The 71,773-nt window shown below is 46.7% G+C and overlaps 1 protein-coding gene across 3 annotated transcripts; it reads right to left on the reverse strand.

Moving 5' to 3' along the window:
• Window positions 1–41,790: 41,790 nt before the first annotated feature.
• SMIM20 (small integral membrane protein 20) lies at window positions 41,791–54,848 on the reverse strand. 3 transcript variants are annotated; one of them, XM_059673975.1, is made up of 3 exons: window positions 54,629–54,845; window positions 43,312–43,368; window positions 41,791–42,506 (listed from the first exon to the last, which is right to left on the reverse strand). In XM_059673975.1, exons 1-3 carry the CDS (start codon window positions 54,735–54,737, stop codon window positions 42,415–42,417), a joined length of 258 nt encoding a protein of 85 aa, XP_059529958.1. In that variant the 5' UTR covers window positions 54,738–54,845; the 3' UTR covers window positions 41,791–42,414. The 3 variants fall into 3 exon arrangements, with proteins under 3 accessions (XP_059529958.1, XP_059529968.1, XP_059529977.1); XM_059673985.1 differs by having other exon boundaries at window positions 41,791–42,537; window positions 54,629–54,841; XM_059673994.1 differs by lacking the exon at window positions 43,312–43,368 and having other exon boundaries at window positions 54,629–54,848.
• Window positions 54,849–71,773: the final 16,925 nt, after the last annotated feature.

Genomic DNA, 71,773 nt, shown 5'->3' on the forward strand with positions numbered 1-71,773 from the left:
ATCAGTAGCCCCAAGAGACCCATGTGGCATGGAGGAGAGTCAGTTGCCAAAGGAAAGAAGAGAACTATTATGAGAATAAGTAGGTAAGGGCTGTTGGCAGCGCAAAAGAAAAAAGAAGCAAAAGTTGAGTCCTATAGGCTGCACACCAGTGTATCCTGCTGCATGGGGTTCAGGGTGGGACAAACAGGATGTTGTCTCCCTAAAAACAGAAATGAAACCCACTTCTGAGAGTCATGGTACACCGTGTAAACTGCACTAAGGCATGGCCTCCAAGCGGTGTTTATGAATCTATGTTTTTGCCTGTGGATACAGTGAAGGACCTATCCCTTCTTTGAGAAATGGTACAATTTTGATGAGAACATCCTTTTCCCCCTAAAACCATTGCATGACTCCTGATTTCTAGCAAAATCCAAGTCTAACTCCACTCCAGTGTGCAACTGCTCTATAATGCAAAGGAAGAGCTTAAGCTCTAGGGTCAGCAGACCGGTTTGCATTGCATGTTACACAACCTCTCACACTCCAGTTTCCCCACTTATAGAAGTGAAATACTGTTTCTTCAAAGCATTTGCTTTTAAGCTTTTTATTGTAGAACATTTTGACCATACTCAAAAGTAAACACAATAGTACAGTGAACCCCAAGTACACATCACCCAGCTTCAATAATTATCACCACATGGCCGATCTTTTTTGATCTATATTCCCCACTGACTGTCCCCACACCCTGCTCTTGGAATATTTTGAAACAAATTCCAGATATCATTTCCTCCATAAATGTTTCAGTATGTATCTCTAAAAAATAAGAACTTTTCCCCCCTAAACAACCACCACATCATCGTCATGCCTAAAATTATTAACCGTGTTGCCTTAATATTCAAAAAATTGGAGCTCAAATTTCTTTATTGTCTTTTGAATTGTTTCTCATATTTGATTTATTTGAATCAAGATCAAAACAAGGATCAATATATTGCATTTGGTTGATATGTCTCTGAAGTCTTGTTTAATCTCTAGGTCCCAACAATTTTCAATACAAAGTCAATTATATTCTGAAGCAAATTTACCCAATGTTGTTCAGTTTTTGAACAGTTGGTTTTTTTTTAAATAGGGATCCAAACAAGTCCAATCATTTCATTTAGTTTATTTGTCCATTAAATCTCTTTTCATCTCTAAGTTTCCTTCCTTTTTTTTCCCCCCTTCTAATTTTATTTATTGAAAACATTCAGTCATTTGTTTTATAGTTTTCTTGTTCAGGATTCTGCTGATTGTATTACTGGGGTGCTACTTAGCATGGGATGGGAGGCTTCTAGAATCTGGCATTGCACATCCCTTGCAGAGAAGTTGACACTGAAACTTACTTGCTGAGTGACTAGGGGCAAATTCCTCAATTTTTTCAAGCCTCAGCTTTTTCATCCTGAAAGAAGATAAGGATACTCAACTCTTAAAACTATTGGGAGGATTAATCAAACAATGCATAGTAGGGATTGTGTGTGAGGCATGGAACATGGTGAGTGCTAAATTAATTTTTTACTGTTGGGGGAAACAACCTAAGTGTGTGTGTGTGTGTGTGTGTGTGTGTGTGTGTGTGTGTATACATATATATATCTCTCCAGCAACTGAAATGGTGGAATGACCAGAACGACCGAAATGACTGGTGGTTATGACACACACTGCAGCAGCCAACCAGTCTGATCTGGGCCCTGATAGGCCCCCAACACCCTGATCGGGGGAGGGGGCAGCTGGCCAACTGCCCGCAGTCCCTCCCCCTGCCAGCTGGGCCCAATAGACCCTCATTGGGGTGGGCTGGCCAGACCCCACTGGTGCACGAATTCATGCACTGGGCCTCTGGTAAATAGATAAAAGGCTAAACTAGACGTGGTATATATCATACAATAAAATATTATCTAGCCCTAAAAAAAGAAGGGCATTTTTACACAGGCCACAAGAATAAACATCAAAGACATTATGTTAAGTGAAATAAGCCAGGCACAAAAAGACAAATATTGTATACTAGAGGCCCGGTGTAAAAAAATTTGTGCACTCGGGGGGTGTCCCTCAGCCCAGCCTGTGCCCTCTCGCAATCTGGGACCCCTCGGGGGATGACCACCTGCTGGCTTAGGCCCGCTCCCCGGGGGATTGGGCCTAAGCTGGCAGTCAGACATCCCTCTGGCAGCCTGAGAGCCCTCGGGGGATGTCCACTTGCCAGCGGGGAGCAGGCCTAAGTTGCAGTCGGACATCCTTAGCACTGCTGAGGAGGCAGGAGAGGCTCCCACCACCACCGCTGTACTGGCAGCCATCAGCCTGGCTTGTGGCTGAGCAGAGCTCCACCTGTGGGAACGCACTGACCACCAGGGGCAGCTCCTGCATTGAGCGTCTGCCCCCTGGTGGTCAGTGTGTGTCATAGTGACCAATCATTCCCAGTTGTTCTGCTGTTAGGGTCAATTTGCATATTACCTTTTATTATATAGGATAGAGGCCTGGTGCATGGGTGGGGGCTGGCTAGTTTGCCCTGAATGGTGTCCCGGATCAGGGTGGGGGTCCCGCTGGGGTGCCTGGCCAACCTGGGTGAGGGGCTGATGGCTGTTTGCAGGCTGGCCACAGCCCCTAGCCACCCAAGCTCCCAGTGGAGGCTGGCTGGAAGCAGGTATCTGGGATTTATTTATCTTCTATAACCAAAACTTTGTTGCCTTGAGCAGAGGCCACAGCCGGCCAGGGCAGGCGGGAAGCTTGGCTTCCTCCATTGCCGGGGCAACCAAGCCTCCTGCTTGCTCCAGCTTTGTGGCTGCCGGCTGCCATCTTGGTTGGGTTAATCTTCATATAGTCGCTCTGATTGGCTGGTGGGCATGGCTTGGGTGTAGCAGAGGTGCGGTCAATTTGCATGTTTCTCTTTTATTAGATTAGATGATTCATCCTATAAGAATAGTTAAATTCATAGGCTCACAAAGTAGAAACCTAGTTGCCAGAGGCTGGGAGGAAGGGAAAACAGGGAATTGTTTAATGGGTACAGAGTGTCAGTTGGGGAAGATGAAAAACTTCTGGAGATGGATGGTGGTGATGGTTGCACACAAAGTAAATGCACTTCATGCCACTGAACTATACACTTAAAAAATGGTAAATTTTGTTATGCATATTTTGCCATCATTTTTTAAAATGCTGTTACATGAATTAATCTCATCTAGAACAATAGCCTCCAGCTGCACCCCTGCCTTTCATTTCATGCCTCTTGGAGATGACTGGCACAATTCAAATTACAGGCTATGATCATAAAAGAAAATGAACTTAACTGAACTGAAATCCTGGCCTGCATCCTCAAATCCACAAATGCTCATTAAGCATTGGCTCTGAGCTAGGCCTGGCTGAGGGCCATGGTTTGGGAATGGGGAGAATGGGAGAATGCAAAGGAGTCTAGGACACAGCTCCTGGTCTCCAAGGCCTTCTAATTCTCATCAAACTGGGGACATGAACCACAGGACAAGTGTCTCCTGAGGGTAAGAAGGATCAAGCAGTCTATCCTGATCTTCCATTCCATCTTCGGTAAAATACAGGCATTCCATGTTTTATTGCACTTCCCTTTATTCTGCTTTGCAAATATTGCATTTTTAAAAATTTGAACATTTGTAGCAACCCCACGTTGAGCAAGTCCATCAGCGCCATTTTCCAATAGCATTTGCTCACATCGTAGCTCTGTATCACATTTTGGTAATTCTCACACTATTTCCAACTTTTTCATTATTGTCATGTTTGTTATGGTGATCTGTGATCGGTGATCTTTGATGTTACATTCTAGACGTCATTAAGAATATTTGTGATTCATGGGAAGAAGTCATAATATCAACATTAACAGGTGTTTGGAAGAAGTTGATTCCAGCTTTCATGGATGACTTTGAGGGGTTCAAACTTTCAAACTTCAGTGGAGGAAGTAACTGCAGATGTGGTGGAAATAGCAGGAGAACTAGAATTCAAAGTGGAACTAGAATTCAAGATCTGACTGAATTGTTGCAATCTCGTGATAAAACTTCAACAGGTGAGGAGTTGCTTCTTGTGAATGAGCACAGAACATGGTTTCTTGAGATGGAATCTACTCCTGATGAAATGCTGTGAAGATTGTTAAAATCTTCACAGACAGCAAAGGACTTAGAGTATTATATCAATTTAGTTAATAAAACAGTGACTAATTTTGAAAGAAGTTCTGTGGGTAAAATGCTAACAAACAGCCTCACATGCTGCAGAGAAATCATTTGTGAAAGGAAGAGTCAATTGATGTAGCCAACTTCACTGTTGTCTTATTTTAAGAACCTGCCACAGCCACCCCAATTCTTCAACAACCACCACCCTGAAAAGTCATCAACATCGAGGCAAGACCCTCCACCAGCCAAAAGATCACAGCTCACTTTGGCTCAGATGATGGTTAGCATTTTTAGCAAAAAAGTATTTTTTCATTAAGCTAGTACATTGGGGTTGTTTTTTTTTTTTTTGGACATAATGCTAGTGCACACTTAATAGACTACAAGAATAAACATAACTTTTGCATGTATTGGGAAACTGAAAAATTCCTGTGACTTTATTGCAATATTCACTCCATTGCAGTGGTCTGGAATGAGAACCTCAATATCTCTGATGTATACCAGAACCAAAGATTTATCTAAAGTGTTGTCATGGGCAGTATCATCATTTTGGATGAGGCTGTTCTTTCTCCAGGGGAATATGCTCAGGAGTTTTTATTAGTTTATTTGTTTTTTTATGCTAAGAATTAACAAAACTTTGTCTTAATAATTGCTTTTGTCAACCTTTATGACATTAACTAATTAATATAATATTTGCCAAGAAACACATCTTCATATTTTGACAATTTTTGTTTTGTAAACACATGGAAAACTTTGACAGATGGGCATTCCACAAACAAACTGTGCCAATATATCTATTGTTGCTCTTAATAAACCTGGAGAGGATAGAGTAGTAGGCATAGCCATGTTCCTACAGTTGAACTGTGAAACCGTAAGACATTAAACAAAAGTTAAAATGAAAAAAAAAAAAATAAAAAAAAAAAAAAAAATAAAGTGTTGTCATGGGGACTGTGTCCTCCCTTGCCTCACCCCACTTCCTATCCTCCCCACTGTGCCACCTTGAGGCCTGGAGGAGGCCTCGGCCCCTGACCACATGAGCACCTGGGGGACAAGCAGATTCTCCTGAGCATTTGAACAAAGAATCCCAGAGAGGGAATGGCGGGGGGTGACCAGGAGCCTGACAATTGAGGAGACCCAGGCTGGTTGGGGCTGGTCCTCTTGAAGGCACCTGCAAACAGGAGTCCACAGAGTGGGGAGGTCTTTAGGGAGAACCTGTAGGACCAAGCCAAGGATCAGAAAGGAGCGAAGACAAGAGAGGAGGTGGAGAAAGACAGAGACAGGTGATGGACAGGTAGGCAGATGGAGAATAGAAATTTATTTCTCACCGTTCTGGAGGCTAGAGGTCCAAGATTGGAGTGCCAGCACAGACAGGTTCTGCTGACCATGAGCCCTCTTGTGGGTTGCAGACAACCATCAGCTCCTTGTGTCCCCACACGGCGGAAGAGGTGAGGGAGCTCTATGCAGTCTCTTCTATAAGAACAAGTGTCCCATTCATCAGGGCTCCACCTTCATGACAAGCACCTCCAAAAGACCCTACTCCTAATGCCATCCCATTGGGCATTAGGATTTCAACATATGAATGGGGATGGGGAGGGACACAAACATTCAAGCAATAGCACAGCCCAAGTCTCATCATTGCCTTGCAGTGCCCAGCATACAGTAGGCACTCATTATATTAGCTGAATGTACAAGCTACTTAGAATATATGTGGGAGGTGGAGAAGGTCAGTTGGAAAAGCAGGCTGAGGGCTGACTGCAGAGGACTGTCATTTCAAGGTTTTAATGCGGGAGCAATATGATAAAAATGTCGCTTCAGGAAAATGATTCTGCTCTTGTGAGCATTGACTCTGGACCTGCCGAGACAACAAGGCATGGATACATGGCCCACATCCGTCCTTGGAAATGCAGAGCAATTGTCCCAGTGAACCAGGCTCTAAACTGGCTGAGCCAAGAATTAGTTCAAATCTCCCAGTTGGAGAGGTCTCAGCTCTTTCTATGACAAAAGGCAGTCATTTACGCTGATTCGATGGGATGTCACGGTAACCACTCAATGAAATCATATAAAGCTGCCCACTACCTGTCGTCCCACCAAGACCTCAGTCCTCTGAGCCTGCCTGTCCCACCTACCATGCCTCCCCTGGAGAGTACAGGACCTGGGGTCCCTTCTCACACACCCTTGGCTCTGATTCCATCTCAGATTCTGTCTGTGGCGTTTGGCTGCCTGCAACAGATCTGGCCCTTCTCGCCCAAGCTCCAGGCCCAGGGAATCGATTCACACTCTGCACAAGCGCAAGGTGACTCCTCGTCCACTGGCCAGGCTACCTGCCGCCACCTTGAGAGAGGCAGTATGGCAGAATGACCAAGTCCAGGTTTTGGTTTAATCCTGGCTCAGCCACTGACATTTAACTCCATTTTCGTCAGCTGATAACAATGTCCAATTCACAGGGCAGCTGTGGGGAGCAGGCGAGGGATTTGAGACATCAGAGGAGGCATGCAAGCCACCCTTATGAAACCAACACTGTAATAGAAGAACGCAGCCAAGTCACTTTCACGTATGAAAGGTTAAAATTCGGTCAAGTGAATTTCACCAAGTGCCTTTAGTTCATCTCATTGACAAATGCTTCAAACTAACCCTGAGCTTACACTGACCCTACGGGTGTCATCATGGATTTCAGCGAACTCGCACACGGCAGATACATGCAGCCGTCTGATTTTGTTCCTGAACATAGCCTTGCCTGGATTCAATACATATCTCCCCCTCCAGGCATCCTGGCTGAAAGTGGACAGAGAAACCGAGTTGCCTCATGCTCTATTGGATGAAATGTGGTGGGTGTGCCCCATGGGAACATGTGCGGAAGTTAGAAGCCACAAACTAGATGCATATACATGTAACATGGGCACATCTTTAAAAAACATGGTATCTGAGACTGTGCCAGGCACCATATAAGTACTTGACATAGATTAAATTATTTAGTCCTCACAAATCCTAGGAGGTTAGGGTTATCCCCAATGTACAGAGAAGTTCAGTAACTTGCCCATGTTCTATAGATAGTGAATGGAGAGGCTGAGATTTGAACCAGGCAGCCTACATGCTTCACCTCAATACTGTACTAAATACACACACGTATGCACATGCATACACACTCACATACACACGCACACACATGCATGCACCCATGCATCACAGCAAGGTCTTTGGCACACCAGCATTCTGCCCAGGAACTGCCAGTTTGTTCTCAATCTACCTTGGCCCTTCCCCTGCTCCTTTCTGTATCACAGGGAGCTACAATCCCCAGATTCCCTTGCCTCCACCTTTCAATGGTTGAGGTAAGAGGAAGCTCTGGTAGAAGATTGAAGGTTGGGAGGAAGGGACAGCCAGGGTGCTTCCCCCTCTTTATTTCTGTGGTTTCTCCCACAGCCCCGGGGCCTTTTGTGGCTTCTGCTCCTTCCAGAAGGTTCCTCCCCTAATTGTTTCACATCCCACCAGGCAGTCCCCACTTTGGAGGCCCAGCCGTAAGCCCTAGCTCTGGACTCTGGTTACATCACTCTTTCCATTGTCCCTTCAGCTCAGGGGTGGGGGTGGGGGTTCCCTGGGATAGTGATGTTTATCTTCTCAGTTCTCCCATCACTCATCTAGCCAATTCCCTATAGTGTTTCCTCCGTTTGAAAGATCTAGTGTCGTTTCTGATTTTCTTTCTAGATACTGATTAATAAATCATTTAGCTCAATTGTTAGAGAATCATCCCTATATGCAAAGGTTGTGGGTTCAAACCCTGGTCAGGGCACATACAAGAATCAACCAATGAATGCACAGATAAGTGGAACAACAAATCGACGTTTCTTTCTCTCTCTCTCTCTCTCTCTCTCTCTCTCTCTCTCTCTCTCTCCCCCTTCCCCTCTAAAAAGAAAATAATAAATAAAAACATATTCTTACTTTGGTGGAAGGACTGGCTGTGAGTCACGATGCTTTGGATGGAACACTGGGTTTCATTGCCTATTGTCCTTGGACTTCGGATTTCTAATTCAGTGTTGATATTGGATTAGGGGTGTGTGTGTGTGTGTGTGTGTGTGTGTGTGTGTGTGTGTGTGTTGTAAGTACATTCCTATTCAAATGCACAAATATACATACATACATACACATATATATGTATGCCCATGTACATATGTATATATGTGCATACATGTTCAATAATACTTTTCCCCCCAGAGATAGATTGAATTCAAGGGCACTATGAATCACTTAGGGCACGTGCACAAGGAGTAGAGAATGAGGATGAAAAAGAGAAAACAGACAAACAGAAAGTCCTGGTACTGACCAAGAATGATACCAGGACATAAGTACTATCTGAACTTGAGGTCTCATCCAAGTAATTCTTCATGTCCCTCTGTACATGGAGACGCCTCCCAAGTTTGGGGGGAAATGTTTGACTTCAGACACAGCATTCACACCACAGATATGACGTACAGAACTGGGAGGCGGGCTAGCTCCCCATTTGAGCCTCGAAGTGCCTCTCCCGGGGCTGGGGCTGCTGACTCCCATGTGCTGTGAGGTCTGGCAGCCCCCATGTCAAGGCAGGGGCGGGGGGAGGGTTAGAGAAGGAGTAAAAGTAATAGAGGACAACCAGCAGCGTCTGCCACACACAGACGCTGGAGGGTAGGCTGTGCTGTGAGGAGATAAATAAGATTTTTTGAGTCTCAATGAGGGAACCTGCCACCCCCAGGCAGGAAGCAACTGGAAAGCAATGCATGGCAGTGCAAAGCAGTGGTTCTTAACTTTTAGACGTGCTGCCCCCCAGGGCTAGGAACATCCCTGAGCACCTTACACATCCACGCTGTGTGCTCCTGAAGCGAAGGGAAGCCCCTGAGGGCTTGTAATCACAGTCCCTTCTGCTTGGACCTCGCGCTGGGAGAGCCTGCTCCGCGGATGCGGCCGCGCTGGTGGAAGCAGGCAGCCCGGGAAGGCTGCTAGCGCCATCTAGTGCTCAAACGACAACCGGCTCAGCGCGCACCTCGGAGCTGGGATTTCAAGCCACCTCTGCTCTGGTCTCTCCAACCCCACACCTGCCTTTTCAAAAACGTCACAGCTTGCCAACTTGCAAATACGTACTGGGAAATCACTTTGCCTTACGATCTTCAAGGAATAAACCTCCCGAGCCCACTGCCAGTAGAGCCCGCGAAAGTTGCCAGACAATGACCTAACTCTAAGGGGCTCCTCGCGAGTTGTGCATTCTGGGCTTATAAAACCCACCGCGGCAGGCACAGAATCCCGGGAAACTTGGCATCCAAAGTTCATCTTCAGCATCGCTCAGGGGCCACCTGAGCTTTTCCTAGAAGAAAAATCTCTCTCTGCTTTCCAGAGCTCCCCACTGCCACTAACTAAATAACTATTTCAAAACGGTTGTTGGTTCACACTGAACATTTAGAACACTTTCTTTTCTCCTTGGAGGGGGGAAAGGGGGCTGTTTCGGGGTTCTTTGAGCCCTGATCTCCTCACCAGGATTCTGGGCGTGGATGGCTTAGCTCTCCCACCCTCTGTGTCTTAGGACACTGCAATCAGGCTCAGTCCTGAAAAATGAATTAAAATGAATTTTCGGCTGCAACTGCTGGAAAGGGGCCCTGATGTATTTATAATCAGCTAATATCGTCATTCAACAGGAAGGAATAATAATAAACTTGAACGCTGAGTTAGGGTGCAAGATGTGGGAACCCACAGTTGTGTGTTGTTCTTGTTGTTCTGAAATAGTTGAGGAAGAAAGACAAGAGGCAAACGCTGAGTGTGGCACAAATGAAATCACAAATGTCAAAACCGCTTTGACACTCCGGGGGGAATAAATAGAACTTTCTTGTCTTTTCCATCACAGACTTGATTGCTACTTTGATCATCTTTCCCTAATTACTCAGTCAGTGATTTCACCTCATCCTAAAGCCACTGTCACACAGCCGCACCTGTGACTCTCTCGTCCCTCCCCCCTCCCCGAGCTCCCCGCCCTCTGGACCAGGCAAAGGGAAGCTTAGGGAGAAGTAGGGGAGACTTCCCTTCCCTGCTTTTCCAACATCAGCAACATGCCAAAGGTGCTAGGGGGAATTTTGTCTTTCAGTTTAGGCTGAGTTATGATGAGTGCCTTCGACCTTCCCATCAGCCTCTCAATTCAGGCCATTTCACAGCATCTTTTCTGCAGCTGAGACGAGTTTGTGGCGGCAGAGTTGTTCGATGCAGCCTTGGGCTGAGGAGCGGCTCAGTTGTTAAACAGCCTTGCTCTGGAGTCGTGCTGGCAACGAGGAACAGCCCCGAGTTAAGGGGCCATCAGGGCAGTGCAAAGAGGGAGAGTGCGTCCTGGCTAATGATTCAGCACAATGGCACGGCCCAGCGCTGTCTATAGGTGTACTTACCGCCAATGAATTGGAATATAATAAAGTCAGCTCATTCACTATTTAGCCAGTGTTCATTGAGAGCATTAGCTCTGCCAACTGCAATGAGCTGACTGAAGGGAACTACACTAGAGGGGAGGAGAGTCCAATGTCTAGGTCAGGTGCGTGGCCTGTTCAGAGAAGAGCAGGAAGGCAGGTAGAGCTGGAGGTACACAGGGTGGGAGATGAGTCTAGGAGGTGGGAGCTCGGGCTGGAAAGCCACATCATGTCCTGCTCTCTAGGCCACCTTGAACGGAGGGAGGAAGTGGGTGCTGGCCAGCAAGCAGGGTAGGTGCAGCAAGCTCTCAGTGGGTGGAAGAGCAATGAATCGGGGAAGGAGATGCTGGGGAGAGTTAACCCACTGACTTCCTGTCAGCCATCTACCTCAGAGTGAGAAGATACGGACCAGAGCTTAGGCTGGGAGTCAGCTGCCTGGGTTTGCATCCAGCCTCCCTCAATTACTTCCTAGGGACCCTGAGCAAAGGGCTGTGCCTTGACTTCCTCACACATAAAATAGGAATGAGAATAATGCCACCCTCTACCCCATGGAGTTGTTGAGGGGATGACATTAATTAATGCATAAAAACACCCAGGAGGGTGCCTGTCACACAACAATCTTTCGGAATGTGCTAGCACTATCATGGCGGCTACTGCTGTTGTGAGGGGAGGGGCTGCAGGGAGCAGGGAGAGGACATTTTGGAGGGAGGTGAGCTGAGCTGCCTGCTTCCCAGCTTTGCCTGGGGCAGTTCTGAGCCAGGCAGGTGCCATTCATAAAAGGCAGGTGCCAGAGGGGCTGGGGGAAAACACACTTTCATTAATCTCCCTGACTGTAAAGCCAAAGTCAAAGTTGCTTCTGATTCCCAAACTCTTCTTTACCTTCTCAGGACTCATGACTATCCCCTTCTCCTGGGGTAGGAGCTAAGTTAGGGAGGGAGAGGTAGGAAATAGAAGGAAGTTGGGCTCAGAGCCAGAACACCTGGGTGGGAGTTTTCGCTCAGCCTCCTGTCAGCTAAGTGGCCTTGGGCGAGAGCTTTCACTGGAGTCTTGATTTCTTCAGCCCGAGAGAGAAGCCAATGGCTTGAGACCTGCCTCTGTGGAGCAGTGGTGGGGCACGGGCAGTGGTTCCCTGTTCTGGCTGCAGAGTCATTCTGGCTCGAATTCTGTCCTCTGTTGGCTGTGGATCTGGGTGAGTTACCCATTCTCTCTATGCCTCAGTTTCCTCAACTGAAAAATGGGGTAATAATAGCTTCCACCCTGTTATGGGCTGAGTTGTGTTCCCCACAAAATTCATATCTTTGATAAGTCTTAACCCCTAGTACCTCAAAATGTGACTGCATTCAGAGACGGGGTCATTAAAGAGGTAATTAAGGTGAAAGGAGGTCATTGGGGTGGGCCCTCATCCAATAAGACAGGTGTTCTTATAAGGAGAGGAAATTAGGGGACACACCCAGAGGGAAGACCAGGGAGAAGGAGGCCATCTACAAGCCAAGGAGAGAGGCCTCAGAAGAAACCAACCCTGCCAACACCTTGATCTTGGACTTCCAGCCTCCAGAATAGTGAGAAAATAAATTTCTGCTGCTTAAGCCACCCGTCCATGCTACTGTGTTATGTCTTCCCGAGCAGATTGAGAGGTTAAATGAGATGATGCCTGTGAGATGCTTTGAATAGGGCCAGGCCTGCAACCAGGGCTCCACACACGCCAGCCAGGAGCCCACTGAGGCGGGTCTGGCAAAGAATGACATTTTATTTTTTAATGTTTCAATTACCATTTGCATTCAGTATTATTTTGTATTAGTTTCAGGTGTACAGCATAGTGGTTAAACAATCATAAACTTTACAAAGTGACTCCCCTCAATATTTCTAGTACCCACCTGGCACCATTCTTAGTTATTACAATACTAGAGGCCCAGTGCATGAATCCATGCACCGGGTCCCTCGGCCTAGCCTGCGCCCTCTCGCAATCCAGGACCCCATGCTGTACTTTACATCCTTGTGTCTATTGTATAACTGCCAATCTGTCTTTCTCAATCCCTTCACCTTTTTCACCCAGTGCCTCAACCCCCAGTACCCCTCAGGCAACCATCAGCCTGTTCTCTGTGTCTATGAATCTGTTTCAATTTTGTCTATTTGTGTATTTTGTTCTTTAGATTCCACATATAAGTGAAATCATATGGTATTTGTCTTTCTCTGTCTGACTTATTTCACTCAGCATAATACCCTCTAGGTCTATCCATGCTGTTGTACATGGTAAGGTGTCATTCTTTTTATGGCCGAGTAATATTCCATTGTGTAAATGCCCCACTGCTTTTTTACCCATTCATTTATTGATGGGCACTTGGATGAGGCTCCCACGTTTTCAAAGCCTGAGGTGGGCAGGAGCTGGCTGTGCTGGGGAAGCCAGAGACTGCAGGCCATGAGGAGTCAGACCCTTCCTTCCTCCAGCAGAGCAGCAACCCGGGTTTGGGCCCCAAATGTGCCTTGATTTCCTCATCAATAAAATAGTGGTGGGGATGGGGCGGGGGAGGTAATGGTAGTAGTTCTCATGGAGCCGTGAGGATACACGTATGTGGGGAACTTGGTGCCATGCCCTGCACATGGGAAGAGCCCTAAGTGTCGCTCCCTTTGTTATTCATACCAATAATAACAAGCCACGTTTCTCCAGCACTTATGCCAGGCGTCTAAAAGCTTTCCTTGGAACATCGCATTTAGTCTCCTGACAGCCTTTAAGACAGGAGCGGTGGTAATTTCCCCTTTACAGTTGGGGGACCGAGGCACATGGACATTGTGTCCAAGAGCACATTGCAAAGGATGCGGCCAAGGCGGGACATTATCCGAGGCAGCCGGCCCCCAGGAGTGGACCCTGCCTGGCAGCTGAGGCCAACACCGTCTTGGCAGAGAACACTCCATGGGTGCCTTCACTCAAGGCGTCCCAAAGACCTACCCACCCACCCCGCCTCCCGCCAAATAACGCAGCTGCGGGCCTCCCAGGCCCGCTCCGCATCTGCAGGGAACCAAATCCTTCTCCTCCCCCAGAGGCCAAGCTGAAGGTTAAATCTGCAGCAAGCTCCGAGGCGCCCGCGCCCACCCGGCGGTCTCTGCTGAGGACTGACATGTTTTACTCTTGCACTGCCGAAGGGGCAACGCCCGGAGGAGCGCGAGGAGCAGAGCAGACGGTGTTCCTCCTCCGGCTCACTGGCGGAGAACCCAGCGCGGAACAGATCTCCTCATTACAGTTTGGTGATGCGCCATTTCTCTCCAGGAAGGGGAGAGACTGTGGGTGCCTGTGCGGAGCCTTTGCAGATGGCTCCTAATAATGCCAGAGAACCGGGGTGGGGGGGTGGCAGGGCAGGCCTGGCAGAGGGGACAGTGACACAAGTCAGGGCGAGTCGTGGCTGGCAGAACCCCGTCCACATCTGTCTCCTGAGAGCTCCAACTGCTGGGCTCTCCAGGGACCTTCTGGTTGGTTTAAAACAACAACAAACTATGAGTCTCTGAACTCATATTCTTTTAAAAATATATATTTTTATTGATTTTTAGAGAGAGGAAAGGAGAGGGAGAGAGACAGAAGCATTGATATGAGAGCGAGGCCCAGGCATGTGCCCTAACCGGAATTGAGCCAGCAAGCTTTCAGTGCGCAGGGCGATGCCCAGGGTCTGTTGGATCATGTTATCAAGCCCATCCCTGGGCTCGGCCACCCAGGAGGAAGGTCAACTTTGCCTCTGAGCCTCCCTCTCCACTCCCTTGGTGTCTGTCCTATCAGTGAGGATTACTCTGGTTGTATGAACCTAAAAATAAAAAGCCTTTCAAAGTGAGAGGCAACAAGCATTTGTTTGAGATCAAAGATTACCTACTCAGAACACACGGATTCAGGCAGAAGCCCAAATAGTGTTCCAATTAGGAGACAAAGACAATGGGTATTTATGAAAAAGGGAAGGGAGATAATACCATGAATGGAGGGAAGGCATTTCTATGGGTGCAGATAACATAATATATGACCTGAGATCTAAAAAATGTTTTAAATTTTCAGCCCAGTAGGCATAACATCTGCTTTCTTGTTATCCTTGCAAATAGTTCTTTAAGATGCGACGTTACTTTAGGCCCAGTCCAAAGGTTCTTTTGCCATTTTAACACTCCAAAGGTTTGAGGTATAAGCCATGCAAAGCAGCTCCTCTGGCATGGCAGCTCCAGCTCCATTTGAAAGTGGCTCCATTTATTAATATTCTTCTTCTTTTTTTGACAGACGCAAGCAATAGAAAGCTGAAAGAACACTGACTTATGTAAGACAGCTGTTGATCTCTTCGTCACAAGAAAGCTGGTAAGTCAGCAGTCCAGGGCTTGGCCAAGTCTCCAGGGACCCAGCCTCCGTCCAGGTAATCCTCTGAGTCTCCCAGGGCCAGGTTTCATCGACATGGCACAAGGTCATAGCTAGAGCTCCAGACATTACACCCTGTTAGTGGAAGCTAAGAGGAGGGAGGCTTGGAAAAAGGTCTTCATCAACTGTCTTCTGAGGAAGGCCCCTAAAAGAGCCACATGACTATTTTGCTTACTTTCCATTTAATCATGTGGCTATATGCAGCTGCAAAGAAGATTGGAAAAGGGAATCTTTGTTTGGGATGGTCAGGGCCCACTAAAAATTGTGGGATCTAGCCCTAACCAGTTTGGCTCAGTGGGTAGAGCGTCGGCCTGCGGACTAAAAGGTCCCAGGTTCAATTCCGGCCAAGGGCATGTACCTTGGTTGCGGGCACATCCCCAGTAGGAGGTGTGCAGGAGGTAGCTGATCGATGTTTCTCTCTCATCGATGCTTCTAACTCTCTATCCCTCTCCCTTCCTCTCTGTAAAATATCAATAAAATATATTTAAAATTAATTAATTAATTAATTAATTAAAAATAAATAAATAAAAATTGTGGGATCTATTATTATGGAAGGAGGAGGAAATGGATACAATTTCATGGGGCATACCTTCTTACCCCCAAATTTTTCAACAGAAGCTCATTTTCTGTAATGTGCTAGACATCATGGACTTTCTCGTAAGCCAAATCACTTGGTCATTGAAGAAAAAGTGGAGGGTAACAGGTAAGTGTTGGGTTTCTAATCCTGATGCAGCCATGTACAAACGGTATTACCGTGGGCAAGTAACTAAACCTGGTTTCTAATTGACAAGATGGGGTTCATGACACGTGTCTCAGGCATAGCGTTGTCATGAGGATTAAACCAGAGGGCAGGTAAAGTTCCCTGTACACAGTGTGTGTACACAGTTGGCTTTGTCAGCTACTGAGTCTCTCTGAGTCTTAGGTTCCTCATCATTAAAATAATGATTTGCTTTCTGTAACGTTGTGATGAAAATTAAATGAGATGATATATAAAGTGTTGTTTAGCACAATACTTAGCTCTTAAGAAAACCCGACAATTGAGCCTCTCTATTATTTTGGCCTCTCAAAATCCCTGCAAGGTGTCAAAATATAATTTTCAAAAAGTTAAAAACATGGCTTTTATAAAATACAGAATGAACAGAAATCAAAGTCTTATCCAACTCATTAAGTAAATAATGAGGAAGCCAGTGCAATGGAAAAGCTGATGTATAGAATAGTTGAGGTGTTTATAGACAGGCAAGAGAAAGGAGAGCAAATAAGAAAAGAAAGAAGCAGAAGGTTAGAGGAAGATTTCTATGTTAGGTTCAGAGCTGGTTAATATTCTGCATGGCAATAAAGTCATAGGTTATCTTTTCTACCAGGAAGAAACCACCTCCATCTCTATGGGGCAAAACCCTACACGTTAACATGTAACACTCAGCGTCTGGTTCTTTCTGTTCAGCAGTAAGCAGCAAAGTCCAACATGGGCACGTTTTCATAGAGAATTAATTAATGTTTTGTGAGCCTGGATGCTGGGGTGTGACATGGAAAAGGCATGCAGTCATTTCTTGCTTTATTTTCATGTTTCAGGAAAATATTTTTAGCAGAAATAATTCTCAATGTTTGAAGAGACGATGCAGATTCCTAATGATGACCTGAAGGAGAGAATGAGAAATGGTCCCTGACTTATGAGTCCTCCCTGCCTGGTATGTGTGGTGTGAGGCATGGGGTGTGTGTGTGTGTGTGTGTGTGTGTGTGTGTGAATAGTTGACTTTATGATGTGAACGCAGAGTTGGCCATCCAGCCCTGAAAAAACACCCAGAGAATCAGAAAGGTAAGACAGAGTCAGGCGGAAAAGGGTAGAGGAACATTCCAAATCAAGGGTCCCTGAGAAATGGCACAGAGATGTGGGTGGGGACTGGCACAGCGAAGGAGCTGCAGGCAGCTCCGTGTGGCTGAAGCAGGGCTCCCGCATTATTACAGATGAGAAGTTAATTAACTTGTTCAAAGTCCTTCGGGTAGTGCGCGGAATGGGTTTGTGCAAAGTCCATTCTCTTTCCCATACTGCCTTTCCTCTCATTGCTTTTTAAAACCTGCCCTCCAGGGACTAAAGGTCTGTGCTTAGTCATTTGCAGGTTAGTATTAATTTAAACCAGTATGTCGCTCCTCCTGGGGCAGTTAGAGTTTTAGGCGGCTTCCTTCTGAAATGAAATGAAAGGTGTTGACCTGCATTAAAGGAATCCCTGGCATCTCTCTCCTGAAACCCAGCACCCCCGAGAGTCAGACGAAAGCTGGTCAGCCACTGGGAGCCAGGACCCCAATGCCAGCTCCTCTTACAAGCTCGTTAGGTTTGATGAGAAAATGTTGGCCTCCAGGCCCAGGGATGTAGGTAACAGGATCCTCTGACACATTCAGACTTATAAAATCGGATGTGGTTTAATTGTCTGGAAAGAAGTTATTTCAAGACGTGCCCTGGCCTTTGTGGAGCCTGAGATCATTGGTGATACTGGAGGGGGTCAGGAGCACAAGATAAACTCAATAACTCTCATCATTCCACTCTTCAAAGCATGCATTAGTGCAATCCCTGATGTCTACGGTCGGGGACAATATACTGTTTCACTTCCCCGGCATTTAAGTAATTCATAATCAGACTTAGCCAATGTGAGTCTCTAGGTTCACCACCAGCCTTGTTCAAATCAGCCAGGTCTCCTGACTTTGCACACAGGCCTTGCTCCCTGCCACCCTGCCTGCTCACACAGACCATCCTCTTTGCCTCCTGGGCTAGAAGACTCCTCTTCGTTTCCCCACCTTCCCAAATCCTTGAAGGTCCAGGTCAAGTCCAACCACGCCTTCCTGGGCTTCCCACTTCCCAGAGCTGGGGACAGCATGGTTTCTGTTGGTCATATTGATTGAGGACCTTGTTTGTGTCAGGCACAGGGACTATAGCAATCAATCAAATGGTTTCCTGCTTTCATGGAGCTTGGGTTCTAGTGGAAAAAAACTGTTCTTCCTCCACTCCAATCAGCTCCTATGCCACTTTACATTAATCTATGCATTTATTCAGTTGACAAGTATTATTGAACATCTACTATGTATCAGGCACTGTTGTAGGCAGTGGGGTTGCAACAGGGAACAGAAGAGACAAAGGCCTTGCTACCCTCAGAGTTCACATCCTACTGCAGATAGGATACCAAACAAATCGATTTGTCAGGTAGTCAGAGATTCAGGTCAAGAGATAAAGTAGGTGGTAGGGTGGATGGCACTTGCTTAGAAACTGTGATCAGAGAAGCTCTCTCTAATACGGTGCCACTGAAGCAAAGACATGTGAAAGCAATGGCCAGGTGAGTGGGCAACCATAACGCATGTGTATGGGCCTTCTGAGGGGTCAGCACAAGTCTTGGTATGGATCCTCCCAGCTGTTGTGAAGGAAGGAGTCTGAAGCCAGGTGTCTAGCACGCCCTTTTGTAGAACTTTCCGGCTGTTTCAGCATGCCTGGGTCCCAACAGGCCCATAGCTCTTGACACAAGGGCCCAGACTTCCTTTTCCCCTGCTCACTGCATGCTGAGAAGGGTGCTGCTTAGTGTCATGGGTGTAGATCTTAGATATGCTATTGGGAGTTGTGTGTGACTTTCAGCAAGGTGCTTTACCTTGCTGGCCTTCTATTTTCTCATCTGTAAAATGGGGATATTGGTAGAACCAACTTCATAGGACGGAGGTGAGGATCTCATGATTAACAAAGCTGGCCACACAGGAAATGGCACCTAAGTGTCCCCAGCAGTATACACACTGACTGAGCTCTGGGGGATGTTGAGGGTTGAATTCTGTTTCCCCAAAAAGATATGCTGAAGTGCTAACCCTGTCACCTGTATATGTGACCTTATTTGGAAACAGAGTCTTTGCAGATGTAATTAAGTGAGGTCATAGTCAATTAGTATGGACCTTAATCCAGTGTGACTGGTGTTCATATTGGAAGAGAAGGGACATACAGACCAAGACAAACAGGATGAACCCCATGTGACCACAAGAAAGAGACTGAAGTGATGTGTCTACAAGCCAAGGAGCACCTAGAGCCTTCAGAGAAAGCATGGCCCCGTGAACAGCTTGATTTTGGGCTCCTGGCCTCTAGCACATGAGGCAATAATAAATTTCTGTTGCTTTAAGCCACCCAGTTGGTTGTGCTTTGTTACAGCGACCAAGGAAACTAATACAGGGGACATGTATCTCCGGAAGAGCTAAGGATCTAGCCGGTAAACAGAGAGCTGTGTATTTTACGATCAGATCTTTGGGGGTCTGCTGATGCCTGCAGTTCTGGGGTCAGATGATCAGATCTTTGGGAGTGGGTTTGGAAGTGGAGAGAGAAAACTGGAGAAGGCCCTCATTTAGCCCCAAGCCAGAGCGCTTTCAGCCTGTGGGTTTAGCCCTATGACTTCCAAGTGGCTTCTTGGGGTTTAGTCTGAGCACAGGGGATGCCCCAGTCTTCCTGGCTCAGAGTGAGTGAGAGTGCACAAACTTTTCTGGACACTTGCAGCACTCACGAAGCCGCCCGTCTAAATACAGATGGAATCTAAAGCTCGGGCCTCCGTCGGCACTTCGGTGAAACCCTGGTGATAAAATAAGAGGGAGAAAGAATCAGGATCTGGCCACGGCTTGGGCCAACATTCCAGAGGACTGATTCAGGATGGGAACGATTCCGGAGGCCCCCAGCAGTCTCCGAGCTCTCGGTAAAAATATCAACACAGGCTGAAATGCAATTGCATGGGCGGGTACAGCATCATCCCCTCTGGAGATTGAGAATTAGAGTGTCTTGGGAGTGGGAGGACCCTTCAAAGTCAGATCATAATGTATGACTGTTGGATGCAAGGGCTTTGGAGGCAGGTGGATCTTCTAGGTTCAAGTCCCACCTCTTTGACTCTGGGGAAGGCCAGCTCCAAGCTCTGCGACCTTAGCTAATCTCTTTCTCTGTATAATAGGGACCAGATGCGACCATCCTGGGATCTAAAGAAACTTATAGCCCTAGCCGGTTTGGTTCAGTGGATAGAGCGTCGGCCTGCGGACTCAAGGGTCTCAGGTTTGATTCCGGTCAAGGGCATGTACCTTGGTTGTGAGCACATCCCCAGTAGGAGGTGTACAAGAGGCAGCTGATTGATGTTTCTCTCTCATCGATGTTTCTAACTCTCTATCCCTTTCCCTTCCTCTCTGTAAAAAAAAAAAAAAATCAGTAAAATATATTGAAAAAATAAAAAAATAAAGAAGCTTATAAAGTGCCTGACTTATCACAGCTACTGAGAGAGTAGTTAACTCTTATTAGCATTGTTGTTATTTCACCCAAGTCCCCAACAACGCTGTCTCTGGCCCATGCCTGTCTGAATACCTCTAGTAGAACATTCTGTGCTATAGTAAGATGGTCCCTTGTCAGCTTCCTTTGCTGACATGTGCTCTATGTTTGGAGACAAGTAAGGTAGTGTTATCAGATGGTTGGGCCCTGGCCCCTGGCCCTGCATTGAAATCCTACCTCTCCCCTTAGGACCTCTAGGCCTTTGAGCAAATGACTTAACCTGTCAGTTAATTAACCATCACAATGGTTACGTTGCTTAAACTTTCAGTGTCTCAGCTTCCTCATTTGGGGAAGATGATGATGATGGTGGTGGTGGTACATATACCCTATAGCATAAACAAGGGACTTGGAAGAGAGCCTGATATAGCAGGTGCTCGTTAATTAGCTGTTATTGAGGTAAATTTAATCCCTTGGTTTAATTCTCTCATGCCCGCCCCCCAGTTTGTGTTTAATCTCCGAACACCCGTGCTGGCGCTGGAATTGGGGTGGCCCCTGTGCACTCGCATGGGGCCCCACACTTGGTTTAATGCTCTGCAATTTCAGTCTTGAAGTTCCTAATCGTTTTTGAACAAGGGGCCCTGCAATTTCATTTTGCACTGGGCTCCGCAAATTATGTAGCTGGTCCTGCCTGGAAAATTGGCACCGCTGGCCTCTGGCCTTCATGCAGAGCAGAGCTAGGCAGGCCGCCCTCCGCAGAGCCCGGGCCTCCCTCTGGCCTTGGGGCTTGGTTGTCTGGTGCACACCCTCTCAACTCTCATTTGCCCCTTCTCTTCCCATCCCTTGGTCTCCACCCTTCACTCCCACTCTTCCTGCTTGGCAGCCAAGCTCAGAACTGCGCCCCTGCCCTGCACCAGGCATGCCAGGCACCATGCCTGGCAAGAAGGACATTCTCCCTCTTTCAGAGCCTCACTCCTCTCCCATCTCCCCCCACCCCCAGTTTGCAGTGGTGAAAATGGATCCTGTCTCTGCAGAGTGGACTCACAGGGCCTTTGTAAAACCATGAAGATTGCAGAGTGAAAATCCTGGCTTCCTAGCTGGGAGGTGGGGTGTGAGAGTTAGCCGAGGCTCCCTGACAGAGGGCATGTGCCCCTGAAGGATTCGTGGGCATCAGGCTTTGCTCCGGCTCATCAAGGAAGCCAGGCACGATCTGTTATTGTGTGTTAGCCTGGAGAGTTGGCCCACTTGCCACTACCCCGGCGTCAGTCATTGTCTTGCTTCTCTTGTCTCTAAGAAGATAAGGAAACTGGGTTAGTTCTCAGCAAACTGATGGCCACCAAGAATTTTGGGTCCTGCGTGTCACGTAAGATATTCTGCAGAAGCGAGTGGATTGAAGATGAAATGAGGCAGCGTGTGCTTTACGATGCAGACAAGAGCGGAGGGATTGGGGCTTGGAGAAGGCTCACACCCACCAATGGTTCCCCTGGACTAAGACACCAGCTAGACACCCAGTAAAAGCGGCCCAGGGCTCTGAAGCAGAACCCTGGGTGGGCAGGAAACATTTGGCAGCTGCCAGGCTGAGCAGAGGTCAGCCAGACCCGAGCCTGGGGCTCAGGCTCAGCAATGGGGGAATAAGGCCTTGCAATTCCATTCATGCTGCTCACATACACGGCCCCGTGGGAGCGGGAGTGGGGTGTGGAGAGGGAGGGCAGGTTGCATTCAGGCTCAGAGCCTGAGACCTGAAGAACGGCAGATGGGGAGCTGGGATCATCTTCTCCCACTTCACACTGAGTGAGCTGGCATTTGGCTGGAAGAACCATCCCCAGGGCACCCTCTGGGCTGCGACTCCTCTAATCACGCAGGGGCACAGCCTCCTCCAGGTTCCCCTGGAAACCAGAGACTCCAGGGGTGGGACCCTGAGGGCATCCCTGCCTGACGGTGCAGCTGGAAGGGAAGGGGTGTCCCGGCTCCTGGGGCTGCTCCAACCCTGCAATCTGCTCACTCCACTCCAGAGGCTGGGAGGAGGCTCTGTGGCTCAGCGAGTCTGCAAAGCTGCTGTCTCCCCCAGAGTCCAGACACTTCACCAGCTCGGCCAGGAGACAGGAAGGCCTGTTGCTGGAATGTTTACTCAGCCCCGAGGCAGGCCCAGGGCAGAGAGCCACACCCAGGGATGTGAACCCAGACTGGATCCAGGAGGCAGCCACATCCCCAAGGCCAGTCCTCCTCGGGCTGGGCCTCAGGAACACCAGGGAGACCTCACCCTGCAGGCGGCGTTAAGAGGAGACTGGGCTTGGCCAGAGGGACACCAACTTGAGTCCCCACCTTGCCACCCTCTCCCTGGCCCAGTGTAGGCTGTAACTTCCCCTCTCTGCCCCTGGTTCCTCCTTTCTAACTCGGAGGGGCTGGAGCAGCCTCCTAAGGGAGCTTCCAGCTCCAAGTTTGGGATGATTTGAGCTCACGGTGTCCGGAGTCCGCTTTGCAGATGGCACGTGGGGAGTGAGGAAGCTGTAGAGAGCTGACTGATTTCCCGGGAGAGTCCGGGCCACTGGGGAAGCTCTGCAGGGTAGCCAGCCCAGGCCCCACAAGACAGCTGTCTCCTAGGATTAGCTGAAATCTTGCAGCAGGGACCTGGAGGAGCTCATTAGATTTACCTAATGGGTACCTTTCACAGCTGAGTGTCCTGGGGAGGGAGGGGCTGGGAAGGTAGCTAAGCAGGGCAGGAAGCCGAGCCTGAAGCTGGGGGCGACACTAAAAAGAGGCCGTAGAAGCATATTTAATGGCACATAAAAATGTGCAGTGATAAGGTGGAAAAAGCAGGTTATAAAAAGCAGCATATGTAGGGCAATTCTCTTATTATGGGGAAGAAATATTTCCCTCTAAATGTAGACACACACACACACACACACACACATGCTCACAGAAGGAAAGCCCCTGAATGCAAGGAGTGATTATCTTTCTTGGCACTTTTATTCTCTTCCTTTGTGCTGTCTGTAGTTTCCAAGCGTTTTTGTAAATATTAAAAAGAAGTTTTTTTTTTTTTTCACAGAAAGCTTGAAGTACTAACCCTGACACATACATTATTGGCCTCATACTCACAGCCTTCTCCCGGGGGGGGGGGGGGGGGGGGATGTTGGGGCGGGGGGAGGGCCTGCCCACAGCCTGGCTGAGGGGCTAGTAGTTCCTAGGAAGCCCTCTTACTTGTTCAAACCTTGGAGGCTTCAGAATTTCTGATTGGGAAGAAGTGGAAGTTACATTTAAAATAAAATTGGAAAGCCTGACCAGTGTGGCTCAGTGACTGAGCGTCAACCTATGAACCAGGAGGTCACGGTTCATTTCCCGGTCTGGACACATGCCCAGTTTCAGGCTCCATCCCCGGTAGGGGACCTAGAGGAGGCGTGCAGGAGGCAGCCAATCGATGATTCTCTCTCATCATTGATGTTTCTATTTCCCTCTCCCTTCCTCTCTGAAATTGATATATATATATTAACATAAAATAAAATTGCAAAAACATCAATTGTCTATGTAAGAGAATGGGGAGAAGCTAAATTTCCACAGTCTTCTCCTCCAGGTTGGCTGTTAAACCTTCTGGCACCTTCCTGCCCCAGCTCCCTCAGCACAACCCATGGGCTGGCAGAGCCCTGGTGCAAAAAACGGTCGGCTGGGCCATCAGATTCCCTCTTCAAGGACTTGAACTGAGACATTAGAAAAGAGTGAGACAGTTAGCAGTGGGAATAGTAAATGAAAAGCTGTAAGGACTGAGGCCAGCAATGCCTGTGGTGTCCAAGTTAGGGACTGGGCCTTCCTAGCCACCCATCTTCCTAGAGATGGTAGAGTCCAGCTCTCACACTCAGTTGGCAGTTTTCCTGGCCTGGGTGCCTTCTCTCAGCCTCCCCTCACTTTCTCCACTTTGGCATTTCCCATTGCCCATGCCCAATCCTGTGAGGTCCCCACCTAAGGTGATCGCCCCAAGGTCATAGTCCCCAGGTCTAGGCCAAGACTGACTGAGTAGGCAGGTCTCTGCTGTCTGGCTTCCATCTCTAAGCCCCAATTTCTCTTGTTGTTTCCAGGGCAGGGTGGGAGCTCCACTCCTGAGTCCCTGGACCCCAGGGGCTCTAACCTGACAAGGATCCAAGCTGTCCTCAAGCCTATGCCTGGGCACAGGGTGGGCACTCACCCTGGGACCTGCCCCAGGGCCTGCTCCCTCTGGGCCCAGCTCCACATCTGAGCTTCTGCTTCCTTCCTGAATCCTGTGATGTCCTAGGAATCAATTTAAAACACAAGCAAGGCATTGAGAGGCAAAACCTTATATTTAAATTTCAGAAAGGGACCCTCCTTACCCTTTGATGTTTACAACAGAAACAGATCTTCAAAGGGTATAATGCTTACCTCAGCGCCTCCACTCCTTAAAAGAAAAAAATTATCCACTGGCTGAAATGCATCATTTCTAATTAGAGCCTTAACCAGGATACTGTGGAAACGCCCTCTCTCCTTCCTCCTCCCTCCCTGCCTCCTCAGACTCTGCTTCACCTCCCCCCATAGCACCTTCAGTCTAGTCCCCCCACTCTCTGCCCCCAACATCTACTTTTGGGGATCTATTCACTCAGATGACACAGTTCAGACCCTTAGAAAACAGAGTCAACTTCCAACTGCCTCCAGGGATGGGGGTGAATGGGGCGATATTTTTGTTTTGAACTATTTACAACATATTTCCAAGTCTCTGCTGGGACTTTTTCTCCACTGGTTAGGGCACCTCCCGGCCCAGTCACAGCCTGCATTAGTCAGGATGTGATGGGCTTGGCTGCTGTAACAGGTACATTCCCAAATCTCAGAGGCTTACCCCAATAAAGCATTTGAAGCTGCACTGTCTTGAAACTGTAGCTTCCAAAATCCCATGTCACTGGCTCCTAATTGCTTGTCATCTCTGCTCCCAGTCCATTGGCCCGAAGCTGACCATAAGAAGCACGTGGAATTGTGGGTAAGCGTTAACTGCTACATCTCCCCTTCCCAGTTGATGTGGCTCAGGGAGCATGTGCTGCTTTCATGATGTTGCCCTGGATTCCCCCAGTAAGACCAGTCTTTGTGGGAAGGGTGTGTGTGAGGTTAATTCTGCACTTATCCTTCCAGATCCACACTCTATCCTTCTGGGACCTAGAGTCTGCTGGTTCCTCTGCCCTTTGACTTCCATGCAAAGGGAGCACCAGGAAATCACCAGCGGGAACTGGAAGTTCCCAGCAGGAAGTCAGGAAGGTGGAGGAGAGGGAGGGAGAAGGTGCTGTTTCCCCCAAACTCTCCCTGCGGAGCTTTGGTTTGACAGCAGCTGCTTCCTCCCCCAGACAGCACCTATAAGGTGGCTTCTTTCCCTGTGGAGCTCATCAGACCCCACGAACTCCACTTCCTCCCCGGCCCCTCTGTCATCCTGCTGTGGCTGGTCCCTGGGGGCGTCATCATCCTCCTTTACTGGTTCCCTCAACTCCACCCAAGCCTCAGAAAATGGCATCTTTTTCTTCATTAACCTTTTTCCAACTTCCACTTAAATGAACATCTTTCCAATTAGAAAGGATCAGCTGAGCAGGACTATGCCCCAGCCCTACCCCGATAATAGTAACCACTAGGTGCCAGGCACCATTTTAAATCCTTGTCAATAAATTCCTATATTGACAAATATAATCTTTATGATAACCCTTTGCTATAGATGGCGTTGTTTTCCAATAAAGAAACCAAGAAACAGAGAGGATTAGTAACTTGCCTAGGACCACACAGCTCTGAATGGTAGCACTTGGATTTGAACCCAGGCAGTCTAATGTAGGAGTCCTTGCTCTTACTATCTACCTACTATGCCACATTCAAACCCACAGGTTAAAGAACAGAGTCTCATACGTATTGGGACAATGAGTCCCACCCACATAGGTCTATGGGAGGTAGTTCCCAAAGACAGTATAAATGAGTGGGAAATCGCCCAAACCTAAAATCCTTCAAGGTTTACGGCCTGCTTTAGACTATGAATGCCCTGCTTAAAATAGAGGAATAAGTGCATGGCTCTATTTTGGTGTTTTTCTTTAAAATTATAATTTTTACATAGGTAACACATGCATACTGTCCAAAATTCAAAAAACACAAAAGGGTAAGTGGTGTATCAGTGAATTTCCCTTTAACTCTGTTCAGCCACAAGTTCCTTTCCTCTAAGGCAGGGGTCCTCAAACTACGGCCCGCGGGCCACATGCAAATACAAATATTGTATTTGTTCCCGTTTTGTCTTTTTACTTCAAAATAAGATATGTGCAGTGCGCATAGGAATTTGTTCAATTTTTTTTAAACTATAGTCCGGCCCTCCAACGGTCTGAGGGACAGTGAACTGGCCCCCTGCCGGGAACCGGTCCATCCTTGCTGTTTCAAGGGACCTGGCATATATGGCATACTGTTCTTAATATGTTTGCTCACCTTCTTGGCACTATGTGTTTTAACCAAGGTCACCTCTCTGAGAAAGGTTGTTTCCCCAGGTAGGGATTTTCCCCTGAAGTTAGGGAGGGAATAAAACCCCTCAACTAAGTGCCAGGCGGGTAATTAATCACTTTAACTACGAACAATCATGCTTAAGCTACATAATCTTTATTCCCTGGAATGGAGATAAGAAACGCCCTAACCTTTGGAATAGAGATTGATAGGATTGGAATCAACTGGTATAAATACAGATGTAACAAGACAACAGGACACACAGAAACTGGAGAACAGAACCTAGACACAGAACCTAGAGACAGAAGAACTTCGCTGGAGAGAACATGGCAAAAGATCCTGGACAGAAACTGGCCACAGAACCTAGTGAGAGAACCTGGCTGAAGAACCTAGAGACAGAACCTTGATACAGAATCTGGATAGAACATGGCAAGAGAACCTGACTAGAACCTGGTGACTGAACCTGGCTGGAGAACCTGGACAGAACCTGGCTGGAGAACCTAGCGAGGGAACATGGCTACAGAACCTGGCTGGAGAACTTGGAGAACCTGGCTGGAGAACCTAGCAAGAGAACATGGACACAGAATCTGGCTGGAGATCCTAACCAGAACTTCGCTGGAGATCCAGACCAGAACTTGGCTGGAGATCCTGGCTAGAGATCCTGGCTAGGCTGCTGATCAACTGAACGCTGTCTCCGTGTCATTCCTTCTTCGCCGACTCCGTCCACGCCTTTGGGGATCCCTGGACCTGCTGGGGTTGGACCCCAGCAGCCCCCTGTTTAAAAAGTTTGAGGACCCCTGCTCCAAGGCAGCAATTTTCAACCCTTTTCACCTGATCTGACCAAAAAGAAAGATATAATTTTGACTCATTTACACGGGACAGCTCTTGTTGCGTTGGCTGTTGTCATTTGTTTTTATTTGACAATCTAAGGAAAAGCAGGTCAGTGCCCCTGACTAAATAGTCAGGTGTTGCATGTTTTAAGAATGCTCGTGACACAAGGTTGAAAATCGCTGCTCTCAAGCAACTCTGGTTTCTTTTGTGTCCTTCCAGGGGAAAATAGGTCCCCCCCCCCCCCACACACACACACACTTTCATTTTTACCCAAAAGGTAGCATTCTAAGCCCATTATTCTGTTTCTTGCTTTGTCACTAACAATATGTCCGAGAGATCATTACAGCCCCAAATATTAGGTGTGCTACCTTCTTCTACCCCTCTCCCCTTCTTTTCTTCTCCTCTTCCCCTTGTAGAGAAATATATTTGCTACTTGACCTGAAAGGGACATAGAGAGCCTGTGGCCTGGCACCCATCTTCAGAATGACCAGTTTTTAGACGAGATCGGGCGCGTTCAGGGTGGTATGGCCGTAGACCTCAGAATGACCAGTTTTTAAAGTCACCACCACTCCCCCCCTCAACACCCCCCTCCCCACACCCCCCACACACACACACACAAACACTGTTTGCTTTTAAAATTGCAAACAAAAATGGGGACACTAGCCCTGGCTGGGTGGCTCAGTTGGTTGGAGCATCATCCCATACATTGAAAGACTGTGGGTTCGATTCCCAGTAAGGGCACATACTAAGGTTGTGGGTTCAATCCAGGGTTGGGATACGTACGGGAGGTAACTGATAGATGTTGCTCTTTCACATTGATGTCCCCCGCCCCCCGCCCCCCCCCACACACACACCTCTCTCTCCCTTTCTCTCTCTGTAAAAATCAATGAAAACACATCCTCAGATGAGGATTTAAAAATGAATAGGACACTAGTACAACAGAGCCCCATATACCATCACCCAGATGCAGTGATTATCAAGCTTCTGAGGCATTTACTTTATTTTTATCCATTTAAAAGTTCTCTTTGTCCTTTGTGCTTGGCTGATGTATCCCAGCATCCAGTCATTTCACCCCCACATTCTTCCCATGCAGCGTGAGACGTGTCAGCACTGTTTCCACGTAACCACAAAGCTATGATTGCGCTAACAAAGTTAACATGAATTCTCTGCTCTTGTCTTATGCCTAGTCCATAGCAAATTTCCCCCATTGCCTCCAAAGTGTCTCTTCTATAGACAGTTTTTCAAAAAGATCCATATATGATACTTGGTTACTGTGTTTCTTCATTCTCTTTTCATCTTTTCCCCCCATCCTCTTTCAATCCTGAATAATCCCACCGCCATCTTTATTTCACTCCACTAATTTGCAGAACTCAGATCAGTTGTCCTGTAAAATGACCCACGTTGTGAATTTGTGTCTTTGCTTCCTTGTCGTGTCATGTAAGCCGTTTTGCTGTCCCTCCATGATTCCTGGGAATGGAAGTTAGCTCTCAGGGTGGGGCACAGCTGGCCTTTGTGGAGGGACGCCTGCTGGTAGGACTGTGAGCTGCAGGTTGGTGCACATGGGGAGACACACAATGTCCTACTTTCGGTGACAGGGAGATTAATCACTGGTACAGGTAGTGACAGCCTGATTCCTCCATGGTCAAGTTCGCCACCAATTTTTCACCTAATGAGTTCATCCGTTAATGATCATTGTCTGAATCAACTATTTCCCTAGGAGTTACAAAATGATGATATTCTAATTCGCTCATTGCTTCCCCATTTGTCAGGCAGAATCCTTCTGCCTGGTTTTAAAGAGCTAGAGAACTGACCTTATTCAAGTCTTGCTCTGAATGACTTAAGACTATTTTTAAAACTTAGATTCACTCCTAAAACACCTCCTTTCTCTACCATTAAGGAAATTTCAAAGACTGTCTCTTCGACTCGGAAAGCAAGTCTGAGAGGGGAGTTCTTAAAATTATTTCCCAGCTGTGGCACCGCTGGTGTAAGTACATGTCCATCCTAAACAACAACAATAAAATAAGTACATGATCCTAAACAACAAAAACAACAGCACCAAAATAAGAACGTGACTGTCCAAGGAGCCTGGTCATTGGGCACACAACTTCCAAAAGTTCTTTTTTTCTTTTTCTTTTTTTTTTAACTTCAGAGAGAGGAAGGGAGAGGGAAAGAGAGAAACACTGATCATTGCCTCCCATACACACCCCAACTGGACCGTGCTCTGACTGGGAATCCAATCTGTGGCCCTTCAGTACACAGGACAACGTGCCAACCAACTGAGCCACACGAGCCAGGGCCTAAAAGTTCTACCATTCTCTCTCTCTCTCTCTCTCTCTCTCTCTCTCTCTCTCTCTCTTTCTCTCTCTCTCTCTCTCTCTCACACACACACACACACACAGAAATATTGCAAACCAGATCAAGAATGAAATTCCAATGCAGGATTTACTGTATGTGGCATTCTTTCAAAAATCTCTGTTCCCAGTTTCTGCCCTGGGAACACCCTCCTTGAGAGAAATCAGGTTGGGGTGGTGACATGACATCCTGCTAAGAGTTCTAGGAAGATATTAGTCAGGAAAAAGACACCCCTGACACAGTGTGCTCTCTTCAAAAGAAATCTAAGAACAGGCTTTGAGGAAATCCATACTTTCACAGCCCTCTTGCTCATAACCTTTCCTGGGTTTGTCAGCACCTACCTGCTGTCACAGGAAGGAGAGTAATTGCCCCAGGATCACCTTTGGCTGAAGGAAAGAGGCTTTGGAACGCCCCCTGCTGTGGTTGCCCTCATCTCTATTTGTCTACTTGACACTTCTTTGTTGATCTCTGAGCTGCTTGCTTGGGATTAGCCCAACTGCCAAAAGGAAGGTGGGGAAGGTGTCATTTTCTTTTTACTTAGGTTAAAAAAAATCAATCTCAGAAACAAATCAATTCCAAATCCAATAAAATCAGAGGTTGTGAGACCTGGAAAGGGATGTGTGGAAACATCTAGGCTTGAACTAAAAGGCATTTTGGCTTATAATCAATTCTCTGTTTACGGACATGGAAACTGAGACGCAGAGGGCTGGAGTGACTTACCCAGAATCTCATGACAAAGTTAAAACGTGATGCCCTAGCTGGTTTTGCTCAGTAGATAGAGCACTGGCCTGCAGACTAAAGGGTCCCAGGTTCGATTCCAGTCAAGGGTTGCACCTTGGTTGCAGGCTCCTCCCCAGCTCTAGGCCCTGGTCGGGATGCGTGCAGGAGGCAACCAATCGATGTGTTTCTCTTTCATTGGTATTTCTCTGTCTTTCCCTCTCTCTTCCACTCTCTTTAAAAATCAATGGAAAAATAGCCTTGGGTGAGGATTTAAAGAAAGAAAAGAAAGAAAAAGACTTGAAACCAGGTCTCCCCACTTGAAATTCATGAACTTCCTCTCCCCACATTTTATACATTAGGAGAAAGAGGTCTGGAGGCAGTCATGTCACTTGTTCAAGATCAAGGAGTTAGACACGAAGAGCCTACTATGTGCCAGGTACCATGCCAGGCATGTAATTACATCACACTGCTTCCGGAATGAGTGATGTGTTTTTAGTACTATTTGTTCACATGCCATACAGCTGTTTCACACAGAGAAGCTCATTTGATGTTGTAAATATTCAGCAGTTTGTCATTGCTGCTAATTTATCTCCTAATGGGTAAAAATTCACTCGCTGTGCGTTTTAAGGAAAATTTTGGCTCTATCAAAATATTCTCCATATGAAACATCAATTCCAGATTTTCCAGGGCATGCCATTCCCTTCCTGTGTCAAGTGGCCAGAGTGCGGAGCTGGGAGGCTAAAGGCCCTCGTTCTGGCCCTGGCCTTGGCCAAGTCCCTGGCCTTCTCTGGCCTCTGATGCTTTCTGTGTAGAATGAGGGGACTGAATTAGTTGAGTGGTTTCCAATTGTGCTTATACCCAAACCCTCTACTTAGAAAGATTCCTTCAAACACTAATGCCCTTGATGAACTAATAAAGTGTCTCCCCTCTTTGTAAAAATTAATCATAGATCCATAACTGTAATAGCTTTTGATCAGAATAATATGCCATAAGAATGAGATGCTACCCTGACTGCTATAGCTCAATGGTTACAGTGTTGGCCTGCGCACTGAAGGGTCATGGGTTACATTCCCAGTCAAGGGCATGTACCTGGGTTGCAGGTTCAATGGATCTCTCTCACATCTCTCTCTCTCTCTCTCTCTCTCTCTCTCTCTCTCTCTCTCTGTCCTTTCTCTCTCTCTTTCCCTTCCTTCTTCCCTTCCACTTTCTCTAAAAAAATAAATGGAAAAGTTTCCTTGGGTGAGGATTAACAACAAAAAGAGAAAATATCCAACTTCATTTTTTAAAAAAAGAAAAGAATGAGAGATGACTTCAGCCCCCAAGAGCAAATGTTAACATTAATCCCACGTGGTTTTGTTATTGGTAAATGAATGAGTTCTCTCAGGCTATCAGAATATCAGTTCTTAGATCTCCATTCTCACTTCCATGGAACTTCATCCCTAACCCGCCCCAAGAAGTCTTAGGACCCACTGGGCTAAAAGCTCTCTGTAGTCCTCTGGTTTTAATATCCTTAGGATGTAAATCCTCGCTCTTCCCAGGGGGTAAATACTTGAGGTTCCATCTGCTGGTCAATTCCAAAGCTTGTTTTTAAGAATGTGACTTAAAAACATAAAACCATAATACGTTAAACCAGAAGACTCATTTAGTCTAGGTTCCTTTAGTCTAAAAGCAGACCCTGAAACAAGGTCCCTATCATTTATTTGGAAGGTGATGTGAGGAGGAGGAAGTAGAACAGGGAAAACAGTAAAGCCAGTTAAGGGGTGTTAATGAGTGGGTTGCTGCTATGCACTCAGGGGCTCAACCCCATGGAGGGGCAAGAAAGCTGGGCTGTTTCTTCACCAACTCCCATCCCTCGCGGATTGGGGGCTGCTCCTTGGCAGTTTATACTGCCCATGAGCACAGTCAGAGGCCCAGGATGCATCTGCTTTTTGTGAACTATCTGTAGGTGACCTCTGAGACAGGTGGAGGGAATATCAGTGGGACATTACAGCTTTTCCAGAGAGACTAAACAGAAAGCATCTCACTGTGAAAAGCCACAACAACTATCCATTCATTCAACAAGTATTGATTACTGATGTCAATGAACAAAAGGGACAGAGATCCCTGCTTTTGTGGAGTGTATATTCCAACAGGAGAAGGAAACATAATATGCACGAAAAATAAATGAATTATAAATAGTGTTACAGAATAATATTCACAATAAACATGTAAACTACACAGAGCTAGAGGAGGGTAAAGGGCATTGGGAGTGCTGGGTTCAGTATGGAGCAGTTGCATTGTTCAATGGGGAGGTGAGGGGAGCCTCTTCAAAAAAAAAAAAAAAAAAGACCTGAAGGAGGTGGTGGAAGGAGCTATGGGGAAATCTGGTGGGAGAGAATTCCAGGTGGAGAGGACAGACTCCTGGGGGTGGAAGCATGAGCAGGCCTGATGCACTCCTGGAGGAGTGAGGAGGCCATTGTGCCTGAGCAGAGATAACAGGAGAGGCGGTAACAGGATGTAAGATTAGAGGTGGGAGAGGTCAGATCATGAAGGATGTCCCAGGCCTTTGGTTTATTGCAAGGACAGCAGGAGACACTGGAGGCTTCTGAGAGAAAGAGGGATGTGATCTGCCTTGTGTCCTAACAGGATCACTCTGGCATGCGTGCGGAGAATAGACTGAAGTGAGGTGTATCTATGATCCATGCTGTGTAACTTATTACCACAAACTTAGTAGCTAAAAACCACACATACCTATTGTCTCAGTTTCCTGAGTCAGTAGTCCAGGTATGGGTCAGCTGGGTCCTCTGCTCAGGCTGAAATCCAGCTGTTGACTGAGGCTTCATTCTCATGTGAGGCTCAAGGCCCTCTCCCAGGCAGAATTCAGATCCTTGTGGTTGCAGGACTGAGATCCCATTTTCTTACCAGCTTTTGGCTGGGATGGCTCTGAGATCTTTAAAGCCACTCAAGTCCTTGCCATGTGGTCCTCTCCACAGACAGTTAACAACATGGATGCTTCTTCAAGGCCAGATGGAGAATCTCTCTTTACACTTCAAACCTCTTTCTTTAGGGAAGACAGTCCCTTTGAAGGGATCACCTGATTAGGTAAAGACCAACAAAGATATCCCTCAAAGTCAACTGATCAGTAAACTAGTCATGGGGGTGACACCACACCCCTCATACTTATAAGTCCCACCTCAGGAGAGGGGAGCATACAGGGCCATCTTGGAATTCTGCCTACCATGGTGACAAGGATGGAAGCCAAGTTCTGTTGAGGTTATTGTCATAATCCAAGCAAGAGCAGACAGGGGCTTAGACATGGTGGTAACAGTGGAGGGGACGGGAAAGGGTCAGAGTCTGGTGGTGGCAGAGCCCATTGGTTTCCTGTCAGACTGACTGTCAGGTGTGAGCAAAAGAGAGAAGCAAGGGTTTTAGCCTGAGCTGAAGGTTACCGTCTGCTGGCAATAAAATCACAACCCATGGTAGCCATGCCACCTGATGCCAGTGAGTGGTGTGAACCAGGCCAAAGGGAAAAGTGATCCCCTCAAAGGCAAGGTCAGGGAAGCCTTGACGGTGGGAGCAAATAACTGTAGTGTTTAGATAGGTGAAGAGAAGAAAGGAAGGTATTCCACAGGACTGAGGTGGGCAGAGGGATGGAGAGGGCAGGAAGGCACTAAAGGTATTTTGAGGGTCATGAGTGGATTAGTTGGGCTCAAATGCAGGGTCAAGTGGGTGAGCAAGATGGGAAGGCTGGCAGGTGAACACTGATCCAATAGGACAAAGAGATTTTGCTTTAGAGAAACATTCACAAGAGATGAGACAACAATAGCCAGTAGATGTTTACTCTGTCATTACTGTATTAGTTGCTAGGGCTGCCATAACCAAGTACCACCCACTGGGTGGCTGAAACAACAGCAATTTATCTTCTCACAGTTCTGCAGGCTAGAAGCCCATGATCAAGGTTATCCACAGGGTTAGTTTCTTCCGAGGCCCCTCCCCTTGGCTTATAGATGGCTGTCTTCTTCCTGCGTCTCCACGTGGTCTTCCCTCCATGTGGGTCTATGTCTTAATCTCCTCTTCTTAGGACTCTAGTCACATTGGATTAGGGCCCTCCCTAACGCCCTCACTTTATCTTAATCATCTCCCTAAAGCTCCTGTCTCCAAATAGTCACATTCTGGGGTTCTGGGAGTTAGGATTCCAACATACGAATTTTGAGGGGACACAGGTCAGCCCATGCCACCTACAGTGTTTGTGTAAATGTGTTAGGCATTCTAGAGACTAGAGAAGCAACTGCCCTCATTTCTCTCCCCTCCCCTTTACTGGAAACACATCCAGGAGGCCAGGGCCCCGGGGACTGGCTGTACCAAGTTCTCTGACACCCACTCGCTGCAATTACTCTCATCATCACTGGAAACCACGGTGTTTGGCAAGAGCTGATGCAAAGTTAATGGGGAGCCATCGTGGAGCGAGGCATCACGTTTAGTTATCGAAGAAACGGGAGTGACCCCTCTGGGGTTTTCCACTCGCCGCCTTTCTTGTTCCCCAAAGCCTCAGACTGAACTTTCAGAGGCAGGGACTTGCAAAAAAACCACGGCCTGCTCTCTTGATTAAAAAACCAAATAATAGTTTTGTGCTTGGCTATTTGATGTCTGTAATGTGAGTCTACATCGAGCGGGAGCACGAATAAAAATAAAAAATAGTCATTTTAGAAGGCAGATTTTGCTTATTCTGTAAGATCAATCACCAGAGCTGCCATTTTCCTAGTCATTTCAAAACCAGACACCGGTAATGTTTTTCCTCTACACAACTGTCTTCATTTGTGCTTCTCAGAGGAGTGTGCCCCTCTGGATTTTCACTCAGTTCAGCCAGGGCAGCAAGCTGCGTGCCCTCCACATGTTTACCCAACAGTCTAGCATCTCGTTTATGAGGCTTAAGTGGCCCCGCCGTATTCCAGGCCACATTTGCTGCGCGGCAAAGTTCAGTAGCTGGCAGCTCACATTTGCCCAAATTGATTCCACATCTGCCTTAAGTAAACCGCTCCCTCGGACACACGCGTGCCTGCTTTCCCCCTCCCTTGCAAGTCAGCATATGCTATTAGAGGTTGGGAATAAAGGGGCTATTTTAGAAAGGAAGAAAAACATGTGAAAGGTCAGCCTGTGGCTCAGAATACTGCAGTGGGTTACTGTTCCTGCTCTGAAGGAAACCGAAGGACTTGGCTAAGTAATGAGGCACTTCAACCCTCGTGCACTGGCTCATGCTGTGCAATCCTTTCGTGTGGAAATCTTGTTCGAGTAAAAGTCTCAACCAACAGAAACGTCAGGAAACCTCATCTATCCAGAACCATACAGAATCAGAAAGTAAATGTGTACTCCCCCTGCCCCTCACCTCCCTCCCACCCCCCCAAAACCTCGGGGCAGCCGAAATGCCACAAAGCCTTGCAGTGAATGTATCCATTCCAGAGCCTCCAACTCCACACGAAGGGGGTTACTTTCATTTGATGCCAGATTCCAGATTTTTGGCTGATTTCCCATCTCACTGTGGACTAGAAGCAGCAAACCTGAGATGAAGCCAGAGCCTGCGCCTTACAGCTGTGAGGCAGGGCAGAGATAAGGAAAACAGAAAACTCAGAAATCTCACAAGCACAGCAGGTAAACGTCTGGCCCAACCCAACAGCCCCTGAGACACAACCGCACAGTAACAATAAACCAAACCCATAAAGAAAGGCTGGGTTATGTGTAACCTCTTTTATCTAAGGTGGAAATGACATGCGGAATACATTTTAGGAAAATGATTAAAATGTGAAATTGAGATGCTTGGTCAAGATCCTTTGGGTTGCATGTGACAAAAACTCAACCCAAACTGGTGCAAAAAGGGAATTTATTCACATTATGTGTTGATTCAGAGATAGCCTTGCTTCAGACCAGGGAATCTAAGAGGTGTGAGTGGTGCCTTCAGGACCTGCCTTCCATTTCCTGTTGTTTCCTTCTATGACAGTATTAGTCTCTGGCCAGCTCCACCCTCTTGGTGGCAAGACAGCCACCCATAGCTCCAAATCTGGTGAAAAAGAGACCCTTCCCTAGTCTGACCACACAGGCCAACAGGCAATGTTAACGCTAGCATAGACATGATTAGCTTGGTTTGGGCACATGCCCATCCCAGATCCAATCCCTGTGGCCAGGAGTTTGCACAACAATCTGATTGGTCAAAATCAGACCACATGACTACTCCTGGAGCAGAGGGTATGTCTGCTCCACCCAAAGCAGGGAGAGAGTGGGAGAGGGATGAGCAAAATTGGGGGTGGGAGGTTGAAGTAAACATTCCCATGAGAGAGGGAGTAAGAAGTGGGACAGAGAGAGCAGCTACTGTCTACCAGGAGAGGCAACGCCTGTAACCATAGGCCAAGCATGTCAAACTCGAGGCTGCTGGGCCACATGCCTCGTTTCTTTGGCCTATAGTTAGCCTTTGAGTTTGACATGCTTGATATAGGCTATCCAGCAGGGCTCTTTCCTGAGGACTCTGGGTATAATTACTTTATATATTCACAAATGATTGTGACCTATAGCTTATATTTTTAAAAAAACTGATCGTGCTAATATAAAATGATGGTGTTTCTGGAGTTTTCAATTATGTAATTGACTTTTCTTATTGCACCATTTTGGGTTTTTTAATCCTCAACTGTGGACATGCTGAGAGAGAGAGAGAGAGAGAGAGAGAGAGAGAGAGAGAGAGAGAGAGAGAGAGAGAGAGAGAGAGAGAGAAATGGCTGATTTCTGTAAATACTTTCGGTATTTCCATATGCTCCCCAACCAGGGATCAAACCTTCAAACCAGCAACCTGACTGGGAATCAAACCAGCAACCCCTCGGTGCACAGGGTAAAGCTCAACCAACTGAGCCACTCGGGAAAGGCACCATTTGGGGTTTGGTTTTCTGTCGCTGGCAACAAAAAGAGTCTGGACAAAGCATCCCGTTTTATTTTTTGCACTTTCTTTTAATCAGGTATGGTCACGGAGAGGGAACACCAGGAAGAGGAGACTGCTGTGGACCGTTCCCCAACTCTTACAAGGAGCAAAATTCTCATCTCCCCCAGCGTGTTCAGATGACCCGTTTGGGAAACACCAGTTAGCAGAATGGAAGTAGAGGAATGATGGGCACCCTGCTGCTTCCAATTAGGGGGCAGAACCTGGGGAGGGGACCTGGCTGACACTGCCTGGCTGAGCACCCCGCTCCAGGGAAGAGAGCAGCAGAGTCACCCCCTCAGGCACTGCTGCCTTCCCACACACAGGGGTTGCCAATGAGCTGTGCATTTTGTTACCAACAGGCAGAATCAACTGCAGAAGGCCTCCGGCACTCAGCAGGTGTGGGTGAATCAGGGAGAGTGAAATCACCTGTCCATGGAGTCCCATCCGTGATGCAACAGAACCCGGGAGGCACAGGCGGGCAGGGAGGCAGGCGGCTTGCTGACCACACAGGACTGTTGAGCCCCGTCTGGCGTGGACCCGTGAACATCCGCCCAGGTTCACCCTCCAGGTCAGTGCCCAGTTGTTTCTCATGACCAATCCATCGTCACACTTCCCCTTCCGAAGTGAGAGTAGCCACTACCTGGACTTGTAACCGCATGGCCTAGTTTACAGTTTTTGTTCTTTATCTAAATGGAATCTAAAAAGTAATACTCTGGCCACTGGCTCCATTCATTCAGCATTGTTCCGGAGATTGTGTTGTTGGTTCTCATAGCTATGCCGTATTCCGTCCGTGTGACCACCACCGTTCATTTATTCATTGTTCTGTTGCTGGGCATTGGAGTAGCTTCCACGGCTGCTGTGGGCATTCTAGCGTATCTTCTGGCAAACCGGTGAATGCGTTTCTGCTGCCTGAATAACTGAAGTGCGGGACACAGGGTTTGCAGGTGTCCAGAGTCAGGTCATACGCTAAACCTTTTTTAAGGCACTTTTCATATTCCATATTATTTTAATCTTTGGTGTGAATTTACTTCATTTACCCTTATTAGATTAGAAGTGGTTTTCAATTGAATAAATCCTGTTTAAGCCCTGCCTCACTTTCAAACGAAGGGTCTCCCATACAATATGAGATAGAAAACTGAAGTGAGAAAGCAGAAAGGAAAACAAGCTCAGGGGGAAAAGGCTGAAGTGAATGTAATGACCCACAGGTCTCCGGTGCTTTTTAAGAAGCTGACTGCCAAGTGTGGTTGAGCTTCTTATCAGCCAATACAAAGACGGAAACAAGTGACACAAATCAACGCTCACTGGACCGATGTACCAACTGTTCAGCAGCATGCCTACTTTCGGTTCTGAGATTTAAGAAAGGTCACCCCACCTGGCCAGTGTGGCTCAGTTGGCTGAGTATTATGCTGTGCACCAAGGGTCAAAGGTTTGACTCCTGATCAGGGGCACTTGCCCAGTTGCAGGCTCTATTCCCAGTGTGGGGCATACACGAGGCAGTCAATCAATGTTTCTCTCCCTCTCTTTCTCCCTTTTCTCTCTCTCTAAAAATCAATAAAAACATCAATAAGAAAAATTAAATGTCACCCCAAGGCTTTCTAAAGAGGATATTGTTGGCCCGGCTGGTATGGTTCAGTGGTTGAGCTTCGACCCATAAACCAGGAGGTCGGGGTTCAATTCCCAGTCAGGGCACATCGCCTGTGTTTCAGGCTCCATCCCCAGCAGGGGGTGTGCAGCTGGCAGCTGACCAATGATTCTCTCTCATCATTGATGTTTCTAGCCCTCTCTCCCTGTCTCTTCCTCTCTGAAATCAATAAAAACATCAAAAAAAGAGGATATTGTTGGACATCAACAATATAGGACCAACTTCCTTTCAGTAATAACAGTAAAATATTGTCAGTGTCTCCCCTTCCTTTATACTCTCCCTCAACATGGGCATGCCAAAGCACAGTTCACCATCAGCAACAATTAGGGAACTAATGCAACCAGATGCACAATTCTCAAAAGCTCTGACTATATCCACAGGGGGCCAGAGGGGGGGTAGAATCGAAGTGTGGTCCAGGGACCTCTGAGGGTCTCCGAGACCTTTGTAGAGGCTCTGTATGGCCAACACTATTGGTACAAGGCCACGAAAGTGTTCACCCTTTTTTACGCTCATATTATGAGTGTGCACAGTGGAGTTTCCGGAGGCCACAAGACATGTGATATAGCAACAAATCGAATGCAGAAGACAATTTGAGAATCTAGCTGTCTTCTATTAAGCTGGACATTAAGCAAATTATTGTCTTGGGAAATACATTTTTTACACAAATATATGTCATACTAACTTAATGAGTTTGTTGTTGATATTTTCAAATGAATTAATATTTAAAATTTGTTTTACTTTCTAATATGGTATCTATTGACATAACCCATATAAAGAGAAACACTTGGGAGTTCTCAAATTTTTTTAAGAGTGTTAAAGGGTCCTGAGACCAAAAAGTTGGAGAAGCACCAGTCTAGAGGAAGACTTCCCCAAAAGGATGTTGATGGTCACTAATCCCAGATGTTCTGTGATCAAATACATCTGGGAAATGTTACGCCTCTCTTAGAAACCATCAAATTAGAAGTAGTTAATTAACTTTAACTATCTCCTAATGTATTTGACTAAGATCCCCTCTTTCCAGTGCTTTCCTCAGCAGCCAGGAGGCACACCTGGGATGAATGAACTGCAAATCCCTCGGTCAGTCCTCCTGAGTAGTGTCTCTTACAACCAGCCTTTGTCAAGTGTGGGCAGCAAAGTGTGATATTACGTTACCCCTCTGACAACAGGAAGAGTGATCCTTTTATAAACATCAAGGCAGCTGAGCAGAACAAGAGAGCCCCCTTTATCTCGGGGAAGAGGTGAACCAAGGGCAGGGTCAAGGCCAGGACAAAGATCTCACTCAGGAGACTAAACTGAGTCTGTTTCATCTGACAAACTGGCAGCCCAGGCCCCAAAGTTCTCCGAGACAGTCATCTCAGCCTGGAGAGCATCCAAAGCAGATGCTACACGCGCTTGCCTCAGTCATAAAGACATGTCAATTAAGCACCCACAGAACATGGGACTTTAAGTTACACAACTTCCTGGTGGCCCCTCCAAGGAAAAGAGTGGTCAAATTGTACCCGGAATGAGCCAACCTCTTTTATTGCGTTGTTAACTATAAGTCAATTAAGTGTTAGGAGAATTCTACCAAAAATGATGACTGGTTTTGGAATAATCCTATTTCTTTTTTCCCCCCTAATCTTTATTGTTCAAAGTGTTACATATGTCCCCCCATTTGACCTCTTCTAGCCCACTCCCCACCCCCACCCCAGACCTTCACCACCCTGTCTGTGTCCATGGGTTATGTATGCAAGTTCTTTGGTTGATCTCCTCCCACCTTCCCTCTGAGGTTCAACAGTCTGTTCCATGCTTCTATGTCTCTGGATCTATTTTGTTCATCAGTTTATTTTGTTCATTAGATTCCACATATGATTGAGATCATGGGATACTTTCTCTTTCTCTGATTGGCTTATTTCGCTTAGCATAATTCTCTCCAGGTCCATCCATGCAATCCTATTTCTTTTTGACAGTAATTACCGAATCCAGCCAGTTGTCTGTTAAGCAAACTCCCAGGTCACAATAATAAAATTATGTCATCAGGAAGCTCATCTAAAGAGAGACTACAGAGCCCTGACAGGTTTGGCTCAGTGGATAGAGCATCGGCCTGCGGACTGAAAGGTCCCAGGTTCGATTCCAGTCAAGCGCATGTACCTTGGTTGCGGACACATCCCCAGTGGGGTTGTTCAGGAGGCAGCTGGTCGATGTTTCTCTCTCATCAATGTTTCTAACTCTCTATCCCTCTCTCTTCCTCTCTGTAAAAAATGAATAAAATGTTTAAAAAAATAAAATAGACTACAGTAATATGCAAGGCACTCTGGGAAATCTACAATGGAAAAGATGTGTCTTTTCAAAAGCACATACAGTGGGGCCTTGACTTACAAGTTTAATTCGTTCTGAGACCGAGCTCGTTAAGGAGCGCATTAAGGAGCTCATTAACTCAAATTACTCTATCAACTCAATGCAAAAAATCGGCTGAGATACAGCTGGTATCTCAAAAAACTCATTAGTCCGGACCGTAAGTCAAGGCCCCACTGTATAATCTAGTAGGGGCCAGAATGAGCACCAGAGAAGTGAGTATTCTCAGGCTCCTTTCGCAGCACCTGGTGAGGCACCTGGTAGAGAATCGCATTCAGTGAGTATTTGTCTCAACAAATTTGCTATTTGCCTTTAAAATGTTTACTTGTATACAAACTGACAAACACCACCCACTCAAATATCTAGCCAAATATAATCTAGTCAAATAGCACTTCATTGTTATAATTTAGTGCATTTATAAGAAAGGATTTACAAAGGAACCTAGACAGTTGTCAAGTAAAAAGAAATCATTTTAATATGCTCAGTTTCACTTCTATTAATTCAACACTGATGCCTACTATGCATGCATTCCCATTTAGTCTGACTTGATTCCTACGCATTTATTTCCCAACACGCAGCCACCTTTGGCGAGTTAGTTCATCTGAACTGTTTATTCTTAAAGAGGACAATGAAGGTTGTCCTGAAAGAGTTTTATCAACTTTAACGTTCTCAGCGAGACCTCTGAGGCTCCTCGGCATGGTGGGTTTTCACTGAAATCTACTTGGAAGATGGCAAAACAGACTCGGACCCTCCCAGGTCTCCTGGTTGCTTGTATTCATATCACAGCACACGGTTGGGTAAGAAGTAGAGACTGAATAATAAGTAGCTCTCCAAACACAGCTGGGCGAGGCAGCTTCATTTGTAGAAAGTAAAGCGAATCACGAAAACCTTCCTAATGGTGTGATTTGTTCCAGGGCTCTCTGGGTATTAAGAAGGGAAGTATTAGTCCTTGTGCACAGTAATGTTTACGGCATTACAGTTTTCTTCTCCAGCCGTCGTCCTATATGAGGTGATTTATCGCACTTGCTGCAGAATGGAGAGCATGAAGATGTCTAATTTCATAATCAGAGCTGGTGACAGCCTTCTCATTTCCTGCCAAATGGATCAGACCACACTTTTAACCCTATAGGAGGAAACGTGAACAAAAACAGGGTTCGTTTTTAAACTTCCTATCACTTCCCTCAACCCCCAACAAACAAAATGACATCAGAATTGGGTTGTGCAGTTGACATGCAGCCTGAGAAGGCGGCCAGCTGCCGGAGCCCTGGAATGAAGGCTGGGAAGCCATGGCGGCCACGAGAGGCTTTAAATGGCTCAGAAACGGCCCCAAACAGGAAGGTATGCCTCTGGCCTACTTAAAAACGAAATAAAAAAGAATGTTGCCGCAGATTACAAGAGTTTGGGTTAATAGGCCGGAAACCTCTCATTCTCAGCCAACTTGGATCATCTTAAAGTAACTAACCATCCAGCCAGAAAGGGAACTTTTGAGCTTTTGTACAAAGCAGAATCCCGCCTCAATTAAAACAGCTCACGAGTAAACAGTGAGGGTAGTGTTTAAATAGGTGCTTGGTAAATAAGTCTGCGAAACAGCTATTCTCCCTCCGTATTTAATTGTACATGTTACACTTTTACGCCTACTTATCAAAGGCTAAAGAGGAGAGTGCAAACTTGCAAAGAATATTCTGGAGGGAAATATTAAAATGAAATCTCAAGGAGGCACCTATGAGGTGGCAACTGTTGTGAAATACGCAGCAAATCACAATCCAGCCTCTAACTGGAATTTCTCCCGCTGCAAAGCAAACACACACACACACACACACGCATGCATGCATGCACGCACGCACGCACACACAACACAACAGTACAACTGAGACTTTGTTTTGATTTTTAAGTTTACCTGGTGGCTGCACGTCTTCTTGAACAATGCCAGCCCGGTTTATAGCTTGTTCCTTCTCTGAGAAACACAACAGAAAAATTACTTTTTAGCAAGAAGGGGAGACCGTGGTGGTGGAAAGACTTGTATTTCCATGGGACGACAGGACAACCAGAAACCACTTTATATGAGTGCTTTTAATTCAGAGATGCCATTACTAAAAGTTTTCATGTTATGGCAGACAGATCCTATAGCAAAAAGCCTGGTTTTTTTCAGGAAAAGCAAGCAAGCCATATTTCAAGAGAAAAGCTCCCAACTAACATCTCTTCTCTGTGTGCTCAGCATTTTTGGAAAGGCAACAAAACAACCGAAAAAAACAATTTTGAAAGAACTGGTGGGCGTGATATTATGAGAGGAAGGCTGCTGAATTGAAGGAACAAGTACAATTAACAGAAAACGATGTAGTTTATATGTCTAAAATGTACTCCACTGAAGGAGTAGGCCCAGAGCTAAATATGCTATGTTTTTGATAGGAAATAGAGCAGAAAATTAATCTTTGGGTGGGTGGCTTTGGTTTGGGTAATTGAAGCTTCCCTAATTGATTGCAGGTGCTGTGCCAATTAGACGGTGCGTGTTAGCTACAGCGGCATGGCGGATCTCTTTGGCGATGTCCGACAGGCAAGGGCCATGAGAAATTGGGCATTTTATATCTGTGGGCTTCAAGCATCCTGACACGTCTTTCTGAGTGGTTTAGAATAAACCCAAGGCCTGTGAAGACAAAGACTTATTATTCTAAGTATCGTGAAAAACAAATGGTGGCTTTTCAGGGGAAAGGCTTGGAGCCAAAGGATGTTTACTACTAAATTACAGTAATTAAGTGCTGTAATCAGACCTTCGCTGTAATCAGGCTGACAGTGTTTCTTTAAATCCACATTTAGCTCTTATTTAATATTAGGCCATTTTCTTTATTCTGGCCTCTGAATTCTCCTGAAGTTACACAAGCATAAAGGTATAGGAAACAGGGTTTTGCCCAAGCCAATAGTCATTGAATTTGCTTCTCCGGCGATGTGGCAGAAAGTCAATCCTAAGTGACCTGCCTGATAGTTTTATCAATGCTAAGTTTTGCTTTGGCCAATATACAACTGGGAACTAGGGATGACATGAATCTTGATATCCAGTTCTAAGAGGGACACAGAGAAGACAGAGCATAATGAGGCCCATTACAGACAATGGCCGGCCGTGGTCTCACTGGGCCTCCGTGAAAAGAACGGCAACCAAGACCCTCTGGACCAAGATGTGCCAAAGACTTCTTCTACCGGGAGGGGATGACGATGGGGCCTCTAAGGCAGGGGTGGGGAACGTCTGGCCTGAGGGCCCTATAAGGCCTCCGAAATCATTGGGTCTGGCCCTGCCAAGGCATGAAGGGTGAGTTAATTAGACGTTTGACCAAATATAGCAGGATAATTTTTAAGTTGATAATTTTGTATGGCCCAAGAATGATGTTATAAATACCCAAATGGCCCTTGACAGAAAAAAGGTTCCCCACCCCTGCTCTAAGGCATAAGTCTTTCTAATATAACTCAACAGGTGACCTCATTTCCTAAGAGGTTCAAGTCCTAAAAGACTGGGCCCTACCCCAGTGTCAACATGGAAGTCTCGAAGTATGGAAGTGTCTCAAACATGCTCTTAGGAAATGCTAGTGAGTTAAAGACTATACTGTCCTTGATTGTGCCAGGAACTAAAATATATAATTTTCACCCTAGCCAGCTTGGCTCAGTGGCCTGGGGACCAAAGGGTTCTGGGTTTGATTCCGGTCAAGGGCACATATCTTGGTTGCAGGCTCCTCCCTAGCCGGGGCACTGGTTGGGGCTCCTGCAGGAGGCAGCCAATTGATGTGTTTCTCTCACATCGATGTTTCTCTCTGTCTTTCCCTCTCTATTCCACTCTCCCTAAAATCAATGGAAAATATCTTTGGGTGAGGATTAACGAAAACAAACAAACAAAAAAGATACATTTTTCCACACCTAAAAGGTCTATTCTCTAGTATTAGGGAAGAGGGAAGTGAGTTTTTTAAAAAACTGATTGCCAGATCAATTGATTGCTAGACCTACGGCTGTAAGGAAATCAGACATCCTGGCATACCGAACACATTCTCTGAGAGGCAGGTACTGCAAAGCCAAAGCAGTGGGCGGACTACCAAGCATCACAGGAAGTTGACTTTTGAGGCAAGGACAGAATGCCTAACTGTGTCTAAGCTCTTATAATGCGATGGAGAACCGAGTAAAGAGAAAGGAATCCCTGTCCTCACACATTCTTGCTAATTGCTAATGAGGTTGGAGAGGCTGAGGATTTAATTTAAATAGACCATAATCACTTTATAATCCTTGTCCTTATGCAACCACCTCTTCTTCTTTTTTAATGGCTTGGACAGGCAATTTAAACCGATTTGCTGAACCAGTTCCTAACAACTGATAACCGGAATTAGCAACCCATCTACATGCCTGGTTCTTCAATCCATTAATGTTTTATAAATACTCTAAGGCCAGAGCAGTCTTATATAAATTCACATTTTGACACAAAGACACTGTTTGTGAATGCAGAATGCGCTAAAGGAAAACAAACTGGTCCCTCAGGATTTTGCAAGTACCTCTTGATGAGGCTGACAGTTAGGTTTCTATTGTGTTATCATTAGAGAAATAGCAGATGTCAGGGGGCAACGCAGAAGTCAGGGGGTTTAACTATGGGAACAGATCAGGATAAGCTAATGACTGACTTTTCAGCAATGAGTGTGTGCTTCTACCTTGAGTGAAATGATTAAAACGCAAATATGTGATCCTGGGCCTGGGGCTCTGCAATGCCGGTTGGAAAAGGCCCCGTTCGGAGTCTCAGCAAGCCCGACTCTGCCCCCTGGTGTTAAGGCAGTGGTTTGATTTGTAGTTTTAATTGAGGATCCTTACCTTGTAGTCGCAGGGCCAAGGTGCATTATTAAGCTGGTAATGCATGCAGACCAGGAGGTTTTTGTATGGTAGTAGAAGAGATCACCTAATAATTTTTAAGTCTTTGAAAATGAAAACATATCCTTATATTTAATGGCCATATTGTCCAGGTGTAGACTATGACCTCAGGACCTCCCAACCCCATCTCCTCCTGCCAATAAGCAGCTAAAATAAAAGCAATGCACAACCTAAGTAATGGGACAAATGGCAACATTTGGTTGTCGGCTAAATATTAGATAATAGCATTGTATCGATATTAAATTACCTGGATTGGGTAACTGTACTGTGATTATGTAAGAGAACGTCCTTGTTCGTGGGAAATACATGCTGGTGTTTAGGAATGAGAACTCGCGTATTCAACTTACTCTCAAATGGTTCAGTAAAACAACAGTAATAATTCTACTAATCATAGATATAATTATATATGTATATGTGTCTCTATGTATATGTAGGTATAGATTTGTTATATTTTACATATGGGGGAGAAACCAAATGTAGCAAAATGTTAACTGGTGCCCTGGCCAGGGGGCTAGGTCGGTTTGAAGCGTCGACCTGTACACCGAAAGGCTGCGTGTTTGATTCCCAGTCAGGTCACATACCTAAGTTGTGGGTTCAATCCCTGGTCAGGGATGTTTCTCTCACACCCTCTCCCTTCCTTTCCCTTTAAAAATCAATTTTTAAAAAATCCGTAAGTGAGGATTTTAAAAAAAAAGGTAACTGGTAAATCTAGGTGAAGGATAGACAGGAATTTATTGCACAATTCTTGGGTCTTTTCTGTTGTTTTTTTCTCTTCTTTTTTTAATAACAAAAATACACAACTGCAAAACAAGTGTAAGGAAGTCAACAACACTGTGACTGTTCCATGATGATTACTTCAAAGTAGCTTTTTTCAAATAGCAAATATAAATTTTAAAAACTACTTTCCCAGGCTCCCATCTGCTGCTGTTGCCTGGACACGTTCATCATCCAGATGTACACGGGGTGATCCAGAACTAGACAGGCTCTGGCGGCGAGTGTGAGCGTGAGCCAGCAGCCGAGGGGACCAAATGGCCACTAGAGGCACTGGCTCCTCCCAACCCCGTAAACACTTTTGCGTCCTCACCAGAGTCTAGTCGAATCCAGAGAGCTCTGTAATGCTGGTTAGAAAGTGAGACTTGTCTGTGCATCTCATTGGACTCCACGGTGGAAGGAATAACAAGCATATTCTAAGCACCTCGCATGTGAAAGGGAAAAAGCCCTTCTGGTATGATTTGCGCACCAAGTGATTTCGTGTAACCGTATCCGGACTCTACAATATACTGCTGGTTGGGAGCAGCGAGTGCAGCAAACACAACCGAGAGGTAGGAGAACGGAGAACCGTGGCTCTTACATGTAACCCGCGCTCTGCTGTTAAACACTCCTCGCTGTCAGGTGAGAAGCGCAGCAGTAAGCAGCAGACAAGGTTGGGGAGTTAGGGGCGTGTCCACCCAGCAATATGCTACGTGACCTTGGACAAGTCCCCTCCGTAAATGAGAGGACAAGGAGCACAGGGTCTCTGCAAAACTGTGATTTCATGCTTCTGCAGATCTAATAAATTTCAAAATGAGCAGGACCGCAGAAAAGGATCTGACTCTGTCTCATGTCACAGGCTGGCCTAAAAGGCCATAGACAGGTTGCCTGAAAAGGCCTTATTCAGAATCACTGTCTGGTTCTGCTATATGAAGACAGATTAGGCTTCAAGCTACAGCATCTGTTCTCGGCCCTGAACATGGGCAATTCAGACAAGCCACGCTTTGCCAACAGGATGAAAGCTAAAGGCACGTCTGGGATTCCCTCAGAAGCACAATGGTCTCCATACTTCTTGTCTGGGATCACTGACCATGAAGGCCAACTGCATCGTCCCAGTGCTCACTTCCGAACCGACGTAGCACGTGCAGAACTGACCTGCCCTTCACATCACGCTGAGTCAAGTCTGGCCGAGTCAGCGAAAGAGCTGAAGATCACAGTGAATGTGGACGTGAGATCCCATGAGGCAGTCTTGTGACAGACTTGCCTGATTGTATGGAAGATCTCCTGGGCTTGACTTTACCTCAGCAGCCTTCTCCTCTTTTCTGCTGCACTGTGTCTTATTCCAGCAGGGGCCCTGGAACCTCCCGGACCCCGCACTCCCCGGACCCGAGCTGGCCAGCATCAGTCAGGCTAGCCCAGCTGAATGGCCCACGCTGACTTCACACCTGAGCCCTACATGGCCTCGGCCCCTCCCTTTCCACCGTTGGCAATTCTCAAGGACTGGATGTCTGCCCTGCCCCTCCAAGAACTGTGGGTTTCTCCTAGGTCTGCCTGGAATCGCGAGGAATGTAAACGTCTGAGGGGCCGTCAGAGAGGAAGACCTGAGAGGAGAGGCTGAGAGGAGAGGCTGAAAGGCAGGAGCAAAAGAGCAAAACCAAGAGGACTGGCGGGGCGGGCAGGCACAGAAGCCCAGAGACGGGAGGGTTCCAAGGAAGGAGTGCCTGGCTGGTGTCTGTGCCTCCCACGGACAGACGACCCGACCTCCTGTATTACAAAGCGGACAGAAGTCATCATCTGAAGTGCCCACGGCTTCCCAACATCAAACCTAATATAGCTGCGTCCACACCTGCCCCTCCTCTTGAGCTCACAGAAGGGTCCTGCCTCCCGTCCAAGGCTCTCTCCTCCATCTGGTCTCACGACCCCGTGCCCCCTCCCACTCTATGCTTGTCTTCTCTCTCCAGCATCTTTCTTTGTCCAGAGATTCTTTTGGCTCTCCCTTCCCTCCCAGACCCCTGGACCTGCTGCAGATACACTGTGTCATGCTCTTCCCCGTACAGCCAAACTCCTTTAGTCAACTTAATACACTATTTACTCTTCAACCCACTGCACTCTGCTTTCTGCCCACCACCAAACCGTCTAAAGCATTCTTAACAAAATGATCTATGACCTTTACCTTTTTCTAAAAATAAAGATAATGGCTATTTTCACTTATCCTCCTGTCTCCAAAAAGCCTGACCCTGCTGACCACACCCCTTTTCATGAAGAGCTGTCTTCATGGGGCTTGTGACTACAGCCTCTCCTGGTTTAAATGCTCTCGCTCTGGGGCACCCCTTCTTGGTCCCCTCCGAGGGCCCCCTTTTCCTGACAGCTTGCTCTTCCGTGTCCACCAGCACTCTGGTCCTTGGCCAGCTTGTCCCTCTCAATCTCTGGATGCTGCCTGGGAGCTCTTACCTCAGTGACTCTGACCCCATTCACTGCTGACACTGCATGTCTAGCTCCTGCTCGGACCCAGGACCTCAGCTCCAGACTGGCACCTCCCCCTGCCTCTGGGAAATCTCCAAGAGCACATCCTGGCACCTAAAACTCAGCACACCCCAAATGCAACTGGCTTGTCCTCGCCCCCAAAACTGATTCCTTCTTGGGTTTCTGACTAAATGACCTGCACCACCATCTCCTCAGAGGCTGGAGCCAGAAAGCTGGGTGCCATTCTCCTTCCTCTCCCTCCCTTTCCCTGCGGCTACTCAGTCACAAATCCATGTAGCGTGTACTTCTTAACTACAGCTCCTAAAATCAGTACTTCCTCCCAGTCCCAGAGCCACCACCCTGGTTCAGGCTCCAGTCACCTCTGGATGTACAGCCTTCCTATGCCTGGCCTTCCTGCCTCCAGCCGGGACCCGCCCAGCCCTCCTTCCCATTACAGAGCAACGCCTACAAAGAATGAATCTCATCACCTCGTTCTCCCGATTCAAATGCTTCAGTGATCCTCCCCTGGCTGGACTCTGAGGAGGCAGAGGGTCACTGAAGTATTGGAATCAAGTGAGAGGATCAAATTCAAAGAACAAATGGCATGACAACCGCCACAGCAGAAGACCTGGTTCTCTATACTTTCTGACAAACAGGAACGAACTTTTCCAGTTACAAAGTCTCACCGAAGGAATATTAAGATGTATTTCAGAATGAAGAAAGCTGAAACTCGAAAGGAGTGAGATGCAAGAAGGACTGATGCCTAAAGAATGTGGGTGAAGAGAAACGATCAGCGACTGTAGACACACTGATTTAGGGAGCATCAAGCACATGGTAGGACTGAGGCTATACATAAGACTAGGATGGGGCTCAGGCGTGCTAAGGTCTTTGTATATTTCATAGGCGGGTAAAGATACTGACTAACTTTAAACAATAATCATAAAGTAATAAAAATAAAATGGAAAACTTTTAAGCTACATAGTACAGGAGAGAAAAAATAAAGCGTTAAGGCACAAAAGGAGAAAAAGGAAGTATAGAGATAGAAAACACAAAATAAGATGGAGAAAATAGAAGTAAACATAATAGTAAACATAATGAAAATGAATTCAATGCAACAGTTAAAAAGATAATCAGATTGGATTAAAAATCCAGTTTAGCCCTGGCCGGTATAGCTCAGTGGTTTGAGCCTCAATCCAAACACCAAAGGGTCTCAGGTTCAATTTCCGACCAAGAGCACCTGGGTTGCAGAGTTGATCCCTGGCTCTGGTCAGGGCACATGCAGGAAACAACTTTTCAATGTACCTCTCTCACATTGACATTTCTCTCTCTGTCTCTGTCTCTCCCTTTCTCTCTCCCTCCCTATCTCCCTTTCACTGTCTCTAAAAGTCAATGGAAAAAATATCCTTGGGTGAGTATTAACAAAAACAACAACAAAATAAAGGCTGACTATAAGAGGATAGATATACCAGGAAAATATTAACCTAAAGAAAGTTGATTATAATATCAGATAAAGAGGGAGGGAGGTATATCTGGGGTAAAGACCCTTATATAATGACAATTGAAAACATTTCTCCAGAATATTCTAGATTATGTGCACCCAATAACATGGCCTCAAGATATCTAAAAGAGTTAAGAAGCTTGATCCGTAACCAACATATGTAGAACCTGTATCCAACAATCAGAGACTAGACAGCATTCCAAGCACTCAGAGAACATTAGTAAAAATTGATCTGTGCTAAGCCACAAGGCAAATCTTCACCAATATCAAAGAATCAAAATCACAGTCCACATTCCTTGACTACAGATGCAAATAAGGTAGAAATCAGCAATAAAATGTAAGCAGACAGACCACGTGGCTACTGGTAGAGAATGGGTAGTAGTTGGGGCCTGGTGGAAGCAGGGAGACCAGCTCAGAGCCCAAGCAGTGGGTAGAGGAGGTGGGTGGGACGAAGGTGAAGTGAGACAGAGAAGTGCTCTGACTGTCTTGTTCCATCAGGTACACCCAGCACCTACCAGTGACAGGTGCACAGGAAATACGAAAATCCAGGGTTTTGGGGTGTTTTTTTTCATCCTCACCTGAGGGTATGTTTTTATTTTATTTCATCTTATTTTATTGATTTTAGAGAGGAAGGGAGAGAGAGACATCGATGTAAGAGAAAAAAACATTGATCAGTTGCTTCCTGTGGGTATCCCCACTGGGGATCGAACCCAAAACCTAGTGTATGTGCCCTGACTAGGAATGGAATCCCAAACCTTTTGGTGTACAGGATGATGATCCAACCAACTGAGCCACCCAACCAGAGCTAAAATCCAGGTTTAAAAAAAGCTATTTTTAAAAGCTAAATAAATGCTAGTTGAATGTGCTGAAATTAACATAAACTCTGTCCTCCTTCCCACCGTCACCAATGCCTCCTGCCTGGATCCTAGTTTCCTGACAGTCCAGCCAGCCCTGGGTGTGTCGACCTGCCGAAATCTCGTCTCACATCTCTGCCCTCGTGGCTCCTTATTTTTTAAACATTTTTCTGGGGTGGGTAATATAAGGCTGTTTTCGGTGTTTCCACACCTGTTATCTCATTAAAAACACCCCCAAACCTGTCAAGTCAGTCTGTAAGCTCCACTGCTACAGATGAGGAAACAGGCTGAGCTCAGAGAGGTTAAGGACTTACCTTAAGGGCCCTCATCCTATAGACCCTCATCTGCCTTACACCCTTTCCTCACTCCTTTAGAGGCAGTATCATGCCCTGGTACACCAATCTATGACTCATCAACTGTGGGTCCTTGTACAAATACTTAACTGTTCCAGACCTCAGTTTGCCCACATATAAAATGGGGATGATGCTCACATAGCAGCTACCCCAAAGGGCTGCTATGAGAACTAAATGAGTTAATATATAGGAAGGACCTGGAAGGTTGCCACACATAGTATATAAAAGGAACTTTCAGTAAATACTAGTTGTTTAGTATTATTTACCTGTTTAAAAAAAAAATCAGTTGTGACTCTCAAATAAGAGTTGGGCGAATGAATTAAAACTGAGCCATAAAAGTGGGCAGGCGTAGACTGCCTTCCAATTAAAATGCAGATACTGTGGCCACTCACAAAATGGGCACCTAAAAGGCCTGATTGGCCTGTATCAAGTGACTCAGACAGCCACGGATTCTAGAGTATCCCTTTAAGACTGCTGTTGGGACACAGGGCACAAACCCACACCTTGATCATCTGCTCTGGACCAGGATTTCTCAGCCTTGCCACCACTCACATTTGAGGCTGGGTGATCGAGAGCATCTGCCGGGCACTGCAGAAAGATCTGCAGCATCCCTGGCCTCTATGCACTAGAGCAGCGGTTCTCAACCTGTGGCACGTGACCCCTTTGGGGGTCGAACAACCCTTTCACAGGGGTCGCCTAAGACCATCGGAGAACACATATATAATTACATATTGTTTTTGTGATTAATCACTATGCTTTAATTATGTTCAATTTGTAACAATGAAAATACATCCTGCATATCAGATATTTACATTACGATTCATAACAGTAGCAAAATTACAGTTATGAAGTAGCAACGAAAATAATTTTATGGTTGGGGGTCACCACAACATGAGGGACTGTATTAAAGGGTCACGGCATTAGGAAGGTTGAGAACCACTGCACTAGAGCCAGTAGCACACTCACCCCACCCCACCCCCCACCCCAGTTCTGACAAGCAAAATGTCTCTAGATAAAACCAAACATCCCCTGGGGGGGACAATGTCATCCCCAGTTCAAGGGCAATGCTCTCGTCTTCAAAACTGAAACTTTTCTAGTGGGACCCAAAGCAGACGCCCTTGTCCCATGTTCAATTCTAGAGGCTGCATCAAACAGCCTGTGACCCGGATCCAATAAGGAAGGATGATGGAAATAGACTATGCTGGGCTTCACACAGTCCTACACCCCCCCCCCCGCCCCCCCTCTTCCCCCAGGCACCGTACCTAGCTGGAAGTCAGAAAGCAGAGGCCATTTTAATCTTGGCTGATGAATAGAAGCTACAAGGGAATTTAAATGTGTATTTAAAATGCTCTGCCTCCATAAACCAAAGGTTGTAGCATTTGTAATGGGCAGAGCATTTATACGGAGCTTTTGCCTTCAAATCGCCAAGCTATCAGCTTCTGCTAATATTCTCCAGGGGCACGGTTGGCCCTCTTCCATCTTCAAGATGATTCAGGTTTCCTGGAGAACAAAATGAGCCTCTAATGCCTAATATTTTTTCTCTGACAGATGGTTTCAGATGTATCAAAGTGCTAATCCTTGCTGAGGTATAGGTCTCAAGGAAGGAGAGTTTGGCTTTTAGTATGATAGGACTTGAATGATTAAGGAGGAAAATTACTCCCAGGATATATTCACCATTGTCATGTGAGCAACCAGCTTAAAATGAAGACAGCAGAATCTGAAAAAAGATTTGAGGAAAGAGAGGAAAAACTAAAAAACCCAGGTTAGCAGTTTAGGTTTGGAACATTTCCGCCCAAAGACATCTCTGGGAGTGGAAATGAAGTTGCCAATAAAATCATCTTCAAGCTCAGGAAGATTAGGATTCAATCTGTCTCCCCCCAAAATCATCATTTCAGCTGCAGTGTGTGCAAGCTCTGGAGACAGAGGCCTGGGTCTGAATATCTGCCTTGCCACTTAGGAGCTGTGTGACCTTGGGCATGTTAGACAACCTCTCTGAGCCTCAGTTTCCCCACCTGTATGACGGGTAACAATACCTACCTCAAAATGAGGTTAAAATTTAATGACCCAGTGTCTGCCTAACCGGACACATGATAAGCATTCAGTTAATGTTAACTGTCAGTATGAACTAGTATTTAGTGTCGACCTACTAGGTGCAGGCTGCTTTCATGACCACCTCTGAGTCTCAGGGCAGGTGAGGGTTTGATTTTAGGTATCATAGAAATAGTTATTTGCTCAGGATCCGAGAGACTGAGTCATGCATCTACGGTCACAAAGCTGCCCACAGCAGAATTCAGACCCAGGTCAGCCTGACTCGGGAGCCGAGATCCGCCCGCGTCGCCACGTGGAGAAGACGGGACAGGGAGTTACTGGGAGTTACTAGGTCACCACACGCGGTCAGAGGTCACTCACTGTATTCCTCCGGCCGCATTAGGGGCCGGAAGTAGATGGGGTAGAAGGCGGCGCCGATCAAGGAGATGAAGCCGCCGAAAATGAGCGCGGTCCGAAGGTTCTGGGACATGGCGCCCGCGGGAACTGGCCCGGCCGGCTCTGAACCCCGCAACGCGGAATCCCGCTCGCGCTGCCGGGTCCTGACCCGGCTCGGAAGAGGCGGAGCCGCTTTCGCTTCCGGGCCTGGGGGCGTGGCCAGGAGGCGGGGCGGGGCGGGGGCGGGGCCCGGGTGGGTGGGGCCAGAGGCGGGCTCTGGGGGCGGGGCTTGATGGGGGCGGGGCCTCGGACCAGCGCTCCGCCTCCTGCGCTCCCAGGCGGTGTAACGCACCTGTGGTCACTAGAGGAGGCTTGGGAGTGGAGGCTCATTGCTCTCCATGACGCGGACCCTGTTCTGCTCCCTGCCTTGCCCCTCCCCCAGCCTGGCTCCCACTCAGCCGCCCCACCCACCACTCTTCTGACCTCTTTTGCCCCACCCTCCTTCACTACGCACCTCTCCTTTCCTTCCCTTGTTGAATCGATTTTAGCAACTATCCACCCTGAGCCCTGTGCTCTCTGGGGCTCGCTGGCTCAGTCCTCATTTTAGTCGGCCCATTTCACCGGTGAGGGAACCACGGTTTGGCTGACTGACGTTGGACAAGTCCCTTGGCCTCCCTGAGGGTGATTTGAGGGGATTAGAGACAAAGGGGCAAATCGCCTGCCCCAGCATGGCCTGCAGGTGGATTCTGAAGCCCGAGCCATAGGACCTTCTGGACCAAGACCATCCCGGGAGGAATGTTGTTTCAACATCCATGCTCCAAGAAGACTTTTAATGATTCTGTTTTCCCTCCCTCCTGTCTCTCTGTTCCCTTACCAATGAGGATGGGGAGTAAATGGGAATCAGCACAGGGCAGTGAGCCAGCAGCCAGTCCCACAGATGGGACCTTGGGACTCTGACTTATTGCTGGGGTGGGAGGCGACTGAGGACAGACATCTGCTTTCTCTTTCTGTGATGGCCATCTCTATCCTTCTGGGTGGGCTATGCCTGCATGTGACCTGCCCAGGAGTATACTGGGCAGATGAGACTAAGATTCCTCAGACTGGACCGTCACTCAGTCTTTTACAACTAAGAATGATACCTGCAGCTGGGAGCTGGGGAGCAAAGAGGATATTTATCTTGACCCCAGCAGCATTATTTAGTCCAGAGAAGATCTATGATCTTTCAAAAATGGTGTGCTGTCAGAGCACAGGTTCCTCTTTCTTTGTAGTTTTGTCATTGAATCAAGCTACTGTCTACCTCTGTGGTTCTAGAAGAATATAAATCAGGTGTTTGATCTGTCAGCAGATTTATGAACTATCAGCCGTGCCCCAAACACCAGGCAAAGTGCTACAGGGGACACGAAGATGAGTAAGAGGTGACCCTTGCTCTCCAGGATCTCGCCATGTGCATGGAGAGACAGGACATATACATAAAAAGAAAACAAATGACCCGATGTTGCTGGTGAGTGATATGGTCCTGCGGGCTACAGAGGTTCAGAGGAGGAAGACGGATGACTGTGCGGTCAGGCAGTCGCTCCTCAGGCCCTGGCAGGAGCTTGTTAGGGTGAGGACAGAAGACTTCAGAGCAAAGAGGGAATGAAGTGATGCATGCTTCACATCACGTGATATGAAAATCCCCAGGTATAGTGCATATTTGTCATTTTAGCAGCATCCACTTCGCTCCCAGTTAATAGTACCTTGAATATCTTTTGGCAAATCACTCCTCTCCCATTCTCAGTCCATGAAGCAAGCTGGGGCTTCTTGCCCCCACTCAAACCCAGCTCCAAGAGTTAAGCATATAACCAAGCCTGACCAAGCTCCCTCACCAGAGGGGTTGATCCTCTCATAGTACTGCATGACCCACGTTGAGCCAACCATAGCCTGTCCCAGCTGCTGGAAAGCTGACTTTGAACTTGAGAGGATGAGATCGGAGCTGCTGGGGACCACCATTTAGCGACTGAGAATGAGGACAATACAGCAGAGGGAGGCCTGAGAGATAGAAGGAAATCAGATGCCGACGTTACATTTGAACGCCTGAAGCCAGCTGTGCCTAAAGTGGGATCTGTCCCTGACCTTCTCAGTAACACAAAGTCCCTCCTTCACTGGAGCCAGTTTGAATTTCTGTCTTTGAAAACAGAAGGAGCCCCAGATGAAATCACCATGGGTGTGATTTCATTTGCTTAACATCTCCCTGAGCGGCGAGGCAAGAATTGCCCTGTTTTATAGACCATCCATGCCATTTGTATAAGCTTATTAGCATCATCACACCAAAAACAGCACTTGCTTGCCACTGAGTACTACCAAATATAAGCCCATCTCTTGGATCCCAGTGTCCTCCCTGTTTCTGAGAATCCCACTGGCCTATAAATTAAATCAGCGAAGTCTTATAGTCTGCCTACTCAGGGCCAAGCACTGAACTAGTTAGCAGGGAACACAGAAAGGAAGCAGACAGCATCTGTGTATTCAACAAACTTCACTGAGCCAGGAGCACCGTGCCGGGCACTTTGCAGGTGCTGGTGGAGGCAGCAGTGATTAACAGGAGAGTCCGCTGTCCTCATGGTGTCCACAGTCTGGTGGAGGAATGAGATGCGGCAACACATAGTAATTGCTGCTTGGCCTCCGAGCCTTCCCTAGTAATAGCTCCTGATGCCTCTCATCTTGGCATTCTTGGTTGGACTGTGAATCTAGGCGCCCGGTACATCCCTATCAATTCCAATATCAAGGTGTAGAACACTTCCCCTGCGCCAGTGACGACCACAGGTTTATCCATGCGGTACTCCCCAACCCCCGTGACTAGGTGTCTCCATTGGCAGACCGGGGAGCTGGGGCATAGCAAGAATGGCCAGCTCAAGGTCACGCAGCCAGTAAGTGGCAGATCTGGGATTCAAGTTCAGGCTGTTTGTCTCCGGAGACCTTCTCTTGCCATTACTCTACACTGCTCTGCTCTGTCAGTGAGCTCATGTTGTCCGAGTGTGGGTTCAATGCTAACCTGGTCCCATTGTCCTTCCTCAGAGAAATCAGATTTGTAGGGATGGGAACACAAAGACAGACGGCACAGACACAGTGGATTTTTTTCCATTGGTAACATTATCATGAGGTTTTTGCATATCTTCCACTTGCCCGAAACCCTGGAGCTTCTGTCGTCCGCCCTTGGAGTCTGATGCTCTACTGTTCATTGTATTTTGCGGGCTGCTCAATGTGCTTCTAGTAACTCCCTCTGACCAACAACTTACTTAGGTCCTCTTTCAATGTTGTTGTTGTTGTTTTAATGTTAATCTTCACCTGAAGATATTTTTCCATTGATTTTTAGAGAGAGTGCAAGGGAGGGGGAGAGACAGAGAGAGAAACATCGATGTGAAAGAGACATATGGATTGGTTGCCTCTGATACATGGCCTAGGGCATCCAGACCTGGGCCTGGAACTGAGCCTGCAACTGAGGTACATGCCCTTGACCAGAATCAAATCTGGGACCCTTCAGTCTGAAGGCCAACGCTCTATCCACTGAGCCAAACTGACTAGGGCCAGTAACTCCTTTTGGACTTCAGTTAGAGTCAGTTTTGGTTGAATGGCACCAAGAGCCCTTACAGAAACAGACATTTCCGCATGGCATGGACAGAGGGTTTGGGCTTCCTCTGGACCCGTGCTTTTGAGACAATGCAGGGGAAATCCTCCTCTGTGTTCAGCGGGCACTCTGGTTTTCTGAGTGCCTACTCAGCTGAATAAATATTTCTGATTTCGATCGTTTGTCAACTTTTTCTTCTTTGACCTGCTCTTTACACCTGAGAGTTCCCCATATCTCTTGCCATACTATGTGTGCCCACAGTTATAACTATTATCTTTATGACTTCCAGAGCGAGGTGTCCAGAACCAGCATTTGGGGGTCTGAGGAGCCTAGCTTAAGAAGCTAAGATCTTCTCATCTCAGGACCCCATAGACTTCATAAATGTCTGTGAAAGCCAGAGGGAGTGTGGGCCTGGAGGAAGGTGTTTGTGCAGAGAGAGAGAGAGAGCTCAAGGATGTAGGGAGACAGGATGATGCAAGTCAAATATGTCAGGAGTCCTAGGGTGCGTATTTTCATCTCAATCAGTGAGAAAAAAAATTGGTTTGGGCTGCTACCAAGCGCTTTCTGCTTCTTTCCTTGGATGTGAAGATTGAATGCTTGCAGGGAGCAGACCACCAGTGGTGTCTTGCACGGGTTTCAGACAGACATCAAAGTTAATCCACTCTCTGATCTAAGCAAAATGGTGATGAGGGTTTCATGGGACAGCAGCTCCACTAATTGTGGCACTGCCGCGCAGCTGATGTATTTTTAGAATGTTGTGGGTTCCCAAGAAGTATCAGTACTTTCTGCAGGAAAACAGTCAGGCTGGAAGGCTGGGGTTTGGAACAGAGCAGGATCTAATGCAGGGCCCTCTGGACCTGTGCTTTTGAGACAATGCAGGGGAAATCCTCCCTGTGTTCAGCGAGCACTCTGGTTTTCTGAGTGCCTACTCAGCTGAATAAGTATTTCCGATTTCGATCGTTTGTCAACTTTTTCTTCTTTGGTCTGCTCTTTACACCTGAGAGTTCCCCATATCTCTTGCCATACTATGTGCACCCACAGTTATAACTAGTATCTTTATGACTTCCAGAGCGAGGTGTCCAGAATCAGCCTTCCTGCTGAACTCTAGCCTCATGTACCTGGTGGACATCTTTGGGTTCGAGATGCACTTGCTCCTACTCCCTCTGCTGGGGTTCTTGTTCCAGCATTAAGAAGGGTTTAGCAATCTGGAAAAGGGGCTGGTGTAACTTAAGTAAGAGTCCAGAGATGAAGCATAATTTTGAAAGACATTTGGGGGTCAGAGGAGCCTAGCTTAAGAAACTAAGATCTCCTCATCTCAGGACCCCATGCTTTTTATTAACACAAATTGTCCTGAGGTGAGGCAGAGATATACACTTCAAAGGGTCAGGTTTCATATACAGAGTCCATTGTCAGATTGGAAGAATTAGCCTATGGCTGTTTAGGTGTTTGGCCAGTAGGAGGTAATAACATGTAGATTAAGATGCCCTGAGCTGTCTGGCAACCAAGCAATCATCCCTTTTCAAGTTTGGGGAAATGCCTTCAGCCATTCCCAACAGGTGACAACATATGTGACTCAGCCCTTGTTGAGTCCCCAAGTTCCATCAACCATTTGATGAAACTCTTGCAATTATGACATGCTGGGATTGGCTTCCAGCACCTTCCTCTTCACTCTCCTTGGCGCTGGCTTGGTTTGAGGCTATATCAACTCTCCCTGGTCATGGCTTCCTAACTCATCTTACATATGCCATCTTCTTCGTCATACACTATCTCATTCATGGGGTAACCAAAGCTGTCTTCTGAAAACATAGATCTGGTCAATCATTACCCTTCTTAGAAGTTGCAGTATCTCCCTAAATTATGAATTACTCAGCCTTATTTACTCAGGCTTTGGCCAACAGATCATTAAAGGCCACTGCTGCCATCTAGGTGCCCCTGCCAAGTGAAGTAATAGGTGGTCATGCTCTGTGCCTATGCCATAGCTGACTGCATCAGCATGGACATATGATCCCGAACAAAGTCAAAGGTCCAAAATCTCTGCCTAATGGGGAATGGGCTGACCCAGGGAGATTCTCTGCCTCTGGAATTCTATCTGTAAAGCCAGGGAGCGTCGGGAGGTTAGCAGAGGAAGCACAAGTTGGGCAGATGCACAGGGAGAGGCAGTGAGTAAGCAGGGAGCTGTGGGTAAGCCACGGCGATGAGTCAGTGAAGCTGTGAGAGAAAAACTCGGGCAGTAGATGGGGAGAGGATTGCCTGGGAATAGCAGGAAGAGAGAAGGATGGAGGAGAATTAAAATGAAGATCCAGAAAGCCCTGCTGCTGAGATGTAATAAGATACCTTAAGCCCTAGGACTGTCAGGGATTTATTTATTCATTCATTTGTTTTCTACCATTTTTATTGAGCAGCCACTACATGCCAGAAACTATTGTAAGCATTGGCCAAAGTCCTCACCCACATGGAGCTTACATTCTAGTTGGGGAGGGAGAGAATAAATAGATTTCAAAAATAAACCAAGCTCACAGAGACAGTGCAAAAGTGCTAAGCCCACAATGTGCTTGCTCTTCAAAGAACAGCAAGGAGGTCAGTGTTGCCTGAGAGGAGTGAGTGAAGAAGACAGTGAGTGGAAACAAGATCAGCGAGGTCGCCGGGGCAAGAGCACCTCATAAGCCATGAAGGACTTAGGATGTTACTGTGTTTGTGATGGAGAAACAGTGGGGGATCCCAGGCAACCTTCTAATTCTAATTTCTTCTGGGAAGGCCAGCTACTCTATGGTTTTCATTCTTCCTACAGATTCCTGTCTTTCTTATGCATAGAGCCCCATTGTTTCCCATAAAGCCATTCACTCGGAAGAGCAGAAATGAGTTTCCTGCCTAGCAACAAAGTAAGCTTGTCCTCCAAGCCACCATGATTTGACCCTGAACATCCCTCTCAGCATTGCTCTCTTCCTCTCACTCCTCTTCTCCCAGCAGCCCTCATCCATTTGCCAGGTGCTAAATGCAGCCTGCCCCTGGGTCATTGTTCTAACTTGTCCCTCTCTCCGGAATGGCTTTCTCCCAAGAGCCTCCTGTCACCATCCTTCCCTCCAAGGGCATTCTCAAATGCCACGTCTTCTACAGAACCGTCCATGGTGACTTGAATTGGACTCTTCTAAAGTCCTGTTTGGATTATTTGCGGCTGCATCACTAACTACCCAAAACTTAGTGCTTAAAACAACAATTTCCTATCCCTCGAAACACTATGAGTTCACTAGGTGTTCTTCTGCACCACAGGTGTGCTGGGCACTGGTACAGTTGAAGTCACCTGGGGGCCTGGCTGGACCTGACCAGGTGGGACAGCTCACTCCCATGACTGACAGCTGATGCTCAGCTGGGGCTATTGGTAGGAACACCCAGAGGTGACATCTCCCAGCATGGTGGCTCAGTTCCAAGAGAGGCCATCCCAGGAAAGTCAGGAGGAAGCCACAGGCTTCTGATGGTTTAGCCTTGGAAGGCACCCTGAGTCACTTCAGCTACTCTGTTGGTCAAAGACCAGGTCACGGGCCAGACCAGCTTCCAGGGCAGGGGTGGGAGTCGAACTAGACCCTGGCTCTCAATGGAGGCAGTGTGGAGGCATTTGCCATTATCTTTAATCCTCCACAGCTTTTTCCACATATTGATTAGAGTGTTTGTCATCTTTTGCCTATATTATAATTATTTCAGTGTGTTTTTATCTCACATACTAGATTTCAAACCCTGATGAGGGAATACCTCTTATGTAACCCAATTCTTTCAATGTAATAACCACAATAACACCAAAACACATGCACTAAATGCCTGATCTGTGCCTGACCTCATCTAATGAAACACATGATCTCATCTAGTCTCTATCCCGACAAGATAGACATTATCCCCATTTTACAGATTGTGAAACGGAGGCACATGGAGATTCAGCCTTGCCCAAAGCCATGTAACTGGTAAATGGGAGGGCCGGGATTGTAACCCATTAAAGAGCCTGTGTTCTCATTCTCTCTTCCATTGCATCTCACAATCTTGGCACCAAGAAAATGCATTCAAGTCGGTCTGTATTGGTGTCGCTGAAGAGTCTCTGGGCAGATGAACAAAAGGGAAAGAAGAAAGAATGTAGTACAGAGAGTGAGTGCTGGCATGGAGTCACCTCAGAGTTCCACGTGGCTCCAGGGGGCCGTGGACCCGAGGCTCAGTGCCGAGCATCCTTTACAGCCTGCGAGGCGGAGTGCAGAGCGTCCGGGATCTCCACAAGGAGTCGGAGTCTTTATTGGGTCTGAGTGCCTGATGGGAAAGTTTCCTCCAAAATTCCAATTTTCTCTCTGCCAAGATAAGTGATAGAGCTTTATGGTTCACGTTCTAGCCCATCTGCCCGGGCCGGAGACCTACAATGCTGACTTTCTGGTCTGCTTCCTCCCAGCTAGAAATGAATCCAGATTTACTTCTCATCAGTAACAAGCGCCATCTCCCTGCTCAGCGAGATCCTAGTTTTAGAAGACTCTGCTTTTATCCTGGGAATATCAATTTATGTGCACAAGGTCCCACTCTCTGGAGGAGGAGACACAAATCTAAAATAAGTGGAAACTTCATATACAGATTTCAATATTTTTTTTACATTAAACAACCTCTTATACCTCTGTTTTTTGTTTTGTTTGTTTTTTTTTTTTTTTATGAAGATAAAGGCATCAATAGGTCAAAAGTCTGAAAAACAGCCTCAGCTCCTGTCTTGGTCCATTCAGGGTGCTCCAACAAAACACCACAGACCGAATAATTTATAAACAACACACATTTCTTTCTCACAGTTCTGGAGGCTGGAAATAAGATCAGGGTGCCAGCAGAGCTGGGTAGGGGCCCTCTTGCTGGCTCACAGCCGGTGCCTTCTCACTGTGTCCTCCCATGGTGGAAGGGGTGAGGGATCTCTCTAGAACCCTTTTTTAAGGCACTAATTCCATTCCTGAAGGCCCCACCCTCATGATGTAAGCACCTCTCAAAGATCCAACCTCTTTATACCCTCACTTTGAGGGTTAGGATTTCAACATATGAATTTTAGGGGGACACACATTCAGACCATGGCAGTTCCTCAATGAGAATGTGAAGAGTTGGTGCAAGAAATGGAGCCAGATTTTTTTTTAGCCTTTCTCCCCTGTAGCACCTACATTCCTAGGGCCGACAGTCCATGGCCTACATGCTCACCATTCCCTGAAGGACATCACCTTGGAATGAATGGTGGCCACATTCTTGGACGTTACAGAGCAGGGGTGTCTTCAGTACTTCAAAGACACAATTACACCGCCTCTACGCACTTTGAGAATGACGAAACTATCCCACTGGTCATCCTGGTCAACGTACGTTCTTAACGCTTTATAGTCAACTCTCCTTGTTCCTGGTCCACTCCTGAGTTCCTAGAAAGATAAAAGGGTAGCTAAGCCTATAAAAATACTGCCTTAAGCACACCATATGTCTTCCTTGGCTAGGTGTCTGTTGAGATTTTATCCGGTTTTTATTGGGGTTGTTTGTTTTATAGTCCTTGGTGTATTTCGAGCAGAAATCTTGTTTCAGAGATATATTTTGCAAAGATCTTCTCCCAGGATGTGACTTGTCTTATTATTCTTTGAACGAGTTCTTTTACGGAATATTTTTTTAAGTTTATAAAGTCCACACGATTAGGTTATTTCTTCATTAAACTTCATGCCCACAACTAAAAATAAAATAAAATGATAAAATAAAAAATATTGCCTTAAGACCCCAGAAAGTCTGAAATGACAGGACTCTGCAAACAATGGAGAAATCTATTTTGAAAATACTAATTACTGTACTTGTGTAGTAAAGTCAGTAAAGAATGTCATTGGGCTGCATCAGAGAAATAGTATCTAATGTGGACTGTTACTCCTGCTGAATATATGTGTCCCTTCTACTCCCTGCCACCCACCCCCAATAACCATTCTATACATAGCAGCCAGGGCTAACTTTCAGAAACTGAAATCGGATTGTATGACACCTTGCTTAAGTATCCCAAAGTCTTCCCAATCATTTCAAACAAGGTCCAAACATCTTCCCATGTCCTGAGAAGGTTCTAGAGCATTTGTCCCTTTCTATCTCGTTCACCTCATCTCCCTCCTTCCTCTCACAGGAATGGGTCCCATTATTGCACAAGTTTCCTGTCTGTTCTAGAACACATCAAGTCTGACCCGGCCTCTGGGCCTTTGCACCTGCAGTGCCCTCTGTCGGAAATGCCCTGGGCCCAGCTCTTGGCCTGGCTTTAGTTGTTATTTTAAGTATTGGTTCAAGTGGCACGGCCTCAGAGTGCTGCCCCTGACCACACAGTCTAAGGTAGCCCTCGCCCCCTCCACTCTCCATCCATCCCCTGGCTTTCTCTCCTATAGCACCCTCAACCCACCTGTTCACATGTTACTCATTGTCCCTCACTCTAGACTGTAAGCACCATGAGTGTACGGACTTACCTACCTCACCACTGTGTCTCCAGCACCTTCCAAAATATTTGGTGCGTAGTAGATGCTCAATAAATATCCGTCGCATGGCTGGAGATATTCTTTGTTTATGTTCTCCAGGCGCTTTAAAGGCACTATTGCATGGAAAAGATTCTTGGAAATTTAACCTGTCTTGGAAAGGCAGGGAAAGCCTTGCTTCTCATTAATTACTTCATTTCCTTCAAAGCTAAGGATTTCAGGAGGATTAAAAAAATCTTCCTTATTCTGCTTGTCACAGTTACATGCTCTCAGGCCTAATCATAGCACCTGTGACTCTTGCACTGATGGCTGGTGTCTGGTCTCCTGATAGGATTAGCAGAGCTAGAAAGCATCTGCAGGCTGTTACCATTGGCACCTTTTGAGATTTTAATTAATGGAGTATATTTTTTTCTTTCTCATCCAGGGTCAGGATTTTGATTAACTTGTAAAAGTGGTAGCTTTGTCATTTAGAGGAGGTTGGTGAGAGATGCCAGGGCTGCCCTTAGCTGCCGGGGAAGGAACTGGCCGTGGACCAGCTGCCTCCCCGCATATCCACATCAGTCCACACCCCATGTCGGCTGCAGTGGGGAGTCAGACCTGCTGGGACTGCTCTGCTGACCAGACATTTCTTTCTGTCTATAGCATCCTTATGGATGTAGGGGATCCCAAGTTTTCAGTGGGTGAGGCCGGCACGCAGCTGTTCACTCTGGTATTCTGTCATTTGGGCACCTTCTTTTCTGCATTTGGGCTCCTGTCCAGGTTGCCTCAGCACTTCTGAATGCCCGAGGTCTAAAATAGCTCGTCCTCAGAGCCAGCTTGGCAGGTGGACGCTTTTCAGCCCAGTGGTGGGTGGACCTGACCTCAGCCCATGCAGTGACCGGAGGGGCAGCCCTAGTTCCCACCTCCCCCACCTGGTGAGGCATGTTCCCAGCCAGGCGAAGCCTGGGAGAAGGCCTGCGTTTGGACCCAGATTTGCAGTGAGATAGATCTGGGTTTGAATCTTTGCCAACGCATCGAACTCTCTAAGCCTCAATTTCTTTATCTGTAGATGGACATATGAGAGCCGTAACCCACCTCATAAATTTTTAAAGAGGATTAAATGAGACCCTGCATGCCAAGTGTTTAGAACAGTAAAGTTCAACTGTTATTATGTGGGTTCAGGTCTATGTGTGGCACCTTAGCAAGCTAAGTCACCTCTCTGAGCCTCAGTTTCCTCCTCTATAAGATGGGGACAATGCCTCTTGTGGCTATGTGACGATAAAATGAGAGTGCAAGATTAACTGTCAAACACTTTCCAACTGTCAGCTAATTTCATTACGGATTCATTTCATTTGCACCCACCCCTGGCCATCAAGTTACACTGAATTTTCACAAAACCCTAAACATGGACATGTCATCTGTCTTACTCACTTTTTTAAAAATGTGGAGCCCTGGCTCATGTGGCTTGGCTGCTTGGGAGTCGTCTTGTGCACAGAAGGGTTGCCAGTTTGATTCCCGGTCAGGGCATATGCCCAGGTTGTGGGCTCGATCCCCAGTAAGGGGAGTGCAGAAGGTGGCCAATCAATGTTTCCCTCTCTTCCTCTCCCTTCCTCTCTATTTAAAAATCAATAACAATCTTTTTTTTTTAGTAGAAATATAGAATGGGGAGGGCTACATGCTAACACTGTTAGGAAATTTTAAAAGAAAAGAAGCAAATAGCATTAAAATGATTATTGTATGAGTGACCGAACTGCCGTCCCTCAGGGGAAAATATTTCCCAGTTTGCTTAGAGTAGCAAAAAGGGGGGAAAAAAGATTTGATGGTTGTTTCACATCTGTCTTCCCTTGGGAAATTAAACCTGAGTTATGGGGTATTTTCATAAAGCCAGAGTCTAGTATAAAACTAACATTAGGAAAAACAAGAAACAACACACACACACACACACACACACACACACACACACACACACACAGACACTGTGAGGCAAACCCACATGGGTTCAGACAGGGTTGTCCTTAGCACAGAAACGGGTGGGCACACTGTTTTTCCTGCCACAAAACTTCCTCTGTGCCCTACCCTACTCCACTTCCTTACCTGGTGGGACCAGTTAAAGCCATAAGGAGTCACCTCATCAGGCCATGTTCCAGTCTCCCTTGCTGGCAGGGACATCCCAGTAACAACAGCTGATACACTGATAGGCCCCTCAACCTGTCACTTCCACCAGCCCTCCTCATCCCTAGCAATAATCGATGCCACTCCATTGAAGCAACAAGTTATCCTACGTAAGCTATGGTGTTCGTTCTTATTTTTTCAAAAATTACACTGAGTACTTTTGCAGAAACCTGATGGTTTTTAGCCTCATCTTGGGTCTTTCTGTCCTATGGGCAGTGTCCAGGGCCAGGGGCATTTCTTACTTAAATCTCTCCAGCACCCCTAAAACAGAACCTTCTTGCCCAGCCAGTGTGGCTCAGTGGTTGAGCATTGACTCATGAACCAGGAGGTCATGGTTCGATTCCTGGTCAGGGTACGTGCCTGGGTTGTGAGCTCAATCCCCAGTTGGGGGCCTGCAGGAGGCAGCCCAGCCAATTGATGAGTCTCTCTCATCACTGATGTTTCTATCTTTCTCTCCCTCTCCCTTCCTCTCTCTGAAATCAATAAAAACATATTTTAAAAAATAAAACAGAACCTTCTTTTCTGAAGGGCACCCATTCCAAAGGAGGTTCACTCTGCTCTTCCCCATTCACATGACCCAGAACTGGCCAATCCACAGCCCCTACGCTCTTGGCCATGGTGACAGGTTCTGACAGGCACACCATCCAAGTAAAGCAAATTAGGATCTTCCTTAGATCTTTTCTGATATTGCAGAGAAAGGCCATGTCTTTCTCAGGGGTTGTTAGGCTGGAAGATTTCAGTCTGAGGCTGCTGGCAGCCACTGGAGGAGGGCCTGCTTGAGTGACAGGAGGTCCCTGACAGTGGTTTGCACTCTAGATCAAGCCCCACCTGAAGCCATGACAGTAGGGCATTATAACTAACTAGAGGCCTGGTGCACGGATTCGTGCACATTGAAAGAAAATTAATTAGAAGAAATATTTTAGAGGCAAGGGAGGGACCATGGGAGATTGGCTCTAGGATGTGTCCAGCCCATCTTACCCAGTCCCAATCAGCCTGACCCCAGCAGCCAGCTAATCTTCCAGTCAGAGTATCTGCACCCTGTTAGTCAGTGCACATCATAGTGACTGGTCAAACGGTCGAACAAACAGTCAGCTACTTAGCATATTAGGCTTTTATTATATAGGATACCCTCCACCCACCTGCTTTTTACAACTGTGGTTTGAATGAAGAATCTGTCACTGTCAACTGAAAGCATCGTGATCAATACACTTATATTAGCTTGTGTGTTAGGTTTTTGAAAATCTTGAAGAATTGATATGGAATGAGCGTGAAGTAAGGAAATGTGAAATAGAGGCAAGAATGTAGGGTTAAGTTTGGATTTGCCTTTAAAAACAATGCCACCCATTTACTGGGCACCTACTACTATAGACTCTGTCTTCTTGGCTTCTTACTGCCATCCTGCATGTTCTGTGATATTCATTTTAGAGAGGAGAAAGTTGAGGCCCAGAGGAACTAGGAGACTTGCCAAAGACCACTCAGGAGAGAAGTAATAGAGCCAGGCTTTTGCACTCAGATTTTTTTGCCAAATAATTCTGATCATACTGATCTGGCTAAAGCTATCACTTATTCATTCACTCAGCACTTACCGGACATTGGCTTTTTGCCAGCCTTGGTGCTTGGCACTGGGGATGCGGAATGAATCAGATGGTGCCCATCCCTCAACTGCTCACAGTCCAGAGAGGGAGAGCCCGTTAGGGTCATTATTATGGGGAGAATTGTATACCTTCAAAAAGTATCTTGAAGCCCTAACCCCTGGCATTTGTGGATGTGACCTTCCTTAGGAATAGGCTCTATGCAGATGTAATCAGGTCAAGATGAGATCATTAGGGCAGATCCTAATCCAATACAATTGACGTCCTCATAAGAAGGAAATTTAGACACAGATGCTCAGGGAAGGCACTGCATATAGATGGAGGCAGAGATTGGTGTGATGCATCTACAAACCAAAAACAACAAGGGTTGCCCACTGTCCCCAGGAGCTGGGAGGGAGGGAGGCATGGAGCAGATTCTCCCTACGAGCTCTAGGAAGGAGCCAGCCGTGCTAACACCTTGATTTAGGACTTCTAGCCTCCGGACCTGCCAGGCGAGAAATTTCTGTTGTTTTGAGCCACTCAGTTTTTTATTTTTGGTACTTTGTTATGGCAGCCAAAGGAAATTGATGCAGTCATCTGGGGTTCCACTTCTGGGAACCAATGTTTTTCTGAATCTTGCCTAAGATTGCTTGTGGCCCAACCAGCTAGGACAAACCTCAGCAGTCCGACAGCCCTACCCTCCCCGTCCATCACACCTCACAGGTGGGCTCCCCTGTGCTTCCGCGTACCTGACACCGGGACCCACCCTGTATGACAACTTTACCTGCCCTCTGAACACATCCTGGCCACAATATCTGCCTGGGGACCCACTGTTTGCTTTGGACAGGCAAGTGCCTGAAGGCAGCGGACAGCTAATACCAGGGCGTTGGCCTTCCTTTATGTTCTAAGGCTGTTCTGTTTCCAGGATACGGGTCTCATGATTTCTCCTTTGTGATTAATGTTGGAGCCACTGTCTTATTAACACAGTGAAGGCACACAGCCCATGGTTGCCGGCTGAGATAGCACTGTTATTTGACCAGCCCTCACCCCTGCCCATTCCTGTGAGTCAGGTAGGCAGCACAGATGTGGGAGAAGACTCAAGATGAGAGGAAATAAAGTCGGAATTAATCAGCGCTTTGCCTAGGGTAGTGATTAGCAACCATTTGGACCTGCTGCCTAGCATTTTAAGCATTGGCTCAACTTCTTTATGTTTTCAGCACTGACAGAACTCTTCTAATAAAATGCATTCACCTGCTGATGTGTTTGGAGAGCAAAATGCCAACGCATTAGAAATGGCAAAGCCCCCTAATAGCTAAAGTGTCCCCTGTGGATGAACTTAAACTTTCCATACTCCCAGAGAAAGAAAGAAAGGGGAGATATCAGTCATAATTATCTCCCAAATGGGTGCCTTCCTGTCAATTAGACCATCAACACCTCAAGGCCAAGGCCTCAATCTGACCTTTTTTTGTTGACTTTAAAACATCTAACAAAGTGGGTATTTCTGACCCAAGATACCTAGTTGGCCTGATTGAGTACAGAGCTTAATTTGGGCTTTGGTGTCCCTAGGTTTTTTGTGTGTTTTTTTTTGTTTGTTTGTGGGTTTTTTTTCCAGAGTATGGTGGTGAAGAATTTGGGCTTTGGGGTTTAGGGAATCAGACTTCCTAGATTGGAATGCTAGTTAGCTGTATGATTTGGGGAAGGTTGGTTAACTCTCTGAACTTCAGTCTCTCATCTGTAAAATGGTTGTTAGAATGAGTAAATGAGATATTGTACCTGAAGTGCTCAGTATTCTATAAAAAGAAAGCCATTATTATTAAACTAGAGGCCCAGTGCACGTGTACCGGTGGGGTCCCTCCGCCTGGCCTATGCCCTCTCGCAATCCAGGACCCCTCGGGGGATGTTGGAGAGCCAGTTTTAGCCCGATCCCTGCAGGCCTCTAGTATGCATATAAGATCTTTGGTTAATCTCTTCCCACCCTCTCCCTTCTTCCCTCCCCTCTGAGATTCATCAGTCTGTTCCATGTTTCTGTGCCTGTGGTTTCCACTCCTGCATTGAGCATCTGCCCCCTGGTGGTCAGTGCACGTCAGAGCTACTGGCCAGTCAGCTAGTTGCTTAGGCTTTTATATATATAGATAGATGGTTACGGACCTCCCTAGAAAAGGAGGGTATTCTACCTGAAAACTACCTTTGGATAAGTCCTGAAATCCTTCCCTTGATTTTCCAGCCTATTATGGAAGATTTTGGACTGGTCAAGTCTCTATAATCATGTGAGGCAATTGCCTAAAATAAATTTTCTTTCTTTTTCCCCTCTTCTCTAAATAGATAGATATCTCTTTATCTATGTATATATAGATGTATATGCATCTACATATGTGTATATAGACAGATGTAGGCATTCTATACCTGTATTCTATTTCCATATATCAATATCTATATTCTACATTATATACATGTCTATATACATGTATATGGACATACATGTAATTATATGCATACATATAAAAAGAGATCTGTATGTATACAGATGGATACATATTTATCTATATAAAGAGAGTTGGTTCTGTTTTTCCTCTAGTTCTATTTCTCTGGAGAACCCTGACTGATGCACCATCCAGGGCACCCTGTCCCAGTGGCCTTGCCCTTGGCCCCAGGGTCTTAGCAATGGGGCTGCCGTTGTGGCAGGGTTGGCGAGGCCTCACCCTGGAGCTGGCCTGGAGCTGACTTTCAACCCACCTCTCTGTAAACAAACTACCAGTCAACCATTGAACAAGCATTTCTGAGCCTTCAATTTTCATTATTTCCTTGGCAAAGGAAGGTTGAACAGTTCAGTCTCAGTGTGCATTTCTGTAAGAGATGATGGGAAAGAAATGAGAAGAAATTCCTTAGCTTCACAAATCAACAAGGTTCTGGGAGCTGCTGCTCTGTATGAGGAGTTATAGAAGAATCCCTCTTTTAAAATTATGCACAAAATATTAAAGCCTGTCACATTGTCATTGCCTGGTCATCTGGTGCCATGTAACAAACTGCTTTAAAAATTAGCAGCTTAAAATAGTAACTATTTTATTTGTTCATGCTTTCAAGGGTCGGCAGTGTGCTGGGTTCAACAGGATGGCCCTCCTGCCGAACCTCTCCTGGAGTCCCCCGATAGCCTGACTCAGTGTCTTACTCAGTTCAGGCTGCTGAAACAAAAATATCATAGACCTTGTGGCTCAAACAACAGAAATGGATTCCTCGCAGGTCTAAGGGCTGGGAAGTCCAAGATTAAGGTTCCAGCTGATTTAGTGAGGACTCTTCTTCCCAATGTGTGGATGGGATCCCTTCTCCCTGTGTCTTCTCATAG

The sequence above is a fragment of the Myotis daubentonii genome, chromosome 1, assembly GCF_963259705.1.
Source record: "Myotis daubentonii chromosome 1, mMyoDau2.1, whole genome shotgun sequence".
Taxonomy (NCBI): domain Eukaryota; kingdom Metazoa; phylum Chordata; class Mammalia; order Chiroptera; family Vespertilionidae; genus Myotis; species Myotis daubentonii.

Excerpts from the sequence above, each read along its gene's own strand:
- SMIM20 (XM_059673975.1), bottom strand. The coding sequence starts at position 54,737 with ATGTCCCAGAACCTTCGGACCGCGCTCATTTTCGGCGGCTTCATCTCC. Across the intron at positions 43,369-54,628 it reads AATGCGGCCGGAGGAATACA|AGAAGGAACAAGCTATAAAC; the intron begins GTGAGTGACCTC and ends TGTGTTTCTCAG. Across the intron at positions 42,507-43,311 it reads AGAAGACGTGCAGCCACCAG|GAAATGAGAAGGCTGTCACC; the intron begins GTAAACTTAAAA and ends TCCATTTGGCAG.